At 36.7% G+C, this 60,948-nt stretch overlaps 2 protein-coding genes across 3 annotated transcripts; one reads left to right on the top strand and one right to left on the bottom strand.

The window, feature by feature from the left end:
• The first annotated feature begins 37,267 nt into the window (after positions 1-37,267).
• Positions 37,268-39,880, top strand: LOC131153343 (LRR receptor-like serine/threonine-protein kinase FLS2). Its single transcript, XM_058105590.1, has one exon. It carries the CDS (start codon positions 37,820-37,822, stop codon positions 39,605-39,607), a length of 1,788 nt encoding a protein of 595 aa, XP_057961573.1. The 5' UTR covers positions 37,268-37,819; the 3' UTR covers positions 39,608-39,880.
• Positions 39,881-40,286: 406 nt separating this feature from the next.
• On the bottom strand, positions 40,287-42,313 carry LOC131153344 (high mobility group B protein 7-like). 2 transcript variants are annotated; one of them, XM_058105592.1, is made up of 8 exons: positions 41,996-42,313; positions 41,449-41,531; positions 41,187-41,247; positions 40,996-41,103; positions 40,870-40,927; positions 40,743-40,787; positions 40,565-40,651; positions 40,287-40,475 (listed from the first exon to the last, which is right to left on the bottom strand). In XM_058105592.1, the coding sequence occupies exons 1-8, from the start codon at positions 42,100-42,102 to the stop codon at positions 40,425-40,427; spliced, it is 600 nt and encodes a 199-aa protein (XP_057961575.1). In that variant the 5' UTR covers positions 42,103-42,313; the 3' UTR covers positions 40,287-40,424. The 2 variants fall into 2 exon arrangements, with proteins under 2 accessions (XP_057961575.1, XP_057961574.1); XM_058105591.1 differs by having other exon boundaries at positions 40,287-40,651; positions 41,996-42,255.
• Positions 42,314-60,948: the final 18,635 nt, after the last annotated feature.

Below are 60,948 nucleotides of genomic sequence, written 5' to 3' on the forward strand. Positions count from 1 at the left end.
TCCCATTCTTTTAAGGCTAGTTCACTCCATGCTTAGCATGCGTTAGTTCTTTAAAATATGTGGAATTTTTTATCATGAAATTCTTCCTCACATATGAGAGTGAACCTATTTTCTTGAGTGTTTTTTAGAGTATGCCATTAAGGCTGACTCAAGACGAGCATTCTATAGGTAACCAAGGGTATCCTAAGTGTGACAAATCATTCACTTTACACATGCCTTGTGATTGTGCCAATCTATGCTTGAATTTGCATGATAATATTAACTCTAAATTGTAATTGATGGTTGATTCTCCGTGAGTTATGCTTTTCATGATGGTTGTACACTGTTGAGACCTGCATGAGTGATTTTTTGCAAAGTTGTGTGTATGATAGAGTTATGTATAAAAAAGCCTATGTGTAAATAGGTTATATTCTGGTATGTAAAATGGCATAACTATGTTACATGTAATCTTATCTAATGTTCACTAAGATTGGTGTTTGTGGGTACCGCCATGGAAACCCTTATGAAACTATAACTCATCCACTAGGGTCTACCTAGGGGTTTAAAGTCTTGTTACATATGGTAAATGCAACTGTGTTTCTCGCAAAAGAGGAGGTAGATAGGATTTTTTAGCTTTCTTCGTTTTCTCAGTTTTTGCTTTGCTTGAGGACTAGCAAAATGTCAATTGGGGGCTGTGATGAGTCCCTAAAATGCACTATTTTGGGCCCTCATTTACCTTTGTTTTGTTTTATTTTATCTTGTATATGCCCTTTGTTAACATAGTTTGAGTTATGCAAGGTTTTTTCGTGTTTCAAGAAAAACATATTAAAACCGAGGAGTTAAGTATTACGAGAAGCCAAGGGAGTAATTGGGGTGCACAAAGCTCAAATCAAATGCTCAGCCAAGCCCCGAGAGCCTCAATGTATCAAAAGAGAAGAAGACTATGTTCGACCATGTGGTGCGACTAGCAACACACAGGGGCGACCAGCTCACAAGCTACAGACTCCAAGGTTCAGACTGAAGAAGAAATGCTATAAGGTTCAACCAAGTGATTGTCCAAGTCACCCTATAGGGTGACCAACTCAAGATACTGAAGATTACTAAGTCAGAGATAATGAGAGTCTCGACCAACTACTCGACCAGGGAGACCTTGAGGGGCAACCAAATCGAGTTCCTGAGCTGAATTGAAGATTGAGATACTCCAAGTCTCAACCAGAAGTTCAACCACCAAGACCTATTGGCGCAACTAGGTCGAAGATGCTGAAGTTTGAATTCTTTATTTCCTAGGAGCCTCGACCAGGGCATAACTAGGGGACAGCATAGGTGCGACTTGGTCGACAACGATGATCTTCTACGTGAGATTTGAAGTAAACTTTCCTATTTTGAACTTCAAATCTTGTAAACCCTTTTGGGTATAAATATTAGTTTCGAATATGCTTAGGGTTCCTCTTTGGCCTCTTTTGGGTTAGTGACAGACCTAAAAAGCCATTAAGAACCAAAGTAGAGTAGATTTACTACTTTACATTTAAATTATTGTTTTCGTTCATGCCTGGTTTCATGAAGGCCAATGACAACCTTCTAATTCCTTGTGTTACCAAGTAGATTAGGGTTCTCTGTTGAACTCTTGATTGTTAGTGACAGACTATTGAGTTTGCAATTGAAGCCACCTTTACATATTTTTCTTTACTTGCTTTTCTTTACATGCTTTCATTTAAATGCTTTCATTTACATGCTTTCATTTAATTTCCATGCAAGTTTAAATCTTTGAAATTGATGATACCCTAGGGGATAGGATTGCCTAGTTGGGGATTCAGTTATCTATATGGATTAGGCTACAATTCATGTACCGGGTGGATTCGTGATCATTGAGATAGAGTATACCTTGGTTCCCGACTATGCTCTGGACGATTGGTGCACCTTCACTACTCTATGCCCTCGAATGGTCCACTTAGTCATTAGCCTAAGACAATTGACCAAACATAACTTGAGCCAAATGACAGTCTAGGTGTGATTCATGATCCTAGATTCACTTTGTAGGAGAAGTGATAATATAGAATTTACATGCTTTTAGTAGATTGTTTGAAATCCTTTTCAAAATATCATTTTTCTACTTTCTTTTACACAAAGCTATAGTAAACTAGATTGGAAGTGGTGAATAACTGCACCTTAGTCCCTGAGGATCGATACCCGACTTACTGACTAATTACGCGTCAAAACTGCGTTATTGGGCATTTAACCCGGGCTTTATGGCTTATATTATTAATTAAATGTCCAAATTTGTCCACCATTTTAATAAAGTGCCAAAATTATCATTCTTGAGTTTTATTGTGCAATTTATGAATTTTTGGTAATATTTTATCGCAGGAAAATTTTCGGGAATCAAAACCGATACCTGTTCGTATTTTATGCATAACTTTTCCGTCAGAGCTTCGATCGAGACAATTCAAATTTCAAGAGAAATAGGAAAGAATTATATACAACTTTTGTGTTTTGAGTTTTGGTAGAAACGGGCTCTATAAGGGTCAAATTTGGTGATGAACAGAAAACAAAAAAAATGAAAAAATTATATGTATAAGGATATGTGATGTGACTCGGCCATGCAAGCCGAGTCAGCTCCAATTGGGTCGGGTCAGCCAGATGGGTCAGGCGATTGGGTCTAGGGCAAGCCTCCCCTCTCCTTTATTTAAATTTCCTATTCTCCTTCTTTTCTCCTATTGGGCGCTGCCCCAGCCGCACCCTTTTCTTCTTCTTCTTCTTCTTCTCCTTCTTCTTCTTCCCTTACTTCTCCTTTGCCCTGTCTTTCTCTCTTACTCTCTCTTACTCTTCTTATTTCTCTCTGGTTTCCCCACCCGAGCACCAAAACACCACCGTGATCCAACCTGCTGCAATTCTCCACTGCACAACAGTAGGACCCGAGCCACACCAGATCAGCAGCTTCCCTCTTCCACAACAGCAGCTGCCACGGCTAGTCACTCCAGCACTGCCAGCTTCACTGCTTTGTTCCTCTCTCTCTTTCTCTTTCTCTCTCTCTCTCTTATTTTGTTCCTTTTATTTGTTTAGTTTTCTTTTCTTTCCGATTTTTTTAGCATTGAATAATTGTTAAACTTTGTTTTTTGAATTTTAATTAAAGCATCAATTTTTAATTTCCTCTCTTGGTTGTTATTATTTAATTTAAATTGCATTCATCCTTGTGTTATTTTAGTAACATTAAAGTTTGTGTTTTTATCATGTTCCATTATTGTTTGCGTATTTTAAATTCTTGTTGAGTTCGTGTTTGCATTCAAATTATGGTCCTTGCTTCAATTTCGTAGTTTTGTTAAAGGTTCGGTTTTTATTGTGTGCGTGAGTGTTTAATTGAGTTTCCATTACGCATCTTTGATTCCATGTTCTAGGTTGCCGTATTTCATTAACACGTGTTTCAGTGTTTCCATGAGTAGATTAGAGTTTCCGTTTTTGCTCTCAATTTCAGTGCATGCTAGGTTTAGAGTTTTAATTCACATATTATTTAATTTGTCAAAAGTAAAATTGAAACAACCTTGAAAATCCTGAATCTGAACTGAGTTCAATACATTTTTATTTTCAATTGGACGAACATAAAATTTGAGATTAAAACGCATTCCCTGAGGAGATGATCTTGCCCTTTGGCTGAATATTATATGACGTAACCCCTATACGTGGGATAGCTTTCGAGCTGCTCATTTTTCAAGTGAGTCACTCACTGTTCTACTGAACTTGGGAGTAGTTAGGTTTATGAATTTTATTTTTGGTAGTTGAGGACCTAAGCCTTGGCTAGATGAAACCCTACCACAAACAAGGTTCATTAAGTAAGGGATTTCGTGAGACTTATGTAAAGGGTGGCACCTCACGAAGGTCTACACCACTATCTCTCCCTAATTCTAGTAGGTGCAAACCCTAGTATAGAGCTCATGCAGTGACAATGGGTAGTATGTGATGGAGTAATCACAATTACAAAATATAACTATACATTAGAAACTCATTCATCATAGTTCCATGCAACCAGACACATCATTAAGAACAACCTAGTATATAGAAAGAATTCACAATATAAAGCTTGGGCAATTAAAATTAACTAGTGAAATTAATAAAAATAAGATACCACACACACACAAAAAGCTCAACTCTCATAGTTTCCCTAGTGAAGTCGCCAAGATGTTGACACCGGACTTTGGTATGGGGTTGTGCCTATGAATAGAGGTTTACATGATGATTCCCCCAAAAAAAGAAGTCAAAAAGGGTGGATAAAACTTTAAGAAAATACATAAAACTAAGATAGTAGAGTCGCAACCTTTATTACTTTTTTTTTAGGGATAACAAAGGAAAAAACCCTAAGAAATCTATGACACAGGGAACAAGGGGTTGAGAGTACATTTATGTGTAGGGAAGTTGGTAGACCAACCATTATAAGGGAGATTAGTTGAGCAACACCCTATCGACACTCATTCTGAGAACAGTTACCATTGTGTGTGTGTGTGTGTGTGTGTGTGCATGCGTGCGTGCGTGCGTGCGTGTGTGTGTGTGTGTGTGTGTGTGTGTGTGTGTGTGTGCCTTAATTAGATAGAAAGAAAAGAAAAAGAAGGAAGATTCCCCTTTTCGGTCATGTAATGGAATAACACGATCCAAGAGCCTAAAAAACAAGGTTGGAAATCCTGATATGTCCTTATTTGAAAAGGGTTTGGCCTCAGGTAATCCTAGATCTTTGAAAATAGAAGAGTAAAAATTTATGATTGACTGCCATTGTTGACTTTGGTGTATTCCTCAGAGGGGGGTGAATTGGAAATTTAAACTTTCTTCCTAGGTTAAACCAGATTATAGTATAACACAACCTAAGGTCTTTCTAATCATACACCAGTTACGCAGATAATAATATGCGAAAATTAAATCATACGCAGCTTTCACCATATATTAAATATAACATTCACGTGCAGTAAAAAAATTACGAAAAATATAAATAGTGCACACATGATATGATATCGAGGTTCAGCCAATACTCCCTACGTCCCTGCCTCTAGCTTGCAAACTAGAGGATTCCACTAATGCTCACTTAACAGGTGGAGCGGCACCGGTTACAACCAAGTCAATTAACGGGGCTGACCTCAACCTACAACCGCACCTTACCAGGATGGTGCGCCTAGCTTTCCTAATCAGGTCTAAGCCAATTCGGGACTATTCAATAGGGCTAGTCTCCCTCTTCAAGCCCATGCCTGGAATACAAAACATATGAAAATTTACGTACACGAAAATGCTTCTTACATAAGCAGATATGTACCACTACGCACAAGTACTAATCAATGCACCTCAAACAAATAGGAACTATAAGCTCTGTGCTATACGTATGCTAAACACTCAATCTTATGTCAATATTCAATCAAGCACAAGAGTGAATAATCTAAGCAGTCTTTGAAACAAATAATCAATGTAAATCAATCACCCCAAGTTTCAAAGTGTTTTAACAAGATTATTCAAAATATCTCAAAAATGATTTTCTCACAAATAATAGCTCAAGAGATATTTAAGAATATGTAAGCTTGTGAAAAATACTTTTGAAAATCAAAAACACACAAGCTTGATGATTCGTGCAACGATGATGCAAAAACTCACTAGCTACAAGGGTATTCCCACTCAAAGATTTATTATTTAAATCGGGGCAAAAACCCTAGTAAGAGCTCTCTAAAAACTAATCAATCAATATAGAGTATGGAGAGTCTTAGCTACTAAAATCACTCAAGAACACTCTTAGAGGCTTGATATATCAAGGGAATAGAAAAATAGAGAGTGTATGGGCTTAGTATAGAATAAAAGAGCACTTGAGATTTGAGAGGATTTTTGGCTAATTGAATTTGCTAATCACCCTTAATCTTTGCAAATGAAGCGCTATATATAGACTTGGCCAATTTTATGACCGTTAGGGACATATAGGGTATTATTAATTTTGTTTTAGAAACCATTAAGGAAATTAACCTTGTTTACCCCTTTTTAATCTCGGTAAAAATAGAACAACTCGAGAGTTTTTGGGTGCTTGAACCTCAGTTTGGTCACCTGAACAGATATAACTTGAAAAGTTATTTTCAATGTTCGGGTGCCCGAGTATAGGCTCGGTTTGCTGAACCAAGGCAATTCCCATTCTGTCCGCATTTCAGGTGCCCGGTCTGAAGTTTGGTTAATCGAACTCATGCGTTCAGTTGCCCGAGGATGATTTGACTGCCGAGTTGTTAGGAAAATTCAGAATAGCGGTTCGTTCACCCGAGGACACTACGGTCAAAAATGGTTCGGTCGCCCAAAACCAAGTCAACCTTCTGACTGGTCAAAGGTTCAGTAGCCTGAGGTGTTTTGAAGACCAAGGGTTCAATCGCCCTAAGCCTCACTAATTTCTCCCTTTAAGTCCTTATTTAATTCAATTTATTCCCTTGATGATATATGTGATATTGGGGACTATCCACAGCATAAGTGCAAGTGCTAGGACCTAAAGTCTTTTCTAAGGCCTTTTTAAGTACGCCTAAAAACCTGATGTCAGTCGACCGAGCCCTAAAGTCATTTGATTAACCTATGGTTTGTCTATGACATTTCTAAGCTTATAAATCCTACATGCCTAATATGTAGTGATTATTACAGACCTTTAGAATTAATAATATTACAGACCAATTAAAACAAATAATAAATATGTCGGGGTCTTCATATTTCTTCAAGTTACTGCATGCCATCAATTGATCCAGCTAATATGATCCTGCACACAAACTTGAAGGTCATCAAATACAAAGAGTATTTGTCATTATCAAAATTAGGTATGACCTATAGGGTCAACAGCCAGGAAGAAATTCAAGCATGATCTTTTTTCTTGAAAGTTAGAATTAGAGGAAGTCAACATTAGAATATCTTAACTCAATCAAGGGTAAGGTGAGATGCATAGGATCATTAATTGAATTTTGGATTAATGGAGATTGTGGTCCTAGCTCCATGATTGAAATTTAAGAGTTTAAAGCTGATGGGGTTTAAAATATCCTAATTGACATCACGGTTATATGAAGGTTGAGGTCAATTAATTAATAAGGAGGTAGCTGAAAATCCCCTAATTGCCATCAGGGCTTATTATTGATTAAAGTCAATCAATTAAAAGAATGGCTTTGAAAGTTATCTTGATTAGCAATCAAATTTGAATGATGATTAGAATCAACCCTCAAATGAGATATGAAAATCTTCTAATTGTCAATCAAGATTTGATCAAAGTCAGTCCTTTATAAGAGGTTTGAAACTCTCCTTACTATCAATCAGGGTTTGATTAAAGTTAACTCTTAATGAACGATTTGGAAAAGTCTCCTGATTAATTATCAGGGTTCGAATAATTAATTAGACTCAATCATTAAATGAGTTTAGAAAATCTATCGATTGTCAATCAAGGTTTGGTTGAAGTCAACCCTTAATAAAAGATTTGAAAATCTCTTGATTGGAAATTAGGATTTGAAGTCAACCCTTTAATAGGAGATTTTAAATCTCCTAATTGTAAATTAGGGTTTGAAAGATTGAAGTCAACCCCTTTAATGGGAGATTTGAAAATATCCTAATTGTCAATCAAGGTTTGAATGATTAAAGTCAACCCCTTTAATAACATATTTTAAAATATCCTGATTGTCAATCAGGATTTGATTGAGGTCAACCCTTAAATAAGATTTGAAAATCTTCTGATTGACAATCAGGGTTTGAATGATTGAAGTCAACCTTTTCAATGAGATATTTGAAAATCTCCTGATTGTCAATCAAGTTTTGACTGAGGTCAACCCTTAAATTGGATCAAATAAATCCCCTGATTGACAATTAGGATTTAAGGATAGTTGGAGTTGACCTTTTAATGAGGGATTTTGAAAAAAAAAAATCTCCTGATTGTCAATCGTGGTTTAAAGAGGAAAGATTAGATCTATTTGGTTGGAAATCAATCATTATAAAATATATGTTTGAATTTTGAAAAATGGAACTTTCTTTTTGAAGATGGATACTTGACAAAAATAGAGGGATTTTTTGAAAACATTACTAAGTTCATCATAGGCCAAAGAAAGAAACAATTAGAGTATCTTTTGAAAATAAGATATTTTGGCGAAAGGAATTCCAAATTTTCCCTCAATGCCTTAGTCCTGTCGTGCAAGCACCGATTCCCATTCACCCATACGAGTTTAAGGGAGAGTGTTTGCCCCTGCCTAGGGATGAGAAGGAGAAGATCACCACACGGTGAAATACCCCTTTTGTCCCATCATAAGCCAGGTTAAGAAACACCATTGGCTAATTATGGAGACCCATTGGAATGCATTGCTGAAAAGGATTGACTCTGCTAGTCATTGTAGCAATAATCTAAACATACAAGGCTTGAGGAGACTAACACATGAATCGCATAAAACCACATAATCAACTACTAATGCACTTACCTTTCTTGCCAAGAATCAACATAAATTTAAGCCAATAAATGGGTCTTTGTGCTATAATAACGAACCACATGATGAGAATAAAAGGCCTCTCAAAATTGAGTATAATAGTTAACCAAAGTAAAACCCATTATCAATATAAATTCCAAAAAAAAAAAGATTTTTTTATCTTGAATTTGTTACCATTTCTTTTTAATTCAAACTCATGGCCATGTATATATAAAAGGGGACACAACTAAATGAACATAATAAGAGGTAAAAGACAATCGATTATACATGTGTGCATAATTAAAATCAAGGCCTAACCAAGAATACTAGCAAACCCACCCAATCTATTACATAGGTCATACATCCCCATATTCTTCCTTGTGCTAACCCTAGCCATCACCTATAGAATGGAGACTCACCACTAGATAGCCTACTACTTCTATTGCTACAAACCTAGCTCACACCAAAACTCCATCATGGCATATGTTTGCATTACTAGCATGACACAAACCCTCAATCAAAACCCTCCTATTACCACACAGCCAAATGCGCCCACGTTCTTACTACCACTAGCTCCCTTCTTACTACCTATCTTCACCACCCGTGGTCATTTCTGTTGCAACACCCTCTGCCTACAGCCTACTATATATCACTCGTATACTTTGCTGCTATAGAACTCTCCACTTGTAGCCTATTATACACCACTCACAGCCATTGTTGCTACAAAACCCTTAGCCTACTGCATATTGTACATGCCTTAACCTTACAGCACTCTCCCTATTTAACTTTTTCTTTCAAGAATGCAACACTGAGCTGCTAGTCATAAAGAATATATATGTATGAAGAGGAAAATATTCAAGCATAATACATAGGGATAACCAGTTGAAAATAACAATAATCCATGTAAATATGCTAATAGATGACGAAAAGGACAGAACTCAACTTGTTAAAAGAAATCCACTCACTCCCCAACCTTGAAGGATTGACATTGTGGATTCAAATCAATACTTGATTCCTTAAATTCTCTCTAGGATTTTTTTTCTCTTTTCATGTGTAATTATCCTCTCTCTCTCTCTCTCTCTCTCTCTCTCTCTCTCTCTCTCTCTCTCTCTCTCCTACTCTACTTGTTTTCTTCTCTAGGTCTACTTCTCTAAGAAATCCGCTGGGGTTTTTGAACCATGGACTCCTCTCTCTAATCTCTCCTCTTGCTCTATCTCTCTCTCTCTCTCTCTCTCTCTATCTCTCTCTCTCTCTCTTTCACACACACATAGACACACACATTCTCTCTCTTGCTTGTTCTCTATTGGGCAACTGTGCAGGACCCCCTCCCCCTTTTTTTCTCTTCTTATCCCTTTCCCCCACCTTTTCGTTCTCTCCTCTCTTTTCTTCTTTATGAGATTAACTTCATGCAAGCCTCTCCCCTAATCTATCCTCTCTTTTTTCCTTACTCCCTGGTTTTCTTTCCTCTCTTCCTCTTCACCTTTTGTTGTGTCATCTCCCTTAGCTCCCCCTCATATTTATGGGCAAGAGGAAACTAGGGCTCCTTTTAAAAGATCATAAAATTCCTAGAGCATCCTTGGGGGTAAGAAAAATTACCTCATTGCCCCTCAAAGCAGTTGGGAGTACTCCAAAGGCCATGTTGGTCCAAAATGGGTCCATTTAACCTGAATAAAGGTTTTAATAGCCCAATTGAGGCCTTAAAGACCCCTAAAACACAGTAAAGCCCCCCTAAGAGGGGTGTCAAACCTCTTACAAGTCTACTAATTACTATAAAAAAAATCCCCATTAGGACAAAAATGGGCACCGACATGTTGTAGTCTCCACGTTCATTTGACCACCTGGTCAATCTCCCTATATTTTTTGGCATCTATAAATTTGTCTCAAAGGTTGGTTTGTTATAACAATGATACGATGAGCTCTAAATAAGGCCTCAATTTTTTTCTCTTATAATAATGAGGGCATATGATATCTTCTTAGATTTACAATAATTTAATTCATATCTTTTTTAGACTCTGCTCATGCAATATTCTGGTGTCTAATTCTCCTTCCTGAACTAACATTGATATTGTTTAATTTTTTAGTCTGATCCCTGGTTTTGATTATGACAAACCGCAAGTTTCTTATGTGTGTATCCAGTGTTTGATCAGGCTTAATATGTTAGTGCACACATAAGGGAAAGGATAGTGGAAGCATAAAGAACTTAAAGCTCACATCCATTAGCGTAATCCACAGAAGACAGAAGAGCAAAGAAGAAGATATTTATTCTAATTGTAAATGCATTTTAGTTTTTATATTTGGTCTATAATATAATGCATGGCATGCATGATGTGGATGATAAGTTCAGACAACCGTAGACTGGCCCTAGGGACCAGCACTTTTCACAGAAACTCTTTTCTTAAATTAACTAATTGGTTAGGGTCAAAGATTGGGGCTAAAATGAAGTTTACAAAAACATTGGTCAACCTTCAGTCGACCAACACTAGATTTTTTGGCTTAATTCAAAAGCTTCGACCGTAGGAAACCGGAAAAGGACCATAGCTGACCTTAGGGGCAAATTTGGAATTTCACGTGCCTTGATCAACTGACCATCGCAAGGTCATTTGACCTCGATCGATCGAACTGAGAAAGTTGACCAAAGTCAAAGCTTCGGTCAACCGAACCCTAAGCAATACAAAAGCCTCAATTGACCAAACTGACCATAAGTCAACATGTTGACTTCACTCAGTTGACCATTCTAAAATGACCATGTCTTCCATGGTCAACCAAACTCACATGTGTCTAACCCCTAATAACTTGGTCAACCGAACTCAAAGTTCAAAGTGGCCACGGTCAACCGAACCTATTGAGTTGGTCATAGTTTTACCACGGTTAAACATGGTTATTTTTCATTAAACACGATTAAATATTTTTAAAAATACCCAGCGTGTCCCCAATGGTCATATTTTCACTAAACTCTTTATATATCCCTCCATAAGTCATAACTAGAAAGATGATTAGTTAGAAAACTCTCTCAAACTATTATATCCTATTTTTATCTTCCCAAGCCTATTTTTTCATCCTCTCTTATTATTACTTTGAAAAATCAATTTCCAAAGAGAGTGCTTTACATATATTGGGCATTTGTTTTTCAAATCAAAATCGTTTTTACTCTCATAGTTTATTCACGTTTCATATCTTAGTCTTGAGAGTAAATCAAAGTTTTATCCATATATATTCATTGATATATATCTTTGGAGAAAATCTACTTCTTTGCTTGTGAATCTTGCACACTCATTACAAGATTCAAAGGCTCATTTGCTTGTGCTTGCGAAAATATTTTTAAGCCATAAACCCTAGTTTCTCATGCACTTTATTTGGAGAAATATTTTGAAATTTCTTATTTGGGCATAAAATCTTTGAGCACTCATCATACGCATATTTATTCAAAGATTACTATTGTGAAAAATCACATTCTCGCATTAAGCTTATTTGCATATCATACGTGAGTGTATTTGCGCTTAGTGTTGTACACATCTACTTGTATTAGAAGCATATTTCGTTGTACAAAAAATATTCATTTGTTGTATTCCCAACCGATTGTCAGAAGAGGGAGACTAGCCCTGTGAATAGTCCTGGACTAGTTCAAACCTGGTTAAAAGAACTAGGTGCACCATCCTGGTAAGGTGTTGTAAACGGTGTCTATAACGACCTCAAAAATCATACCATTTTTTTACATATATATATATATATATATATATATTAAAATTCCTATGATACGCCTGTATTATGTATTATAACATCTCAGGCCCCAGGTGGGCACCAAGGAAATTCTTGTTCACAAGATAGCATTCCTATGCAGCGAAAAACATAAAGTCATACACCCATTTTACAATACCAGAACTTAGTACCTTCTCAAAACATTAATGCATACACATCTTTCCAAAAATCCCCCACCAGATCTCTTATAAGCTACTAATAATTACATCTCCCCAAAACCACTTACTCCTCTAACAGAGCATTATAACTATCCCCTCTACCTCCAAGCCTAATATGCTCGTCTAGCTGGATCACCTGAAATATGTTAAATTACTGGGATGAGACAACTCTCAATAAGATGAAATATACTATTACCAGTGTGTGGCAACTAAGTTTACATGAATAATATACTAATAAATAACTGAAACTAAGATAGCATGTAAAATAATATACAGTATAACTCACTCATATGTGGCTTAAAATACAACTGCAATATCTAAGCTTTCTATTTATTCAGACTTCTAGTATTATAATATATCTATAGTTATTCTGTAAATCTATATACATATAAATAACTGTGAAAACTTCCCTAGAAAACTGTATGTCATGATTTAACCCTTCATGACTGGTTGTGCGACCCGTAAGCGAGACTAAACACCAGTTGGCCTACCAGTGCAAGTCTAACTGTATGCATAAACATGCCTATAGCACGAAAGGCCCGCTCCACCTAGTCCAGACGCCAGGGAGTAATCGACACTACTAGTGGCACAATCGGCTATTCCATACTCTATCTAAGACATATAGTTGCACTCTAAACTGAAATAGCAACGGTACCGTGCTCTGATAATTGATCTGATTCATCAGGATCTAATACTGTATAATAGTATTCTATATATATGTCTTACTATTTCATCATGATTCTGTATAACCATAACACTGTAAAATTGATCTGAATAAACTGAATTATCTTAGCTAAAATATCTGTAATATCTTATCCGCATAATCTGTAATATCTGAACTAAATATACTGTAATATCTTAGTGTTATGGTTTTGTAATTCTGGGAATCATGGTATTCTATGAATACTATAATATATCTGTCTATGTACATACTGTAAATCATAATTCTATAAATCTGGTAAAACATATTTCTATGCATAAATACTGTAGATCATGATATTCTGAAAACTGTATAAATACTGTACTCAACAAATACTGACTCAAGCCACACAATTAATAAATAGAACTCATATACTGAAATTTGTATAACTGTATAATTTATACTTTGTATCTCATAATCAAATACTATAATTTACTGATAAAATTTCTGAATTTACTAGCATAGTATATTTCCCTTACCGGACTTTCTAAGAATTGTTTATTATTTCCTTATTTCACGCTTGTAGAGTTCATAATTTCAACGCCCTGAAATTACACACAAATATATATATATATATATATATATATATTTCCCCCTGTTAATCAACTGAATATCCAGAATAATTATCATACTCACATTTCTAAACTATAAACTATTTATCATTTCACCTGGGTTCCATAGATAACACCCGCTGGAATCCTTAACCCATGCATGCGGTGTTTGGAAACCCAAACAATAGTTTATAGTTTAGAAATGTGAGTATGATAATTATTCTGGATATTCAGTTGATTAACAGGGGGAAATATATATATATATATATATATATATATATATTTCCCCCTGTTAATATATATATATCATTTCACCTAGGTTCCAGAGATAACACCCGTTGGAATCCTTAACCCATGCATGCAGTGTTTGGAAACCCAAACACCCTAGTTTAATCATCCCAAACACCAGTATATCAACATCTAATACAAAATTTGGGTTTAAAAAGGCCTGATAACTATGAAAACCCTAAAATATCCTACTTACCTTGATTTTCGAATGATGCCCAAACTTCTGAAACCAAAATTTTGCTCTGGTTAAGTTGTAGAGAATCTCCACATGATCATCGTGGTAGCTTCTGATCGTCGAATCAGGGAGAAACGGGGCTAGAATCTAAAAGAGAAGTCATAGAATCCATTTCTAAAGAGAGAAAATGAGAGAGAGGATGAATTCTTCGCTAAAAACCTAATTTCCACGTATTTATAGGTGGCTTGACACATGGTTTCATCGACGAGACACGTGCACTCGTCGTTGAACCAAAGAAGAGAGTTCGTCGATGAAGGTAAAGAACTCATTGACAAACCAATGGATCTGGATTACCCCTCCCCCCTCGGTATCTCTTTGTCGGCGAAACACTAAACTTCATCCATGAATCCCATAGGGAGTTTGTCGATGAAACCAGGGCGTTCATTGATGAACCATGCTTTATCCTTTTTAAAATTTTCCTTTTCTCTATCATTTAATAATTATAATTTTCGGATCTCTACATTCTCCCCTCCTTATAAAACTTCGTCCTCGAAATTTTCTATCTACACTATACACCATCCTCTGAGGAAAAATTCACTACTTATTTTATTAAGTACCCTCACTTATGGCGGAGGAATACCATGGTTACAATTATGGTTCTGGGAGATTACAAATATACTCATAAAATAAAATTCTCCCAAAACCAAAACACTACCTATCCTATTTTCTACTATACAACTTATACATCAATTACTCTGTACAATATCAAAATAAAATTTACTTTATTTGAATGTTGTTGTTCTTCTTTATCTAATTCTTATCCCCACTAAACAGATGTGGGTATTTCTATTGTATCTCCTCCTCAAGCTCCTATGAAGCCTCCTCCACTGCATGATTCCTCCACAGGACTTTTACTAATGGTATTTTCTTGGTACGCAACTCTTGTTCCTTTCTATCTAGAATCAGCACTGGTGTTTCCTCATATGCTAATGTATCTCTAAGCTCTTTATCCTCGTAGCTGATCACGTGGGAGGGATCCGGGACATATTTCCTCAGTATGGAAACATGAAATACGTCATGGATCCTGAATAAAGCTAAAGGTAAAGATAGTCTATAGGTGACTGAACCCACTCCGTCAAGTATCTCGAATGGCCCAATAAACCTAGGGCTCAACTTACCCTTCTTTCCAAATCTCATAACTCTTCTCGGCAATGCCACTCTCAAGAACACATGGTCTCCCACATTGAATTCCAACTTTTGGCAATGAGTATCTGCGTAGCTTTTCTGCCAACTCTAAACTGCACTGATTTTGTTTTAATAAGTCAGACTTTATCGTATTCCTGTTGTACTAATTCTAGCCCTAGTAATCACCTCTCACCCATTTCATCCCAGTATAGTGGAGAATGACACCTTCTACCATATAATTCCTCATATGGTTCCATCCTGATGCTGGCCTAGTAGCTGTTATTATACGCAAACTCTACCAGCGGCAAATACTGGGTCCAACTACCCCCGAAATCTAGCACACATGCTCGTAGCATATCCTCAAGTATCTGGATCATCCTCTCTATTTGCCTATCAGTCTAAGAATGAAAGGTTGTTCTAAATGATAACTGAGACCCCAAAGCTTCCTACAAACTCCTCAAAAATTGTGATGTAAATTGTGGGTCTCGGTCTGAAACTATAAATACTAGCATACCATGAGATCGAACTATCTCCTGAATTTATAATTTAGCCAGTCTGTTCATAGAATAACTAACTTTAATAGAAATAAAGTGGGTCGCCTTCATCAACCGATCTACAATCACCCAAATGGTGTTCTAACCATGCAGTGTCGGCGGTAACCCTGTAACAAAATCCATGGATATATTGTCCCATTTCCACTCGAGGATGTGGAGTGGCTATAACGGTCCTGCCGGCCTCTGGTGCTCAGCCTTCACCTACTGGCACATCAAACAGTGCTTCAAAAATTCAGCTATCTCCCTCCTCATACCACTCCACTAGAAATATTCTCCAAGGTCCCAATACATTTTAGTGCTACCAGGATGCACTGTATAAAGGGATATGTGCGCCTCTTCTAAGATAGCCCTCCTAATCTTTGCATCTGCAGGAAAGCACAATCTCGTACGAAATCGTAAAGCTCCATCATCTGATATACTGAACTCCTCCCCTGAACGTCCTACCCCTTGTCTATCAGGTCTACCAATTCTACATCATTTCTTTAAGCAGCTTTAATCTTCTCTTGCAGGGTAGGCTGTAATACTAAGCTAACGATGAATGCCTGAGAATTGCCCTCTATTAGCTCCACAATAAACCTCTCCAGATCCATTTGAATCGGATGCTGAACTTCCACCGCTAACAATGTTACACCCACTGACTTTCAGCTCAATGCATCAGCCACCACGTTTTCTTTTCCTGGGTGGTAGCTAATAGTAAAATCATAGTCTTTAATGAGTTCTAGTCATCTTATTTGCCTTATATTCAATTCTTTTTGTGTGAACGAATATCTCAAACTTTTATGGTCAGTGAAGATTTCACATCTCCCACCATAAAGATAATGCCTCCATATTTTTAGAGCATACACCACTGCAGCTAATTCTAAATCATATACCATTAGTTCTTTTCCAACATTTCAAGCTGCCAAGATGCATAGACGATAACCTTCCTATGCTGCATCAACAGAACCACGATCCCCTCAATGATGCATCACTATATATAACAAATTCATCCTCTCTTGATGGAATAAATAATACCAACACAGTGACCAACCGCTACTTCAGCTCCTAGAAGCTCTGCTCACACTCATCGGTCCATTCAAATCTCACATTTTTTTCTAGTGAGTCATTTTAGTGGACTCGATAATCTGGAGAAGCCATCCAAAAAATTCTTGTAGTACCCTTCCAGACCTAGGAAACTCCTGACCTCCTAAACATTCCCTTGTCTCACTCAACTCACCACTGCTTCTATCTTGCTTGGGTCTACTAATATGTCGTTTCCCAAAATTACATGCCCGAGAAAAGTAACTTGCCTTAACCAGAATTCACGTTTCTTAAATTTAGCGAATAGTTTATTTTCCCTCAATACCTATAATACCAGCCTCAGTTGATTCTCGTGCTCCTCAAAAATTCTCGAGTAGACCAGCATATCATAAATAAATACCACAATAAACTATCTAAGTACTTATGGAACACCTAATTCATTAAATCCATAAACACTTCTGGTGCATTAGTTAATCCGAATGGCATCACCAAGAACTCATAGTGCCCATATCTGGTTCGAAAAGTTGTCTTCAAAACATCCTTTGCTTTAACTTTCACCTGATGATATCCTGACCGAAGGTTAATTTTAGAATAGACATGGGTTCCCTGGAGCTGATCAAATAAATCATCAATTCTGGGACGAGGATATTTATTCTTAACTATTACTTTATTTATTTCTCTATAATCAATGCACATCCTCATAGTCCTGTCTTTCTTCTTCACTAACATGACTGGTGCTCCCCATGGCGACACGCTAGGCCTGATGAATCCTTTATCCAACAACTCCTGCAACTGATCTTTCAATTCCTTCAATTCAGCTGGAGCCATTCTATAGGGTTCCTTAGATATCGGTGTTCATAGGGTAGTAAATCCACAGCAAATTCTATTTCTCAATCTGGTGGTAAACCGGGCAATTCCTCTAGAAAAACATTTGAAAATTCTCTGACTACTGGAATATCAGTCTATTTCAATTCTCCTTTTGGCATCTCCTTTATATACGCAACATACCCCTAACAACCACCCTAAAACAGCCTCCTCGCCTAAATAGTCGATACTAATTGTGGTGAGGCGTGCACATGTGATCCCACCTTGCTCACCCGGGGGTCTGAAGATCACTTCTTTTTTATGGCAGTCAATGCTAGCGTAGTTAGCTGCTAGTCAGTCCATACCCAATAGCACATCAAACCCCTGCATATCTAATACTACCAAGTTGACTGGTAAAACTTTTTCCTAAATACTTACTAGATAATTTTTAGGTATTCCCCTACACCTCACTACTGACCTAGTCGGCGTGACAACTAACAATTCAATATCTAACAAATGCCCCAAATATTTTAACATATCCTAACGACACAAAGGAATGGGTGGAACCTAAGTCAAACAAAACAACAACTTTATATGGTAAAGTAGTAAGTGTACCTGTAACAACGTCTCCGACAGCCTCGGCATCTCCCAGCGTCAGTGCATAAAGCTTTGCCGGAGCTGTGTTCCTCTGCTAGCCTCCACGGGGCGCCTAATAACCACCCTGGCATGGTCTGTGAGCTAGTGCATGGGTTAGAGGTCCTCGACATGATTGTTCCATATGGCCGAATCTCCACACCGATAGCAGACGTTCTATCCCACTTTACATTCTCCTAGATACCTCCAACCACATCTAGGCCAGATAGGATAATTCTACCCACCTTGAGAACCACAGTGTTTTATCGTCTGCCTCTGGCCTCCGCCGTACAGATCTCCTCTCCATGAGTCCCGACTGGAACTCGCCTGAAAACCCAGAGGCGTAGGCCTCTTCCTCCGGCTTGGTACTCCCACATCTTTCTGTTCACTCTCCTCTGCTACTATGGCCCCATCAACTAGCTCAAAGAAATCCTGCATCTTTAGAACTACCACTTGTTTATATATTTCTTGCCTCAAGCCCTTTCAAACATCCTCGCCTTCTTAACTTCATTTGGAACAACATAGGGGGTAAAGCATGATAGCTTAATGAACTTTGCTGCGTACTACTGAACTATAACTCCACTACCTTAGCCTCTCCGATAGTGGCAGGAAAATATCTGTCAAAGAATACCTCCCTGAACTAGCTCCAAGTCATAGCCACTAGTATGGGCCTCTGCTCCTCCAATAATCTCGTAGTTGTCCACCATCTCTCGGCCTCATCGGTCAACTTGTACGTGGCATAGAGGACCCTCTGCTCATCGGTGCAGTGCAGCACCTTTAGTATTTTCTCAATCTCTTGCATCCAATTCTCTACAACCACAGGGTCAGCTCCTCCGAAAAATGCTGTAGGATTCATCTTTGTGAACTTTTCTATCATACACCCCTGAATTGCAGACGAGCCTCCCTGCTCCCTGGAGCTCTATGCAATCTTAGCCATAACCTGCTAAGCTACACTGCAAAAAACAACATCTGAATCCCCGCCGCCCATGCAAGATAGTCCTGCACCATCATCGCCGCTAGCATGAGCACTACTACCTCTAGAGTCCATCTGCAATATCACCAAATTATTCTAAAAATCTGAACCACACAACTCTATTCTTACATTAATCTAACTAAGATACCCTCATACCTCCAATTACTAATTTGAAGGTCTGGTCCTAACTTATGGAAATAGAAACCGAATATAGTTTATAATGGTTTTCCTGAAATTGTCACTCGAGGAAAATCACAGAAATCACCACAAAGTTCCTGCTTCCAAACTGCAGAACAAAACCCTAAATTCTCATCCTCATTCCAAAAATTAACTCACTGAAATTATGTTCTATTCATATTTCTATCTTTCTCCAAAATCCATTCCTACATAATGGTATTGTTTTCCATTGTACTCTAAAGTCTCCAGAACTTAGCAACCTAGGCTTTGATATATATATATATATATATATATATATTGTCGAGACCCAAAAAATAATGGCCATTTAATAATTAAGAGAGAGGAAAATAGGTGGAAGGAAAAGGAAATTCAAAAAGGGAATTAAGTAGGATTCGTCAATGAACCCTCTAGTCTTGTCAACGAACTCTTTATTAGGTTCGTCGTGCACCACGTGTCTCGTCGACAGAAAAATACCAAGAGGGGTTATATTAAAGCCTAAAGTTCATCGATGAAGGTTATGAGTTTGTCGATGAACTCCCTTCTTGGACTCGTCGACGAGGTGACATGTCTCGTCGATGAGGCAACACTTTATAAATATCCTAAACTTAAGATTTCAACAAGAATTTGCATGCAAAACCCTCTCTCTCTCTCTCTCTCTCCCCAGAATTCATTTCTCTCTCCTTCTCTCTAGGATTTTGGCTTCGATTCTCGCTAGTTTGACAATCGGAAGCCGCCACGTTACTCCTAGGAAGATTCTGTACAATACTGCCGAATCAGAATTTTGATTTGGAGTATTTGGGCACCATTCTAAAATTTGGGTGAGTTGGTTATTTTAAGTTTTTTAAGTTATTGGTTATTTATGGACTAAGGGGAATGTGTTGAAAGGTGTTATAATGGTATATGTTGATTTGTTGGGAAATGTGAATTTCAAGGTGTTGAGCTGGGAACACACATAGGAGTAGGTTTGTTTAGATTTATGGGCTTCTCAATAAGTCGGGTAAGGGGATAAATTAAGTCGGCACTTTTCATAAAATTATTTATTAAAATACAGCATTTATTTTCAAAAATTATATGTGTATAGTACAATGTTTGAAAATATTGCAGTTGAACAGGAAAATAGATTTAATACATTTTATCAGAAAATATGTTTTCAGATCAGATTTTATGTTTAGAGTATTATTCATATTTGTGTGGCATGAGTATAAATTTCCATGAAAATTAGGTTATACCAGAATAATATGATTTTTCCAGTATAAGTATGTTATGACAGTATTCAGAAAAACCATAAAAACAGTACAGAAACTATGGTTTAGAATATTATATTAAACAGTGCAGAAAATTCATGTTCAGTATGTTATGATATAGCCAGCGTAGATGTCGTGATTTATATGTTATGATATGGCTAGCGTAGATGTCATGATTTACAGTCGATGCAGATGCCGTAATTATATATGTTATGTCAAAATCCATGAAAATATGATCATGTCAGATATTACTCAAAAATACGAAACAATTATGTATCAGTAATATGAAATGTACTATATGTTATCAGAAGCAAGATGGCTTAGTTTAGTCATTCAGAGTTCGTAGTGTAGCTATACGTATAAGTTCAAGTTTATGTTAGTGCTACCACACATCACAGATAGAGTGTGGGAGATGGCAGTCGATGTGGCTTCAGTGTAGTGTAGGTGTTCCCCTGGCAGTCCGGACTAGGTGGGACAAGTCCATCATACTTACAGAGTTATGTTTGACTTAGCGTGGTCGGCCAGCCATTGCTAGGTCCCACCTACGAGCCGCACAACCCTGCCATGTGAGGGGTAAGACATGACAACAACTAGTTATCCATCTTGGGTATTATTTCAGTATTGTACAATTATAGAAGATGTTTACATGATTACAGAATTAGTACGTTATTTATTATGATATGATGAATCATGTTTTACTCAGAATTTATACAGCCAATGCTATCAAGTATATATATACACATATTATGTACAGTTTATGTTTAAGCACAATAATACTTATGTTGCGATACATTGATATTAGTTTATCTCCCTTACTAAGAGGTGTCTCACCCCAGCACTACAAACATTTCAGGGAATCTAGATAGAAGGGCGGATAAAGCTTCATAGCAGTAGAGATTGACTGAACTACTGTAATGATCTGAAGAATAATGGTATTTAAATAATTAAGAGAGAGGAAAAATGGAAACAATAAAAAGGCAGCAGCAAACTTTGTCGACGACATAGTGTTTTAGGCTCGTCGACGAGGGTACGCTTCGTCGACAAGAAAATACCAAGAGGATGTTTTTGGGTGACTCTGAATTTCTTCAGCGAGGGGGAGAGTTTGTCGACAAGTAGCCTTCTTGACCTTGTCGACGAGGTGACGTGACTCATCGATGAAGGCTAGTGTATAAATAGCCCTAAATGCGATTTTTCAGCCATTTCACGCACAGAAATCCTTCCTTCTCCCTCCTCTTCGATTTTCATTCCTTCTCTCTAAGTTTCCGGGCTGGATTTACCCCGGTTTGAAGATCTGAAGCCACCATGACACTCCTGAGGAAGTTATCTGCATATCTGCTGGAGTGGATCGTCGGTGGGCTTAGTTTGAAATTCATCCCTGAATCAAGGTAAGGCTGTTTATTTAAAATTTGGTCTTCCCATAGTTATAGGAAATGTTATTCACAGAGAAATACTGAAGTTTAGTTCTGAGAGTTGTTGTTTTCAGGGTATTGAACGGGGAACCCTGCGGGTGCAAGACCAGCATATTTTAGGGGGAGTTTATTTTCAAGTAATCAGGTAAGGGAATAAACTAAAGTAGTTATTTTTTCATGAAAATTATTATTAATTGATTAATAGAATTATTTTCAGAGAAGCATGTATTATATTTGAATATTAATGAGAAAATGCATATTTGGGAAAATACTACTATTATACAGGAAATATGATTTTAAAATAAAATGTATGGTTTTATTCAGCATTGTGTGGCATGAATATTATTTTACAAGAAACGTATTATGTTATGGCAAATTTTACGAATGAAGTATGTTTTCATAAATTATGCAATAATGCAGTACATTATGGTTTTAAAATACATGATAAATAAATTATTTATTCAGAATGATATGTATGAAATGTTCGGCGCAAGGTCGTGATTGATAGCCGGCGCAAGGCTGTGTTTTACGTATGATTTCGGCGCAAGGTCGTATTTATGAATGTTCGGCGCAAGGCCGCAGATATGAAAGAAATTGGTGCAAGGCCATATATATGTATGTTATTTCAGAAAATACTATCAATCTATTTATGTTAGATAAGTATATTATCATGTATTATATGTTATCAGGACTCATATGATAGTTCAGTTTAGTTATGGGAGCACGGTACCGTAGCTATACAGATCAGATTATTATGTTCAAACTTGTGCTAACCGCCCCTGCAAGTGGAGGGGTGGGAGATGGATAGTCGATGTGGCTTTCAGTGTAGAGTTGTAGAAGTCCACCTGAAATTCTGGATCAGGGTGTGGCGGGCCCATCCTACTTACAGACATGTTTTACTCGGCAGTGGTCGTCCAACCATTGTTGGGTCCCACTTACGGGCTACACAACCCATCATAGGGGGTAATACATGACATTAGCTAGCTATACATCCTGGGTAAATTACAGTATTATCATTTATATCAGATATTTCATGATCAGTATGAATTATTAGAAATTATGAAAGTAGATGATTATTCAGTGTGTTATGATGAATGTTTTCCAGCATATGAAATGTATTGTATATGTATTATAGCACTAAATATTCATGTTGTCACACAGTTGTATTTAGTTTATTTTCCCTTACTGAAAAGGGTCTTGCCCCTCAAACTTAAAAATTTTTAGGAAACCCAGAGAGACCGGTGGACTGTGGCCGCCGTTGAGATAGGTTGATACTAATCCACTAGGAGGGTAAGTTTTGATCTAGGAACAGGAAATTTGTGTTGTGAGTTCCTTGATATGTATGTGAATTTTTGTATTTTTGGGAGATTGTATATAAACACAGTATTTTGAGATGTAGTTGACTCTGGTGTTATGTATTTTATGGTTTTGAGAATGTGATATATATTTACTGCTGCTTAGGTTATCGCTGTGAATGTCAGATGTGTCCCCGTTACCCACGGGTTCGGGTTGACTTTGTTATTAATTATGTTTTAATATATGATAAGATAAGTAGGTCATTACAACTACCCTATTAGAAGGGTAAGTAGTTGAGTTAGGGTCAGATTGGTTTTGGAGTTATGACCCTAGGGTACTATTTGGTCCATTTGTGGATGTTTATATATATATGACAAATTCAGTAGAATTCTGGTATTGTGCCCGTTGTCGCATAGCATGTATGTAATTTATGTTTTCCATAGCTTAGGTATCAGAGATGTATGACGGGTATATCCTCAGTACCCATGGGTCAAGGTTGATCATGACTATATCAGTTTAGCATAATAACAGAGTTATTATGAATGTTGTTATATAGGAAAAAAAAGAATATATAGTAAAATAGGCAGGTCGTTAGAGTTTGGTATCAGAGCCTAGGTTGCTAGATTCTATAGACTTTAGAGTGCAGTGGAAACAATACCAGAGTATAGGAAAAGGATTTGAGGTTTTGTTCTGTAGTCTGGAGGCAGGATTTCCGTGGTGGTTTCTGTTTTTTTCTTAGGGTGATGATTTCAAGAAAGTTATAGTAAACTATTGTAGGGTTGTGTTTCTAAAGTGTAGGATTGAATCTTGAATTAAGTTAAGGGTTTTAAGATAGAGATTAGATACGTAATTTATAAGAATAGGGTTCCTAAGCCATGTTTATTGTATTTTCAGGATGGACCCTAGGGTTGGTAGTGCTCATACGAGTGGTAGTGAGGGTGCAGGGCCCTTGGACGCGAGTGGAGATGATTCAGACACGGTATTACGCAGTGTAGCTCAGCAGGTCATGGCTGAGATTGCACGGAGCTCCAGGGAGCAGGGAGGCCCGTCTGTAGGTCATGGGTGTATGATAGATAAATTCGCCAAGATGAATCCTCTGGAATTTTCAAGAGGATCTGATCTTGTAGTTGCCGAAAACTGGATGCAGGAAATTAAGAAAGTATTGGCAGTGCTGCAGTGCACGGATGAGCATAGGGTCTTATTTGTCACCTATAAGCTGATAGGAGAGGTCGAGAGATGGTGGACTGCTGTAAAACTATTGGAAGAATAAAGGGAGGCACCTATAGTTCTGACTTCGTGTTGGTTTAGAGAGTTGTTCTTTGACAGATACTTCCCAACCACCACCAAGGAAGCCAAAGTAAAGGAAATCCTATATTTGAAGCAGGGACACCAATAAGTCTAGCAGTACGCAGCGAGGTTCATAAAGTTGTCCTGCTTCGCCCCTTATATCATTCCCGATGAGGTAAAGAAGGTGAGACAGTTTGAAAAAGGTTTAAGGTGAGAAATATATAAATAGGTAGGGGTGCTAAAAGTGCAGGACTTTGCTAAGTTGGTAGATAGAGCAGCTATGGCATAAACCAGTGAGCAGATGGGTGCAGAGAAGCGGGGACAGAAGAAGAGGTCCATGCCTTCAGGTTTTCAGTAGGGATCCAGTTAGGGCCCGTGGAGGAGAGGTAATTATGGCAGGGGACAAAGGTAGGAGACAAAGGATCATAAGGTTCAAGGTATGTAGATATACCCAGTTTTTCAAACATGTGGAAAGAAACATTTGGGAGATGCCGAGCGGGGATAGGCGTATGCTATCGTTGTGGGGGACCAGGACATTTAGCACAAGATTGCCCTACATCACCTGGTACCGCTCCTACTCCCAGACCTTACCGGGGAGGTTATCAGGCACCCTGTGGAGGCCAGCAAGGGAATGTAGCCCTGACGAGGATTTATGCATTGACACTGGGAGACGCTTAGACTGCAGGCGAAGTCGTGACAGGTTCCCTTACTATTTTATCATGTCAAGCTATTGTTTTATTTGATTCGGGTGTCACCCACTCTTTTGTATCTACAGGATATGTTAAACTGTCTGGTGTTGAGACACAGATATTAGATTTTGAATTGTCAGTAGCTACATCGACAGAGTTAATGGTGAGGTGTCGTAGGGTGCTCAGAGGCTATCCAGTAGATATTCAGGGGAGAGTATTACCAACTGAACTAATTGTGTTAGATATGTATAGATTTGATGTAATACAGGGTATGGACTGGCTGGCAACTAATTATGCTAGTATCTATTTTCATCTAAAAGAGGTGATATTCAGACCACGAGGAAAGAAGGAATTTATACTTTTGGGGTCGCAGGAGTGTTCCCCGCCTCAATTAGTGTCAGCCATTCAGGCGAGAAGACTACTCCTAGATGGATGTCAAGGGTTTATGGCCTATATAAAAGAGGTGATAGAAAATGAATTGAAGCTTGTTAGTATACCAGTGGTAAAGGAGTTTCCAGACGTTTTTCCAAAGGACTTACCCAAGTTGCCTCCCGACCACGAGGTAGATTTTGCTATCGATTTACTTCCTGGGACGACACTAATCTCTAAAGCTCCTTATCGAATGGCTCCAGCAGAATGGGAGAATTAAAGGATCAATTATAGGATTTATTTAATAAAGGTTTTATCAAACCTAGTGTATCGCCTTAGGCAGCTCCAATTTTATTTGTGAAAAAGAAAGACAGAACTGTGAGAAATGTGCATAGATTACAAGGAGATAAACAAAGTAACGATTAAGAACGGGTATCCTTTACCCCGTATAGATGATTTATTTGATCAGCTTCAAGGTACATGGGTTTATTCAAAGATTGATCTACGCTCTGGGTACCATCAGGTAAAATTCAGGGCAGAGGACATCTCTAAGACAGCATTCCAAACTCAATATGGCCATTATGAATTTATGGTCATGCCATTTGGACTGACAAATGTTCCCACTGTATTTATGAATTTGATGAATAAAGTCTTTCATCAGTATTTAGACCAATTCGTTGTGGTTTTCATTAATGATATACTGGTCTACTCAAGGAGCTTTGAGGAACATGAGACGCATTTAAGACTAGTACTTAAGATGCTCAGGGAAAAATAAATTGTATGCCAAGTTTAGAAAATGTGAATTCTGGTTAGAGAAAGTTGCGTTTTTGGGGCATGTCATATCAAGAGATTGAATCTCAGTAGATCCTAGGAAGATAGAGGCAGCGGTGAATTGGGTTAGGCCAAGGAATGTTTAGGAAATCAGGAGTTTCTTGGGATTGGCAGTTTATTACCGTTGGTTTGTAGAAGGATTCTCAAGATTGCCAAGGCCTTTAACACGACTAACCAGGAAGAATGTCAGGTTTGAATGGAATGATGATTGTAAGCAGAGCTTCCAGGAATTGAATCATAGGATTGTCACTGCACTAGTATTGACCATTCCATCAGGAGGTGACGGTTATGTGATATACAGTGACACGTCTTTGAAAGGGCTCGGATGTGTGTTAATGCAGTAGGGTAGAGTTGTAGCATATGCTTCTAGACAATTGAAAGAATATGAAAATAATTATCCTACTCATGATCTAGAATTGGCTATAGTGGTTCATGCATTGAAAATTTGGAGGCATTATTTGTACGGAGAGAGATGTGAAATATTTTTAGACCAAAAAGTTTAAAGTACTTCTTCACACGGAAGGAGTTGAACATGAGACAGAGAAGATAGTTGGAACTTATTAAGGATTACGACTGCACCATCAGTTACCACCCAGGGAAGGCAAATGTGGTGGCTGGTACTCTGAGCCGAAAATCAAGGGAAATAGCACAGTTAGCAGCAGTAATAAAGCACCTAATCTAGATAGACTTGGAGAGGCTCGATATGGAGCTAGTAGAAAGTGATGACCAGGCGTTTATTACTAAGTTGGTGGTACAGCCTACTCTACCGGAAAGGATTAAAACTGCTCAAAGGGATGATGTAGAATTAGCAGAGCTAATAGCTAAAGTGCAGGATGGATAGAGAGAGGAATTTAATATTTTAGATGATGGAACTCTGAGGTTTCGTACCAGGCTGTGTATGCCTGCAGATATAGATATCAGAAGGACGATCCTAGAGGAGGCACACAGGTCCCTATATATAGTTCATCCTAGAAGTACTAAAATGTATCGGGATCTTCAGGAATCATTCTGGTGGAGCGGTATAAAGAGGGAGATAACTAAATTTGTGTAGCAGTGTTTGATGTGCCAGTAGGTGAAGGCTGAGCACCAGAGACCGACAAAAAAGTTGCAGCCACTTCACATCCCTGAGTGGAAATGGGACCATATCTCTATGGATTTTGTTACAGGTTTACCATCGGTTTTGCATAGGCAGAATGCAATTTGGGTGATTGTAGATAGATTGACAAAGACTACTCATTTTATCCTTATCAAAGTCAAATACTCCATGGACAGGCTGGATGAATTATATATTCAAAAGATAGTACGACCACATGGTGTGCCAATGTCTATAGTATCGGACTGAGACCCATATTTTACGTCATGATTTTGGAGGAGCTTGTAGGAAGCTATGGGGTCTTAGTTATCATTTAGTATGGCGTTCCATCCTCAAACTGATAGGTAGACAAAGAGGACAATCCAGATCCTTGAGGATATGCTACGAGCGTGTGTGTTAGATTTCGGGGGTAGTTAGACCCAGTATATGCCGTTGATTGAGTTTGCATATAATAATAGCTATCAGGACAACATCAACATGGCACCTTACGAGGCGTTAGATGGTAGGAGGTGTCGTTCTCCATTATACTAGGATGAGATGGGTGGGAGGTGAGTTTTAGGACCAAAGTTAGTGCAGCAGGCATACGATAAAGTTTGACTTATTAGAGACAGAATCAGTGCAGCTCAGAGTCGGAAGAAAAGTTACACTGATACTCATCGTCGGAAATTGGAATTTGATACAAGAGATCGTGTGTGTTTTTAAAATAGCACCGCTAAAAGGAGCTATGAGGTTTGGGAGGAAGGGTAAGTTGAGCCCTAGGTTTATTGGCCCATTTGAGATACTTGAGAGAATGGGGTCAGTTGCCTATCTACTAGCTTTACCACCAGCTTTATCCAGAATACATGACGTATTTCATGTTTCCATGTTAAGGAAATACATCTCAAATCCCTCCCACGTGATTAGCTATGTAGGGATAGAAATCAGTAATACGTTGGCATATGAGGAAACACCAATGTAGATTCTGGATAGGAAAGAATAAGAATTGTGCAGTAATAAAATTCCATTTGTAAAAGTCATATGGAAGAATCACGCAGTGGAAGAAGCTTCGTGGGACTCGAGGAGCAAATACAACAGAAATACCCACACCTATTCAATGAGGAAGAGCAGTAAATAGAAAGATCAGGTAAGTAAGTAATGTTTCTTTTACAGGTTAATCGGTACGTGTAGTAGTTTCTATTTTGGTTGGTTATTGAAGAATTTTATTCAAATATTGTGATCTCCAAGAATCATTTATGTACCACGGTATTCCTCCACCAAAAGTGACGGTAAGTAATAAAATAAGTAGCCTATTTTTCCTCTAGGGATGGTGTATAATTTAGATAGAAAATTTTGAGAACGAAATTTTATAAGGAAGGGAGAATGTAGAGACCTGGGAAATAATGGTCATTTAATAATGAAGAGAGAGGAAAAAAGGTGGAAGGAAAAGGAAATTCAAAAGGGGAATTAAGTAGGATTCGTCGATGAACCCTCTGGTCTCGTTGACGAACTCTCTATTAGGTTCATCATGCACCACGTGTATCGTCGATGGAAAAATACAGAGAGGGGTTATATCAAAGTCTGAATTTCATCGACGAAGGTTATGAGTTCATCGACGAACTCCCTTTGTGGACTCGTCGACGAGGTGACGTGTCTCGTCAATGAGGCAGCACTTTATAAATATCCCAAACTCGGGATTTCAGTGAGAATTTGGATGCAAAACCCTCTCTCTCTCTCTCTCTCTCTCTCTAGAATTCATTTCTCTCTCCTTCTCTCTAGGATTCGGGCTTCAATTCTCGCTACTTTGACGATTGGAAGCCGCCACGTTACTCTTGGGAAGATTCTCTACAATACTTCCAGATTAGAATTTTGATTTGGAGTATTTAGGTACCATCCCAAAATTTGGGTAAGTTGGTTTTTTTAAGTTTTATAAGTTATTGGGTATTTCTGGACTGAGGGGAATGTGTTGGAAGTTGTTATACTGGTATATATTGATTTGTTGGGAAATGTGAATTTCAGGGTGTTGAGTTGGGAACACATATAGGAGTAGGTTTGTTTAGATTTGTGGGCTTCTCAGTAAGCCAGGTAAGGAGATAAATTAAGTCAACACTTTTCATGAAATTATTTATTAATATACAGCATTTATTTTCAGAAATTATATATGTATAGTACAGTGTTTGAAAATACTGTTGTTGAATAGGAAGATAGATTTAATACATTTTATCAGAAAAAATTAATTTCAGATCATATTTTATGTTTAGAGTATTATTCATATTTGTGTGACATGAGTATAAATTTCCATGAAAATTAGGTTATACCAGAATAATAAGATTTTTCCAGAATAAGCATGTTATGACAGTATTCAGAAAAACCAAAAAAACAGTACAGAAACTATGGTTTAGAATATTATGTTAAACAGTGTAGAAAATTAATGTTCAATATGTTATGATATAGCCAACATAGATGTCGTGATTTATATGTTATGATATGATCAGCGTAGATGTCATGATTTACAGTCGGCGCAGATGCCGTAATTATGTATGTTATGTCAAAATCCATGAAAATATGATCATGTCAGATATTACTCAGAAATACGAAACAACTATGTATCAATAATATGAAATGTACTATATGTTCTATGAACCAAGATGGCTTAGTTTGGTCTTTCAGAGCACGGTACCGTAGTTATACGTATAAGTTCAAGTTTATGTTAATAGCCCACACATCTAAGATAGAGTGTGGGAGATGACGGTCAATGTGGCTCTAGTGTAGTGCAAGTGTTCCCCTAGAAGTCTAGACCAGGTGGGACAAGCCCATCGTACTTACAAACTTATGTTTGACTTAGCGTGGTTGGCCAGCCATTGCTAGGTCCTGCCTATGGGCCGCACAACCCTGTCATGTGGGGGGTAAGACATGACATCAGCTAGCTATCCATCCTGGGTATTATTTAAGTATTGTACAGTTATAGAAGATGTTTACATGATTACAGAATTAGTACGTTATTTATTATGATATGATGAATCATGTTTTACTCAGAATTTATACATCCAGTGTTATCAGGTATATATATACACATATTATGTACAGTTTATGTTTAAGCACAATAATACTCATATTGCCACACACTGTGTAGTGACCTAAAGAATAATAGTATTTAAATAATAACGAGGGAGAGTAATGGAAACAGTAACAGAAGGAGGCAGCCGACTTCGTCAACGAATGCAACATTGCATTTTGGATGGAATAACCTGAAAGATTTTCCATAGGGCCTCGTCGACGAAGCTACGACTCGTCGATGAGAAGATACCGAGAGAAGAATTTGGGCTACTCTAAATTTCATCGACAAAGGGTAAGGTTCGTCGATGAAATTACTTAAGGACTCATCGATGAGATGACGTGGCTCGTCAACGAAGCCCGCAGTATAAATAGCCATAAACTGATTTTAATTGCAAAAATTTGCTGCAGTCTCTCTCTCTCTCTCTCTACCCCTATGGCTCCTCCCTCTTCTTCCTTCTATTCAGCCCCGTCAGTCACTGTATCGACGATCTAAGGCCACCACGACGCTCCTGGCAGAGTTCTCTACAAGTCTGCTGGGGCAGATCATCGGTGGGACGAAATCGGAATTCATCCCAAATCTAGGGTAAGGTCTTTTATTCAGAATTTGGGTTTCTAGCAATTGTAAGAAATGTAATAAACGTAGAAATAGTAAAGTTTTGTTCTGGGATTTATGATATTTAGGACGTTGAGTGGAGAACCCTGCAGGTGTTGGACTCGTTATAGTAGGGGATTTTTAGCAGGAAACAGGTAAGAGAAATATACTATGCTAGGTTATTTAAGTATGATTTCAGTATATATTATAAATGTTCTACTAGAGTATTATTCACAGTAGAGATTTATACAGTTTATCAAGTATGATTAATATGTTTTAGAATTACTGTGTGGCTTGAAAATATAAATATAGTACATAAATATGTTATAGTATTTTCCTGAGTTATAATTTACAGAATATACAGACAGTGAACATATTTTACAACAATTATGGAAATACCATAATTATACAGTTTAACAATACCATGATATACAGATTTACAATTAATTACAGAAACACAGTTGATATAGATACAGTTTTCCACAGCGTCATGGTTTATACAGTTATTACAGAATCATGGTAAAATAAATAGTTGTATGTAGAGATGTATTATATAGTATCAAACCCTGTTGAACCATACAGTTTATAGAGTACGGTACGGTAGCTACATACAGTTTATAGAGTGCAACCACCTATTCAGATAATACGTGGTATAAAGGTCGATTGCATAGAGCCCATGAGTGGACAGGCTCCAGATCAGATATAGGTTGAGGAGGGTTGATCAGACTATGGAGTATAGTGATTTACTCCTGGCTGGCCAACCAGGGTAAATCCCGCCTACGGACTGCACAACCCTAGTATGAGGGGTTAAATCATGACACATATTATCCACAGAGAAGTTTACAGTTATTACTATGTTTATACAAGTTTACAGAAACAGAAAATATATATACATATATTAGCAGTATTTTGAGTAGAAACCTAAAGTACAAAAATGTTAAGCAACAGGTAAAAGATGATGATTTATATTACTGGTACTGTACTTTACATATTCAGTGATTCATGATTATATAGTAATGGATTTTCATAGTATTGTAACTCATTTGCCACACACTAGTAATAGCATATTTCGTCTTACTGAGCTTTGGCTCATCCCAATTAATTTAACATTTTTCAGGTGATCCAGATAGGCAAACAGATCAGGCTCGCGGGTAGAGGGGCTTCAGTACTGCCCTATCAGTAGAGAGTGAGTATTTGTTTTGGAGTATTTCTATATAGCCCTGGCCAGTCGTGGGTATTTTGGGGAACAATCATATATGTATATATTGGGAAACATTTTAGCACTCTGGTATTGTATATAATTATATATGGTTATGTTTATTTGATTTCTGCTTCTCGCTGCTTAGTTTGATGATTGGGTTTAATCCAGTATGGTATCAGAGCATTTTAAATGTTATAGTATTAAAAAAACCCCCCATTTAAATAGCAGGTCATTACACACGAATATTAGTTTATCTCCCTTATTGAGAGGTGTCTCACCCCAGCATTACAAACATTTTAGGGAATCCAAATAGAAGAGCGAATAGAGCTCCGCAGCAGTAAAGGTTGACCAAACTACCCTGTCAAAAAGGTAAGTAGTTGTGTTAGAGTCAGATTGGTTTTGGAGTTATGACCCTAGGGTACTATTTGGTCCGTTTGTGGATGTTTGTATATATATGACAAATTTAGTAGAATTCTGGTATTGTGCCCATTGTTGTATGACATGTATGTAATTTATGTTTTCTGCTGCTTAGGTATCAGAGATGTATGACAGGTATATCCTCGGTACCCACGGGTCTGGGTTGATCATGACTATATCAGTTTAGTAGAATATCAAAGTTATTATGAATGTTGTTATATAGGAAGAAAAAAAAGAATATATGGTAAAATAGGCAAGTCATTACATATATTAAAATTACTATGATACGCCTGTATTTTGTATTATAACATCTCAGACCCCAAGTGGGCACTAAGGAAATTCCTGTTCACAAGATAACATTCCTATACAGCGGAAAACATAAATTCATACACCCATATTTACAATACCAGAACTTCGTACCTTCTCAAAACATTAATACATACACATATTTCCAAAAATCCCCCACCAGATCTCCTATAAGCTACTGATAATTACATCTCCCCAAAACCACTTACCCCTCTGACAGGGCAATATAACTATCCCCTTTACCTCCGAGCCTGATCTGCTCATCTAGTTGGATCACCTAAAATATGTTAAATTACTAGGATTAGACAACTCTCAATAAGACGAAATATATTATTACTAGTGTGTGGCAACTAAGTTTATATGAATAATATACTGATAAATAATTGAAACTAAGATAGCATGTAAAATAATATACAGTATAACTCACTCCTATGTGGCTTAAAATACAACTGCAATATCTGAGCTTTCTATTTATTCATGCTTCTAGTATTATAATATATCTACTGTTATTTTTTAAATCTGTATATATATAAATAACTATGAAAACTTCCTTGGAAAACTGTATGTCATGATTTAACTCCTCATGACTGGTTGTGCAGCCCGTAGGCGGGACTAAACACTGGTTGATCTACCATTGCTAGTCTAACTGTATGCATAAACATACTTATAGCACGAAAGGCCCGCTCCACCTAGTCTGGACACTAGAGAGCACTCTACACTACTAGTGGCACAATCGACTGTTTCATACTCTATCTAAGATGTATGGTTGCACTCTGAACTGAAATAGCAACGGTACCATGCTCTGATAATTGATCTGATTCATCAGGGTTTGATATTGTATATTACTATTCTATATATATGTCTTACTATTTCATCATGATTCTATATAACCATAACACTATAAAACTTATCTGAATAAACTGTATTATCTGAGCTAAAATATCTATTATATCTTATTTGTATAATCTGTAATATCTGAATTGAATATACTGTAATATCTTAGTGTTATGGTTTTGTAATTCTGGGAATCATGGTATTCTGTAAATACTGTAAAATATCTCTGTGTATATACTGTAAATAATAATTCCATAAATTTGGTAAAACATATTTCTATGTGTAAATACTGTAGATCATGATATTTTGAAAATTGTATAAATACAGTACTGAACAAATAATAACTCAAGCCACACAATTAATAAAAAGAACTCATATACTGAAATTTGTATAATTGTATAATTTATACTTTGTATCTCATAATCAAATACTATAATTTACTAATAAAATTTCTGAATTTACTAGCATAACATATTTCCCTTAACGGACTTTCTGAAAACTGTTTATTATTTCCTTGTTTCACACTTGCAGTGTTCATAATTTCAATGCCCTGAAATTACACACACATCAATGCCCTGAAATTACACACACACACACACACACAGATATATATATATATTGTGTGTGTGTGTAATTTCAGGGCTTTGAAATTACGAACGCTGCAAGCGTGACTGAATATCCAAAATAATTATCATACTCACATTTCTAAACTATAAACTATTTATCATTTCACATGGGTTCCAGAGATAACACCTGCTAGAATCCTTAACACATGTCTGCGATGTTTGGAAACCCAAACCCAAACACATGTCTGCTAGAACCCAAACACATGTCGATGAAGGTAAAAAACTCGTCGACGAACCAATGGGTCTAGATTACCCCCCCCCCTCGGTATCTCTTCGTTGACAAAACACTGAACTTCGTACACGAATCCCACAGGGAGTTCGTCGAAGAAACCAGGGCGTTCATCGACGAAACTTATCCTTTTTAAAATTTTCCTTTTCTCTATCATTTAATAATTACCATTTTCGAGTCTCTACAATGTCGCTCCACCCGCAAGTGCGCAACTTAGTAAAATCCTCTTACTTGTTAGCTTGAGGTGGGGACGTAAGCAGTATTGGCCGAACGTCGATAACATTTCTTGTGTCTGCTCTTAAATTCTTGCACTTTAATTTCCTGCACATGTATGCTTAGATTTAATTAATTATGAATGTGTGCATGATTTAAATATTGTGAATGATTGGGAAATATTTAGACAAACCCTAGGTTGTGGTATGCTGTTGTTGGATTAGTTGAACCTAGGCAAAAAAATTTTAAATACCCAATTCATCCCCCCCCTCCCTTTGGGAATACACCAATTCCAACAGATATAACGATTGTTTCAAATATGGCTAAATAAAGAAAGATATCTTCCTGAAGATATGCTTGGTCATTAAGGGAGGTGATCTGAAGTACTTTATTAATTTTTCAAAAGCTCTGTTCTACTCTTCTTGCCATATCAATTTTCTTGCCCCATAAAAAATATTGAAAAATAAAAGGCATATTAGTAAAATAAGAAACAAAACTAGTCATAAATGTTATTCTTCTTGTGAGGACTTGTAACACTATTTCATAGAAATTTTGATCTCCACCAAAGGTTGTATTTTTTTTTTTAGTGATCAACCATGATCGTTGTATATGTGACAATGAGCTCGAGGAACTTTTTTGAAGTGACACTACAAGGGCACATTTGGTCAACTTGATAAGACATAATGTCACCAGCTTGAAACATGTCAGCCAAGTTAGCTTGGCATATACATGAAACCACCAAACCTGAGACATGTTAGCCAAGTCCGCCTAATAACATCTTGATAACTACGAAAATGTTGTATAGGCACAATCAATATGCCCAAAGTAATAAACAATATGAGTATAAAATGAATACCAATCTAATTGTTAAGGGAGGATTTATCTTATAACGTTTCCATAATAAAAGGAGGTTACATAAAGTAAATGAGAAATCCAACAAGAAGGGACAAAATTACACAAAGACACCAAATGCAATATAAGTCCCTTTTAATCAAAAATTCCTAAGTAAAAGCTAGCTCGAGTATGGTTTTGTTTTACAGGTCTCAAAGTTTAAAAGGATATTAACCTTTATTAATTGAAATATTTTGATTTTATTGATCTATTTAAAATTGTGCAACAACAATTAGTATCGTCTATTGTGATTGGGAGGAATGCACAGCAAATGATGAGTGTCAGTTATTGCAAGATATAGATCAAAATTAACTTGATTTAATCTTACAATTATTTGATATATTTTAGATTAAATCATTTTTCTTAAGAACACACTTCATTTTTGGAACATGTTAAATGATACGAAGCGCATGTCATCACGAGCCCCATTGTCAACATCTTGATGAATAAACGGGTCCCGCATTATTTGATTCATTCCACTATTGACATATAGCCCGTGATGATACAAGCTCCATATCATTTAGCATTACCTTTTGGTTTTTGACATATGAAAATAATGAAATTTTGAAAGTAAAATCAAGCAAAGCTAAATTCTCTTTGGCCTATTTATCGATGCTTTGAATCATGACTTGAAACACCATGGCTTTGATGGTGACGATGAAAACAAAATTGGGTTTGGTGATGTATTGTTTTGAAAGAAATATTGGAATCATTAATATGCAGTGTAAGTGAATATTTTAAAACTTAAAATATCGCTTATTTTTTATAAATTATATTTATTTCTCATTTAATATAACTATGCTTTGACCTACATAGCTATTTTAAATATAAAAAAATGAAAAATAATTTATGAAAATTAATTAACACTTTCTACGCGGATTGACATGATATACATCACCTTACTTCTCAAATGAAATTAAAAAAAGTGGGGGTTCTTACTGTCTGTTTATCTTTTACAGCCAACATAGCTGCGACTTCAAAAACCGTAGCCTGGATGTATAGATAGAAGCAATATAAATAATGGGAAAGTAAGCAAGCTTCCGACTTGGGAAAAGTTAAATTATCACATGCTATCCAAATATCTTTTTGTAGGAAAGTATGTGGTGGTGGTTGCACCGTAATGGGCAGATCTCCCTAGTGGAACATCCCAAGTGCTCTCTCTCTTTCTTGTGATCGATCGCCTTTGTCAATTCTTGTTTTTTAGTAATTTTTCGTCGTTATTAAATGCTCTCTAATTTCCTGTCAATTTTTAAACTATTCAAAGTTCACATGGTAGGACTTACTACTGGTCAGCCCTACGCGTTAAGAGGCTTAAATTAAATTTTTAAAATTTTAAAACGGCCCATTCCTCCCCCCCACTCGTCCATGGCAGAGGGAGAAAGTAGAGCAGGCGCTCAAACACACGCCCAATTTTAAAAGCAAGGAAGGATAATTTGAATCCGGGGCGCTCCAACATTCAGACGGGTTTTAGGATCCTCGTGATTCATCAAACGGTCACTGGTGGGTGTCCTTGTGAAACAATTTAAATCCAATACAGGGGAAGGAAAAAAAAAAAAACTAAAGGAGAAACAAGTTTTTGCTTTCAGAAAACATGCTTTTCTTCCTCGCATCCTATAAATAGTAGACTTTGTGCGGAGCTCTCTGTCCTCCCCAACAAAATTATAATTTCTCCCTCACACTTCGAATTTTCTACTCTCTTTTCCATCATTATACCTTCTAGTCTACGTGAAGGAATAAATCAATGTCTGCTTTTGAACTTTTCTTTTCCCATTAAAAAATACTTCCCTCTTCAAAGCTTCCTGTCAGATCCCGAATTCACCAGAAATTTTTTCCCCGTTTAGTTTTCACTTCTCTAAACCATAATCCAATCAGAGGGAAGCCCGTCTCGCAAAATGCAGAAACTGAGATGGGTTCTTGAGCTTTTGCTGATTCTTTCATTCTGTGATCTGTTCTCGGAGACCTCTGCTCAACCCGCTTCATCAGAGACCACCCCGGTTTGCAATGAGGAGGATAAAGCTTCTCTTCTCGCATTTAGAAAAGGAATAGTTAAGGACACTACGGGCGCTCTGACTTCGTGGACGAACGGAGATTGCTGCAGCGGCGGATGGGAGGGCATTTCTCAGTGCAGCCCAGCAGGGAGAGTTACCGTGTTGCAGCTGCAGAGGCCAGATGGGGATGGGGCCACTGCCCCTTACATGAAGGGCACCCTGTCCCCTTCTCTGGGCAACTTGCGTTTCCTGGAGGTGCTGGAGATAAGTGGGATGAAGTACATTAGGGGAACTATCCCTGAAAGCTTCTCAAATTTAGTCCACCTCACCCAACTGAACCTGGAAGACAATGCCCTTGAAGGGAGCATCCCTACGAGCCTGGGGAAGTTGCCCTTGCTTCAGGGCCTCTCCTTGAATGGTAATCGCCTGATGGGGCGGATCCCTCCCAGCCTCGGAAACTTTGCAAGCCTTAAAAATATGAATTTGGGTAGAAACTCCTTTGCAGGTCCCATTCCACCGACCTTCAAGAGTCTCCATAGCTTAGAATATCTTGATCTCAGTCACAATTCGCTATCAGGGTCTGTCCCTGATTTTGTAGGGCAGTTTCAAAATCTGACCTTCATTGACCTTTCCAGCAACCAGTTTTCGGGGTCAATACCCAGTGCTTTGGGCAATGTGCCTAACCTTATGGACATCTCATTGAGTCAGAATCAGCTCACAGGAAGAATCCCAGATCAGATTGGGAACCTAAAATCTCTTGCCACTCTTTCCCTCAGTTATAATCAGCTTACAGGCCTCATTCCGGAGTCCATTTCCCAAATGCAGAACCTTTGGTCCCTTAATGTGTCGACAAATAGGCTCTCAGGTCCCTTACCCAATGGGCTTGCCAAGGGCATCCCTTCTCTGCTCTCAATAGACCTCTCCTACAACAATTTTAGTTTAGGAACGGTTCCAGAATGGATCAGCAGAAGAAAACTCACCGATGTTCGTTTAGCTGGCTGCCATCTCGGAGGAATGCTGCCAGACTTTAAAGAACGGGATTCCTTGACCTCCATAGACCTCTCAGATAACTACTTCACTGGAGGGATCTCAAATTTTTTCACTAATATGTCTAGCTTGCAGACTGTCAGGATCTCAAACAACAGACTGAAGTTTGATCTTTCAGAAGTTCAATTGCCAAACAGCCTTGCTTCTGTCGATCTCCACTCCAACCAGCTTTCTGGATCACTCTCAACGATCTTAAACGAGCACAGTAGTAGATATTTGGAAGCCATAGATGTATCAAGAAACCTAATTGGAGGGGAGATTCCTGAATTCAGAAGGGTCATTCATTTGAAAGTGCTGAACATGGCAAGCAACAATATCAAAGGTAGCATCCCTATTTCAATCTCAAACCTCACTCTGCTCCAAAAGTTTGACATTTCAAGGAACCATATCAGCGGCATAATACCAACAAGTTTGGGGCTATTGGTGAAACTACAGTGGTTGGATTTGTCCATCAATGCACTCACTGGAAAAATCCCAGACAGCTTGCTTGGGATAAGAGACTTGAGGCACGCAAGCTTCAGGGCAAACAGACTCTGTGGAGAGATCCCACAAAGGAAGCCCTTTAACATTTTCCCTGCGTCTGCATATGCCCATAACGATTGCCTATGTGGAAAACCATTGCAGCCTTGCACGGGAAAGAAATAGGGAAAAGAAGAGTGAAAAGCTCTCTGTTGCCAGAGCAACACCCACAGCTCACCCCATGTGAGCTTGGCCACAAGAGGGAAGAGAATAGGTTCTGTTTTTCTGCAACAGTTTGAAATTCATTCTTTTTTTCGTTTTTACCTTTCTCACTTTACTTATAAGTCTGCATTATTTTTAGTCCTTATCAGTTCCTAATATAAAATAGGGTATGTTTCTTTGTTGCAATACATGCCAGACTCTCTACTCTTATAAATAAAGATGGAGAATATTGATGAATTTTGCTTATAAAGCACCAGACTTAAGGTCTAAAATAATGGAAATATGGAAACATTAAAGAAAACTCAACCAGTTCATAATATATCCATAATAGATTATGACCCAAAGCTTAAAGGGCCTGGCCAATTACACATTTTCAATTATTCATAGTGCAAAACCTCCTCTTTTAGTTTTTTAACATTTGCACGACAAAATTGAAATAAAAGATAATTTTTCAAATTCCCTATGAAGAAAGAACAAAGCAGCTATCAAAAATCAAAAATGGAAAATGAAAATCATTTTCCTAACTGTCTATTTTTTTCCACAATTAGGGACGAGCCAGACCCACCATGCAAAAGAACCATGTCTGCTTTAATGCTAAGAGTAATTTAATGGCATCATTCTGTAAGCATTCGGGAGCCCAACATACCATGAAAACTATATTGCCATTGGAAAATTTCTAACTTCTACATAAAACCCCCATTTAACTAACAAAATCAAAAATTTACAAGGATTCAAAACGAGATTCATAGAATTCTCATAAAGAATTCTGGCTTATCCTATCCTATTCTTCATCAGATATTAAATCCGCTTCCTTTTCTGTACCCCCTTCATCCTGAACATTCAAAGAGCAAGAGATGATAAGACTCAAATAGAGAAGTTTAAGAACACAAGATATTGAATGAATTGAGATAAATCTCTTACATTGGCATTTTCAGCCTCATAAGTCTCCATGGCCTTCTCATACTCTGCTTTAAGCTCTGCCACTCTATCAGTGTAGGTCTTCTTCTCCTAAGATGGGAAGCATAAAGGGTCAGAATGCATCCATGAAACGTTAAGATTAAGCATAAACTGAAGGAGATTCCAATAGTTTTGAACTCACTTCATTTGTCATAGACTTCCACTTCTCACCACCTTCCTTTGCAACCTATGTTTTGGGAATGACATTTGGAAGTTAAGAGAAAGCTGACAAACATAGACCTAGGAAGCACAGCAAATATGAACATTACCACAGCAACACTCTTAGAATCTGGATTTGCCTCCTTGTAAGTCTTTCTAAAATCATCCCTGCGGCATAAGAAAGCATTTTAGCAAACAGCAACATGTACAAGACATTTTAGAGAGAGAGAGAATACATGAAGAGAAAGAAGGCAGTTGGAGGGCGTTTGGGCATGTTTGGATCTTTAATCTTCCTCAGTCTTTTGGTTTTCTTTGGCTGCGTCTCTGCCGGCGTTGCTTTTTTTCTGCACAAAACAACCAGCCTGATCAGCAAGCTTGTTTTGTTTTTCTAAGCATATAATAAGACGAAAGTGTCCAGCAAGATTACTTAGTTGCAGGCGCCTTCGTAACTTTAGGCTCTTTAGCTACTTTCTCCACACCCTGGGATTCTGCAACATTTTTTTATAATAAATCAGAAGAGAAAGCAAAAGAGTAGCAATTCATTAAACCATTGGGCACATCCCCATTTAAAAATTTGAAGTAGAAAATGAGCATAAGCTATTCATATCGCCTCACACAAAACAAGATCCAAAATTCAAATGTAACTTGATTGAGGATGCAGATACGCATTGGGTGCAGCAGAAACTCACCCAAATTCATCTTAATTTTGGCTTCAAGGCCACAACTGTGCATATCAATAAGAACCACCGGCACATCTTTATTGCACTCACCGCTGCAGGCAGACCCCACCATTGCAAAATCAAAAACAGGTTAAGGCGGCAAAGACGCAAAATCAAAAAAATAAAAAGTAAAAATAAAAAATAAAAAAAAAATCATAAAGAATAAAAACATAAAAAAAACAAACAAACAAACAAAGGAAGGAAGCATTGGGAAGCTTAACTGATGCTCCTAAATGCAGAAAAATAAATATAAAAAAAAAAAAAAATAGAACTACTATTGCAACAAACACCCTCCCCTCTTCCACCCCAAAAATAAATAAATAAATAAATAAACATAAACTGAAACTCGCCTGGAAAACCAGTGCAACCCTAAAATCGTAGAGATTCAATACAACAATCTTTTGCTCTCACTTTGGAGAAAATAGGACCATTAAGATCAACTTACATGGGAAGAACAAGAATAGTAAATTGGAAGCAAAATGGCGATAGAGAGAGTGAGGTGATTGCAATTGCATACCAGCGGGTAAAGGCACTGCCATCTCTGGCTCGTTTGAGTGAACCGGACTCGGGTTCAACTCTCTTCCTTGCTTTCGGAGGGTTCGCCTTCGATCCTCCTCCTGCCATTATCCTTCTTTGAGTTCTTTCTTCTTCTTCTTCCTCTACGCTGCAGGGGTACAAGGAAAGTGACGGATTGGGAGTATAAATAAAGACGCTGGTTTTGGAGGGAATTTCTGCGCTTCTAAAACAAGATTTAGGAAGCCAATTTTTCAGAAATGGCGCCACGGAGACCGCGCGCGGACACGAGTTTCGATTTCATAGTGGGTGGACGACAGTTGTCGCGGATCCGTGTCGTGGAGCATTCATCATCCGCGGTCCCTGGGAGCTTGAGGACATGTGTACTACTATGAAATCACCAAAATACCCTTCATTTAAATTCGAACCCATCCCTTTTTTTTGTTTTTTGAGTACCGCCGGATGTCCACACGTTCGTTTTATGGTTCGCACAACTAATCTCACATCCCGTAACAGCCGACCCCACAGCTCCATAGAAATGGTAAATTCAGGAACCAGCCGTAAAAATCGAACCTGTGAGGGTATGTATCCCTGACCTTATGAAAGGCATTCCCAGCATCCGTCCTACCAACTGAGTTACACCATGAGGGTAAATTCGAACCCATCTTGGTTGTATAGACTATGGACCTGTTTGCCTATCATGTTCAGGGGTTTTTTAAATATTCTTCTTTGTAAAAATTATTTTTATTTCTGAAATAAATTATATATTATTTGGGATGTCACTGGAGGCTTGCCCCAAACTTAAAATTTTAGTTGTACTCCCTATATTTTGCATAATTTTACTTGCGTCCCTTTTAGCCATTCCATAATTTTAATTCTTTAAAAAAAAATAATGGATTTTATCACTCTTGAAAATGATTTATCAATTAAGAAAACTTTTAAAATTTATTCTCCGAAACTACTTAAAATTTTATATTATCTTTAATTCACCCACATCAAAACCTAAAACTCATCAACCACGAAGTATCGTATTAGCATTTGAGTTATAAAAAAAACAAATGTCCCCTAAATCTTCTTCTTCTTAGGTCTTAACACAAGCAACATCACAACCAAGGGTGAATTTACATTGACCCAAGTGTGGGATAGTTCCCACTTAATTTATAAAAAAACACTCATTATACGTATATATTAAGTTTAGACTAGCAGAATTTGATGGCATCCATTTAACACTTTCTACATTCAAATAAACAAAATTTGAGAGACAAGTTCAATTTGTTCAAATAAAACATATTAGATTATTATATTTTTATTAATATTTTTAAAAAATTTTCATACAACATTTTAGAGCATTGAGTTATTTTAGCTAGGGGTGGGCATGGAAAATCGGAAAATCGAACCAACCTGCAAAACTAAACTGAACCCAACCGAGCCGAACCAAAAAATTAGTTAACTATATTTTCGATTTGGTTTTTGTTCGGGAATTTGAATTTTTTGGTTAATGGTACAATTTCAGTTTTGGCAAAATCATTAATCACGGTCAACCGATAAATATATAATATTTAATATATATTATTTAATTAGAACTAGTTTAATTTAAAAAATGAGGTAATTCTCCCCCTCAAAACTAAGAGTTTTTTCCCGAATTTAAATTTATTTTAATTAAATTAATTTAACAACAGTTCGAGTGGAACTTTATTTTTCAAAATTGATGCATCCAAAAAATTACTGAATGCTCTAACGTCTTTTGTTCTGCGTAAGGGTCACCGTCGACTGACACGTAGCGGTTAAAAACCGCTATCCCAAGTAGCTTTTTTTGCTTGCTTAAATCATGTCTTCCTCCTTCGTCTCTGTCTGCAATTCACAAAAGGGCCAGAGAGCGGAAAGAGCCGGGAGGGAAGGGGGCGCTGACTGGACGTGAAGCAGATCTTATTGGTGAATGTTGAGTTCAGATTGTACAATCTAAATGTTCTGCCACGAAGTACAATCCAAATGTTGAGAAGGTAGTATATAAGGAACATAAATGAGGTATGTTTTTTTACATCAAGTTGTTTAAACTGAGTTCTTATTTGCAATTTAAGTAAAGATTCTGAAATTTGAGTTGAAATTTGTATTAGTTTGCAGTAAAAATTGGTGTTTTGTACCATAAATTGAGTTATATTAAAGTCAATTAAGTGATTTGAAGCATTCTTGTGGAATTGTCAAATTGAGGTTGGGATTTTTTTTTTCATGTATAAATGATGAATGCATATTAATTTTTTTTAATAAATAATAAATGCATTTGAATTTGTGTTTGATATCATAGAATTATATTATAACATTTGTGTTTTTTTATGTTTTTTTTTTTTTGTTACAATAACATATTTGTTTGTGTTTTGAATTTTTAATTTTTGTGCTAAAATTTGTAAGAAGAATCAAAATTTATATTTGTTGGTTGTTATGTTTTAAAATTCAAAATTGATTTTTTTGTATTAAATCACTCAATCTTATGCAAAATTATTAACTATAATTGAAATAAAATGACAAATTAATTATAAAATAATTTTAAAAATATTAAACAATATGTTTATTTGTGTTTTGAATTTTTAAATTTTGTTGTGGAATTTGTAAGAAGAATCAAAATGTATTCAAAAAATAGAGTAATTAAATTGTTTAAGAATTGATCTTCATAATTCTTGTAGTTTTATAATTAAATTTACATGGAAAATTATATTTCATGAATTTCATGTTTCTGCCAACTTTTGATAATTATTTGATAATAATTATTATGGGCTAATTTCACTATGAAAAACATCTTTCACTTCTCATTTTTTAGTTTTTCAATAACTTATAACATTTTCTTGACTTATTTTTTAGTTTTTTAAGATTCGTATTGAAAATCTAAAAAATAAAAAATTATTTAAATGTGCAAAATAGTTTGTTATTTTCTTTTTAGATTTCAAAGTAATACGAAAAATTTATTTTTCAATTTTTAAGCAATATAATTTTTTTTTTAAATAATTTCTTATTTTTATTTATAATAGAGTATAAATTTTAAAACTTAGATTTGACTTCATTTGGTTTTGAAATTCAATACAATTTTATACTATATCTTATCAAAATTCAAAAACCCACAAATTCAAAGTCTCGATTTATATGCTTTCAAATGTAAGACAAATATAAATTCATATAATTTTTGTTAAACTTAATTTTGAATTGTGTTATTTTTAGTTAATTTAATTTTGTCTCCATAATGTTTAATTATTTCATATATTTTCAAACACTTTATTAACGTTTTGACCAATCACTCTCAACTAATTGAGACTCATGCTATGCACCATAAGGAGTTCAAAAATAAACAAAATAAAATAAAACAGAAAACAAAGTATGATATTTAAGTTTGTAACTAGATATAGGATATCAAAACTTTGAAAATAGACATTGTATAATTTTTAAATTCATAAGATACGACCTTGTATAAGTATTTAATGATTTAGATGAAAGTTAAAATATCTTTATATTATGTATATTATGTATTATAATAAATTATTGTGACCTCAAAAACCTCATAATCCCAAATGGTTGCATAGCCAACACCATACTTTACTATTTAAGTTTAAGCTTTTTTTTTTTATAAGATGACTATAACGATGACAACCTATTGTAATGGTTTAGCTTCAGTTTAACATGGTGAAATCATTCTGTTATTAAATCATTCTATAATTGAAATAAAATGACAAAATAGGGAGATAGTATTTTTCATGGCGCATTTGAAAAATATTTTGAAGTATCAAAAGAGAGTACGATGTCAATTCATATATTAAATGTATAAAAATTATTGTTTTGATTTATTGCTAAACTAAAAACTATTTGAAATACTATAATTAAATAAAAAAATAGAAAAAATTATTGTTCAGCCTATGTGTATTGATTATTGATCTAAATTATAAATACTACTAGTTGTTAAATCAACAAGTTCAATCAAAGATTTCTAATAAGTAGAATGATCATTATTTTCATAGCAATAAGTTCACAATTATGCCTAATTGACTACAATTACAATTATGTTTGTATGTAAGACGATAGATAATTAAGCGAAGTCTAAAAGATACGATTTTCTGCTTCTCGTAGGTATTTATTATTTTAGGAGGGTTGGTCTAAATGGCACAAAACTCAAGCTGTGTTTTGATGGCTGTCCTGCTGTACATGGGGGGAAATGATAACAGGAGTAGATGACATTGGTTATAGTACTCAGTCAGTTCGAGCAATTCGAATTGGCAAGAAAGCAAAATTAAGTAAATTGTATGCTAAGATATACAAATATTTGCACATTGATCCAAACTAGTATGTATTGCGGGTAACTACAAGATACCTTATAGGAGGTCAAATGATACAATACTCTTTCATACTGTTCCTATACAAGATGATTATGGTTTGCACCTTGCATTGAATGCATACAATTCCTACCCTAACATTTATATTGTGGAGTTTTATGTGGACAACATTCCTCAAATATCAAATGCGGAGTTAGTGTCATCGAGGATAGGCAAACATTGATGTATAAGGAACAAGTTGCTAAAGTGGAAGAAGACACTCAACTGGCACCTCATTATGAAGTGGGTGTATGTAGCATGGACGATCAATATAAGAGTGCGGTATTTGGTGGGGATAATTTGACTAATGTGGATTTGAATGAAGGTTCAGTATCGTCATTCTAGCCACCGGCGTATGGAATGTCTATCTATCCCATAGATGAGCAGTATAGGCATGCAGAAGTTTTCGTTGATTTGGATGCCATTATGAACATTGTGTTAGACAAGGAGATGAACATCACGAACGATGTTTATTTAGAAGACGAGAAAAATGTCGAGTAAGAAACTTTTGAAGGGTTAAATGAGTTCACTGATTATACAAACTATGTCATTGCTAATGAATTGTATCCCTCCCCCCGTGAAACAAATGATAACGTCTACAATAAATAGTTTATGGAAGAATCTCCAATGTACGCTAAAATTTATATGGAGGCTGCAAATGTGACATGTCAAGAGAAGCTTCCTATACAAGTCACTCATTGGGATGAGTAGTTTGAGTTGTGTAAAGAGATGATCTTTGAATCAAAGGACCAGTTGATAGTTGCGGTGTAGATTTATCATGCTTGAACGCACTATGACTTCTACGTGGTGCAGTCTAACCCACAATTATGGGTTGCTAAGTGTAAGGAAGAGTATGAGTGCAGATGGAGATTACGTGCAATGTTACTAAAGAAACACAATCTATTCAAAATCACTTAGTATGGTGGTCTACACACATGTTTGAATCAAATTCTATCACAAGACTATAACCAAATTATGTTGTCCATAATTTGTGGAGAGATAATGAATATGATCAGAGAAGATGCATCTGCATCAATCGCTACATTGAAAGATTTCATAGATTGTCGCTTTGGATATTTTATATCGTATAAAAAGGTGTGGTTGGGCAAATAGAAGGCCATTATTAAAGTCTTCGGGCATTGGGAGATCTCGTATAAAACCTTACCGAAGTGAATGGAGGCGATGTGTGCATACAATCCTGGTATTATTGTTAAGTGGAGATGGACAACTATTTCATAGTACGAAAATTCTACAATGTTAGTATCTGTATTGTTGGAATTCGTGTGATCCCAAGAGGGAAGGTCAATTGGGTTTTAAAAATATTTTGACTAAATTAAACATTTACGCTGATTCACCACATATCATATCTCATTTTAATTATGGTTGTGTACGTAAAAAACTGAATAAGCAATATGTACAGACATACACGTGTATCTTATTTAAAATAATGTGTGCATGCAATTTGTTATAACCATAAATGAACAAGCATACACATGTTGAATTTAAAGTGTACAAATTAAATGAGATAAGGAGAAAGCGACACACAATATTTGTTATCGAGGTTTGGCCAAACCAGCCTACGTCCTCGCCTTGGGCATATCCCATAAGGATTCCACTAAACATGCTCACTTAACCGGGTAAAACAAAAGTCGTTTACATCCTCTCCTTACAGGGCCAAAAAAACCCCAGCTCAATTACAAGGCTGAGCCCAACTTGTCTCATTTACAGGGTTAAGACTCCCTAGCTCAATTTTCGGACTGAACCGAACTGGTCTCACTTGTAAAGACCCATAGAATTATGGTAATTAAATAATTAAAGAAAAGAGAGAAATAAGAAAATTCAAAAAGGGAACTTACAGGGTCTCATCAACGAATGCAAGTTTCTCGTCGACGAGTATCCTTTTTGGGATCGTCGACATGGACATGTGTCTCGTCGACAAGAATTTACCAAGAGACTATTTTCAAGCCCTGAATTTCATCGATGAGGTAGTGTGTTCGTCGACGAACTTGCTTCTTGGCCTCGTTGACCAAGTGACATGTCTCGTTGACAAAGCCAGAAGTATAAGTAGCTAAAAATTTCCTTTTTGCGAGCAAAATTGACATGCAGGACTCTCTCTCTCTCTCTCTCTCTCTCACTAGCTTCGTCTCCCTCTTATTCTCTCTAGGTTTATAGCTCCATTCTTCGTCGGTTCGATGATCTGAAGCCGCCACGTCACTCCTGGGAAGATTCTCTTCAAATCTACTAGAGTGATTTGTTGGTTAGACCAACTTGGGAACCATCCCAAAATCAAGGTAAGTAGATTATTTGAGTATTTTTAGTATTACCCAGTTCATTTGAGGTCATATTCTGTATTATATGCGAATATACTGGGGTATTGTGAAGTAAAATCAAGGTATTGTATTTTCAGGAATAGGGTGTTTTGGGACTCTGTAGGCAAGGGTCGAGGACCCCAGAGGATGGTATTTTAGGAACCCAGGTAAAATGATATATGGATTATAGTTTAGGAAGTAAGCATATGTGGATTTGGGGAAAATGTATACGATGATTTTTAGGTGAATTTAGTTGTTTGATTGGGGTATTACGTGTGTTATTTTAGGATGTTGAAATTAGGGATACCACACATATGGAACTGTAAATAGCGACTAGTGTTCAGATAGTCGGGTAAGGGAAATATGCTATGCTAGAAAATTTTAGTATGATTTTAGTACAAAATTATATGTTATACTAGATTATTATTTTTCAGACTATAAAATAGTTGTGTAGCAAAAAATACAGATTAGAACATGGGAATTTATTTAGTTAAATCGTGTGGCATGAGCTTATAACAAATTAACACAGTATTTATACAGCTACAAATACTATGATTTATAGTAAATTAGTAGAAAATATCATGGAGTAATATACATTCTATAACATGATGAATTTTCAGTATACATACAAATAAAAATTTTACAGAATATTCAGAATACCAAGATTTCAGTCAGATATTCAAATATTAAATAGTCAGTCAGTTACTCAGATTATCAGATCAGTTTTACACTGTTTTAGTTATTTCAAAATCATGGTATACCAGTAATATAAATACATTAGTTGTATTGATAGATCAAACCCTAATAGACCAGATTCTGTTAGCAGAGCACGGTACCATAGCTATATTTCAGTTCAGAGTGCAACCATATAACTCAGATAGTATGTGGTATTCAGCAGTCGATCATGCCTATGTTGTGGACAGGCTCCCCGTCAGTTAGGGTTGAGAAGGCCGATCTAACTTTCACAATTTAGTTGACTTATCCTGGTCGGCCAGCCAGGATAGGTCCCGCCTTCAGGCCGCACAATCCTGTCATGAGGGGTTAAATCATGACTTCAATTATCCATCGAGGAAAATTGTCTTAGTTATTATATATATTTATCCACATTTACAGAAACCATATATATACTTATGAATATTAGAAGCATTATGAATAGAAAATTCAGAAAAATAGATTATGTTAAGTAACATAGGTATAAACTATACTGTACACTATTTATACGTGCTTTTCTTAGATTTAGTTATTTATGGTATTTTTAAATTAGATTTTACAAATATGTAAACTCACCTATCACACACTAGTAATAGCATATTTCGTCTTACTGAGCGCTGTCTTATCCCAGTGATTTAACATTTTTTTTCAGGTGATCCAGCTAGGCGAGCAGATCAGGCTCGCAGATAGAGGGGACTACAGTGCTGCCTTGTCTATAGGGTGAGTATTTTGGGAAGCTATTTGAAAAGCAAGATGTAGTCCCGAGAGGGGGGGTGAATTGGATTGTAAATTTTTTTTTAATTCCTTTTAAGAATCCTTTAGACTTCTTTTATTTCTTTTAACCAATTCTTGACTTGTTTGTTTAATTTGTCAATCACACAAGAACTTAGTTTCCTTTATCCAATCAACAACACAATTAAACAACCAATCAATTAAGCACAATCTCCAAACCAAACAACCAATTTATTTGCCAAATTTGAGTTAACTATAGCACTATTAGATTAATGAAAGTATGCAAGATTCAACACTCTTTGGAATATAAACACATTCAAACTTTAAACCATTCAACCACAATATATCAATACATTAAATTCAATTTTCAACTTTTGTTGTCAGCCCTGGTTATAAATTTGAATCAAGCCATGTAGTAATGGATTTGCTTATTTAATATGATGTGTAATATGAAATCCAATCAACACAATATCCACACTCTTCCCAATATTCAAAATTCAAATAAACACTCAGTTAATTTATCTTTGGGATGTTAACCAAGTAACATACTCCCGTATGGTTTCTGCAAGATATGGTTTAACCAATGTACTCCCTTTCGATTTCCGCAACCCAAATCAAAATTAGACTTCAAGTTCACTTGATTCCCAAATATGCGCAGTATATATGATTTTCAATTTAAACCATTCACGCAATTTAAATATGTACTGAAAATAAAGAGTAAGGAAAAAGAGAGTGAGACTGGGATTTTTATGAGGTTCGACTTATACCCAACCTACGTCCTCGCCTTTGGCAAACCACCAAAGGATTCACTAAACCTGTTCTTTTGACGGGCGGAACTATACCTTTACAACACTCCTTGGTTAAGGCTAGAGCCCGCCTTCTCTAAACGATATCCCCTTATCCGGTCACTTCTTGACTAGGCTAAAGCCCTCCTCTCTAAGCAATATCCCCTTGCTTAGCCAACGATCCAAACAATCCTTGGAATCGTCAATCTACAAGACATAAATCAAATATTTGTGTACAAAGAATTTGCTCCTAAAAGAGCTGATTAGTACAACAATTCAGAACTGTAATATACTTCAAAGTAAATAACAATATGGAATTTAACTTGAAACTCAATGAAGTATATCACTGATTAACTCTTTCAATGATTGAAAGATTTAGAATTTGTAGCACAATTCCGGTGGAAGAAGATCAGCAACAACTCAGTTGAATTCGTGCAAGTTGAGAGCAAGAGAGAGCCTTGAGAATTTGAGAGCAATTGAGAGAGATTTTAATTTTTGCTGAATTGAATTCTTGGTTCCATTGCTTCAATGATATTTGAGGCCTATTTATTGACTTTAAAAGGTATGTAACTTGATCCCCAAATGACTTGGAGTATTCCCCAAGTTTTCACAAATTTTGAGCCCCAAGCAACCTCATTTAAAAATTTGACCGTTATGAAAAAATTCAAAATAGCCGCGTGACATATGACTGTCCATTTTTGGCAGTCATCTGGCCAGTTAAACCAAAGGGACAGTACGGTGGTAGTCAGCTGTCCAAACACGAACAGACTCCTCAAAGTGCACTGGCAGTCGGCTATCCAGTTCTTGACAGTCCTCTGTCGGGCTGTCAACTTCGAGCACCCTTCAGTTGTTTGATTATAACTTTTTATGTGTAACTCCAAATTTTATGTTCTTGGTTTCAAATGGAATCTAAGAGAAAATAATAAAACTTTCATGTTGAACACATTTTAAAATAAATATTTTTTGATGGAGAAAAATGTACATCAATGCGGATGTATAAAAATTGACAACATTTGAGAAATTCTCTTTTTGGTAATTTTCATTCCAAAAATGACTCTAACCTTTTTGAAACAATCTTTGACCTTATAAAAATATTTTCCAAGTATGTTCAAAGGTATTTAGGTCCAATAAATTAACCTAAGAGCTTCATGCATTCATATTGAAATTCTTTGAAGTACTTACATGAAATTTCCTAGACTCTTTCAAAATTTCAATCCTTGAATTCCTTGAGGTCTTTATGCTTGCTTCATTTTTCTTTGAGCTTTCCATGTTGATAACTTGGGCTTTCATTCTTGAAGATTTTTCTTTAATATCAATGCTCTCATGATCTTTAAGTTTTAATCCATGCCTCAAGCTTGATATAATTATCCTTCTTTGAAGTACAAGCTTTCATTAATTCCTTAACCTTGCATTCATCATTGAGTCCGGAAAATACATAATTTAACAAAAGCATGTTAAGTTCTACTTGTTTGTTAGCATCAAAACAAGATGTTAATCCTTGTAAGGCCAACACTATTTTTGGGTAGTCCCTAGGACCAGATAAGGGCATTTTGGGTACAGATGTGTATGGATATTTTGGGAATAATTTGACACTCTGGTATTGTATATATTGTTATGGATGTACGTATTTTGCTTCCCATTGCTTGGGTAGTTTATTGTGTCTCAGATTCCACGGGTCCTATCTGACCCGTGATGATGGTTTGACTTATGTTAAAAGGTATCAGAGTAGTGAAATTTTACAGTTAATATATATATAAGGAAAAAATGGCACGTAAAATCAAGTCGTTACAGTTTGGTATCAGAGCCTAGGTTGCTATATTTTGTAGACTTTAGGGTGCAGCGGAAGTAATACCAGAGTATAGGAAAGGATTTGAGGTTTTGTTCTATAGTCTGGGCATAAGATTTCTGTGGTGGTTTCTGTGTCTTTCCTGGGGTGACGATTTTAGGAAAGTTATAGTAAACTATTGTTAGGTCGTGTGTCTTGGTTACAGGATTTGACTTTGAATTAAGATCAGGGAGGATAGTTAATAGTAAATATGGGATTTTACTTGAATGAAATAGATTAGATCAATATGGGAAATAGGGTCCTTAAATAGTGTTCTTTGTCTTTTCAAGATGGATCCAGGGAGTAGTGGTACGGATGCTGAGGGTGATAGAGTAGGACCTTCCAGTATGGGAGGTGGAAATATTGAGGCATTATTGCGCAGCGTCACCCAACAAGTGATGGCTGAGATGGCCAGAAGCTTAGGGGAGCATAGCTGCACGATCGAGCAGTTTACGCGGATGAAGCCCCCATCTTTTGCTGGAGGAGTTGACCCGATTATAGCTTAAAATTGGGTCCAGGACATCGAGGAGACGTTGATAGTGCTTCCATGTACAGACGAATAGAAGGTAGTATTTACGACGTTCAAACTGACAGGAGAGGCAAAATGCTAGTGGATATCAGGGCAATTGATTAAAGAGCAGAGACTAGATCTAGTGCCAGTGACGTGGAGTCGATTCAAGGAGTTGTTCTTCGAATGATATTTTCCTGCTATCGTTCGGAGTGCAAAGGCAGTAGAGTTTATGTATTTAGCTCAGGGGCAAAAGACAGTATTGCAGTATGCAGCTTGATTTATTGAGTTGTCTCGATTTGCCTCGCATTTGGCACCAGACGAGGAAAAGAAGGCGAGAAAGTTTGAAGAAGGCCTAAGGCAGAACTTGTTTGAGCAGGTTATCAGATTCTGGGCTCAGACATTCACAGAGGTTGTGGATAGGGTTGCAGTTATTGAGAGTGACAACATGAGTATTATCGTGCTTAAACATGAACTATACATAATATGCATATCTGATAAAAACTGGTTGTAAAACTCTGAGCAAAACATGATTCATCATATCATCATAAATTTCATAATAAATATCGTACTAATTTTTGTAATCATGTAAAACATCTTCTATAATTGTACAATACTAAAATAATACTTAGGATGGATAGCTAGCTGATGTCATGTCTTACCCCTTACATGACAAGGTTGTGCGGCCCGAAGGCGGGACCTAGCAATGGCTGGCCGACCACGCTAAGTCAACATAAATATGTAAGTACGATGGGCTTGTCCCACTTGTTTTGGACTACCAGGGGAACATCTGCACTACACTAAAGCCACATCGATTGCCATCTCCCACACTCTATCTGAGATGTGTGGTAGCACTAACATAAACTTGAACTTATACGTATAGCTATGGTACAGTGCTCTAAAATACTAAACTAAGCCATCTTGGTTCTGATATCATATAGTACATTTCATATTACTGATACATAGCTATTTCGTATTTTTGAGTAATATCTGACATGATCATATTTTTCATGGATTCTAACATATTATATATAATTATGACATCTACGCCGATCGTAAATCCCGGCATCTACGCCGGTTATATCATAACATACAAATCATGACATCTACGCCAGCCATATCATAGCATATAAATCACGGCATCTACGTCAACCATAACATGAATTTTCTGCACTGTTTACATAATATTCTAAACCATAGTTTCTGTACTACTTTCATGGTTTTTCTGAAAACTATTATAGCATGCTTATTCTGAAAAATCATAATATTTTGGTATAACATAATTTTCATGGAAATTTATACTCATGCCACACAAATGTGATTAATGCTCTAAAATAAAATTTGATCTGAAATCATACTTTATGATAAAATGTATTAAATCTATTTTCCTGTTCAACAACAGTATTTTCAAACACTATACTATACATATATAATTTCTGAAAATAAATGTATATTCATAAATAATTTCACGAAAAATGTTTACTTAATTTAACCCCTTACCTTGCTTACTGAGAAGCCCACAAATCTAAACAAACATACTCCTATGTGTTCCTAGCTCAACACCCTGAAATTCACATTTTCCAACAAATCAACATATACCCGTACAACACCTTCCAACACTTTCCCCTCAGTCCATAAATACCCAATAACTTATAAAACTTAAAATAACCAACTTGCCCAAATTTTGGGATGGTGCCCAAATACTCCAAATCAAAATTCTGATCCAGTAGTATTGTAGAGAATTTTCCCAGGAGTAACATGGCAGCTTCCGATCGTCGAACCGGCGAGAATCAAAGTCGAAACCCCATAGAGAAGTCAGAGAGACGAATTTAAGAGAGAGAGAGAGAGAGAGAGAGAGAGAGAGTTTTGCGTGCAAGTTTTGTCGCTGGAAATGTGATTTGAGCATATTTATAGAGTGTTGTCCATGTGGCCTCGCCGACGGGCCGCGTCTCCTCGTCGACAAGTCCAAGAAAGAATTTCGTTGACAAATACTATAGGTTCGTCGACGAGCATGCATGCCCTCAATCCTGCTCTCGGTTTTCCTTTATCGACGAGACACGTGTCCTCATCGACGTTCCCAAGAAGGCCACTCGTTGACGAATATTCTACGTTCGTCGATGAGATCCTGCTGAGCTCCCTTGGAAAAATCCTTTTCTCTCTTTTCCTTTATTTTTTAATTGCTATAATTCTCCAGGTCTCTACAAGAAGGCTCAGTTCAATTGTATTTCGGTGGATATGTGCGTTCAGCATTGTGGTATTTATCTTGCATCAAGATGTGATTGTTGTCTTAACAGGAAGATTGAAACGCTTGATTATGTGTTGAGTTCAAGGGAGGTGGCTTCGTTTGTTTGGGATAGAGCTGCCTGTATTTTTGGCTTGCCGACATTCTTTGCAGGAACCTGGTGGGGGCGCGTCTTTCATTGGTTTTCTTTAGCAAAAAAATCGTCTCAACGTTGCATTATTATTGGGTTAATTCCCTTTATAATCACTTGGTGTCTTTGGCAATTTCGATGCAAAGCTAGGATGGAAAATACGGTGAAGTCTAAGGAGGTGGTTTGGAGATCCATTTGTTTTTGGATTAGGCGCATTTTGACAGAGCATTCTATTTTTAAATCCAAATCCATGGGGTTTAATTTATTTGATATACCTCAAATAGTGTCTCATAAACTTAGAAGATAGTGTACATGTAACGCCCTGAACCTGAAACTAGGGTTCGGAGTACTATATGAAATATATCTCTGATATATCTCACATGTATTTGATATCATAATACCTAACTTTATATCAATTACGTTGTGGAAATAACAACATATCCTTAATAAAATATACCAGAGTTTCTATGCCTATATATATATATATATATGTCAAAACATAACCCAACATCCGGTATTCACAAACATCCATATACATCTCTGAAAACATAAATATATTACAACCAAAAACATAATCAAATTTTATACCCTCTATTTCTACAAAAATGCTACCACAGCCCTGAGCTCTCTAAGCTCAATCCCGTGAAGGTCCTGAAAATATGAAATTCAACTATCAGGTGAGACACATCTCACTAAGGAAGAAATACATTAAAACAGTGTATGGCCAACATGAGATTTGTGTATAATATACATATACATTCATTGTTTTCAATTGAAACCATAATTATAAAACCATTCTCTGTTCCTACTCAAACACATGCAGGGTATTTTACCAACGAGAGTTCCCAAGGATTGGGGTGATTACCCGCCTATACAAGTAGCACCCCTCTGCTTTGACACTTTAAGCAACCTACAGTGACAACTAAAGCATATCAAGGCACTTACCTTACTCAGTAAGCCCTTAGGTGATTAGTTTATTTCGTACTCACACATTCATACAAAAGATTACCAGCGGAAGTTTCCGAGAATAGGGAAGATTACCCGTCCATACAAGTAGCTTCCTTCTGTCATAACACGTTATGCAGCCAACAGCTACATCTGATACCTATCAGGGCACTCATCTTTCTCAGCAAGCCCTCGGGCGCGAAGAGTATACTCGGCCCCAAATACATGTAATAATACCATATATAGTACATTTCTTTCTTTGCTCTATATCTGTTATTTCTGTATCATTTATTACATTCATATTCATATTCCGTATTTCTTATAATCCATTTCCATATCATTCTTGTCCATATCATTTCCATTTGCCAATTTCCATATTTGTTGTTCTCATATCTGCCATTTTCCATATTAACCATGGTTAAAATAACAATTATGCATTTAGAACTCTCTATACCAATCAAAGATCGTAGTCATGCTTATGCCTCATGACGGGTTGTGCGGCCCGAAGGCTGGACTTAACTCTAATTGGCTTACTAGAGTTAGGTACTGTCTGTAGGTATGATTGGCTGCTCCCACACTGATCTAGACTTAAGGGGGACACTATCCTTCCAAGCACAATCGACCAACCCATCTCCACACTTTATCTAAGACGTGTGGGTGCACTAGCTCCGCCAAATATACCTGCAATAGTACTGTGCCCATTTTCTAGTTTGCAAGTTTCCAGTTTACTATAGTTCTCAAACCATACAATGCCATTTAACAATTCCAAACACATGCATAATAAACCATATCCCATTTTGGTTATCAATACATTTCTAGTATTTCTTGCATCTCATACATATATCATAGTTCAGCAAAGAAATTTCCTTTTACTCATGCCACACAATTTATCAACATATAATCATACGTTTATTGAAAATAAGCCAACCATAATCATCGTTAATACACTAAAAATATATATTTAATTTCTTACACAGTTATCCAAAAAATCTGCAACTTTATCTTTCCTTTTTCGCAAATATAACTAGTAACACAACCCTAGGCTAAGAAATTTACCATTTATATAGTTGGAATTTCAGAAACCACATAAAAATCATATACATAATACATAAATTTTCCATTTTTACCACTTAATTTCACAAAAAATCCCGATTTAATATATTCCCCTTAGCTGCTTTCTTGAACTATGCCAATAAGAACCCCAAAATGATGTCCGTGACGCTCACCCGAACCCTGGATCAAAAACCCTAATTTAATCAGATAATGCCCAAATAACCTACTATTTCAGCATTTTCCCAACTTATAAACCTCAAATAAACATTTAAAGTCCAAAAACTAAGAATCCTAACCCTTACCTCAATTTTGGAGCATTTCCCAAAAAAGCCCAGTTTAGAAATTTGCTCCGCTAGATGTGTAGAGAATCTTCCCTACAACATTGTAGCGGTTCCCATTTGTTAATTCAGACTGGATTTGAAGAGAGAAGGCAGAGGAAACAATTTCTAGAGAGAGAAAATGAAGGAAAACTGTTTTCTTCACAGAGCAGCAACCTTGGTTCCTTTTACAAACGATGTTGCCACGTGGATTCATCGACGAGAAGACAGGATTCGTTGACGAACCACGAAAGAAACTTCATCAATGAGAGGATGCGTTCATCGACGAAACTTAAAACCTGGAATTAACTCATTCAGGATCTCTTCATCAGCGAGGGACTGAACTTCATCGATGATCTCTAGAAGAACACTCGTCGACGAAGACAGGATATTCGTCGACAAGGTCTACTACTTTCTTTCCAAAATTTTTCCCTTTTCCCTTTATCCTTTATTTATCTATTCCATTTATTATTTCCCTAATTATTTATTCATTATAATTTTTTGGTTTTTACAGTATGGTTGCTTGGGAGAAACCATCAACGGGTTTTGTGAAGTTGAATGTTGATGGAAGCTGTAGAGGTAATCCGGGTTCATGTGGGGGTGGAGGCACTATTCGGGATTCCTCTGGCATTTTGGACAAGGTACGAATAATGAGGCTAAGCTTCGTGCTTTGCACATGGGGGAGTTATTATGTAGGGATCTGGATTTTTATAATATTATTATTGAATGTGACTCTAAGCTGATTGTTGATTGGATCAATAATGATAAATGCACAATGTGGTATTTATGGGATATTTGGGAGGAGATTGTTTCAGTGCTTTAAGGTCTTCAGTTCTCTATTCAACACATTCATAGAGAGGCTAATCAAGCGGCAGATTATCTTGCTCATCAAGGTGAAGAAGGAATTATATATAGTTTTGAGGAGGGGGATGAGCTTCCGAGGAAGCTTAGAGGCATATTGAGACTCGATACTCTCGGTTTCCCTAGCATTAGATGTTAGGTTTGTGTAGTTTGCTTGGTTGTTTGACTTAGGTAGGTTTTGTTTGGGCCGTTTGGTTAGGTTTGTTATGATTTGCTTTTTTTCTATTTTTTGGTTTAGGTTTGTGGTTAGTTTTTGGGAGAGTTTTGTTTGATGATTTGTAATCTCCCAAAGGCTTTGTTTGTAACCACGGTATTCCTTCGCCATAAGTGAGGGTTATTAGGACGGGGCCGATATGTGGGTGGCTACCAACTCTTTTTTTTTTAAAAAAAAAACTTAGATATAACTTTTTAATACAGAATAAATTTGAGATTTAATTAATACTAAATTATAGTAATTCACTATATCATTTAAATTTTTAAAAATATTAAATTGATTTAGATTAATATTTAAAAATTTAATATTTAATAAAATTCATTTTAGTTACATTTGATTCGCAAAATACCTATTCCTTGAACTATACCATCCATGTGCAATGAAAAATGGGTGAGAGCAGGTTAGGTCTTTGCCCCAAAGTGACGCATTGTGTCGGTGCCCGGGTACAGTGTCAAATATGTAAGGGTTCCCCCATAATTCTAGACGTGGGTGGGTTAAAAAGTTAGTCTAGGAGACTATGTTTAGATTAACAATTTGGACGAGTCTTGTCCTGAGACAGGTCAAGGAGACATCTTCAAGGAAGGTCAGGGGGTTTCCACACTGAATCACATGATCGTAGGGTCACCAGAGGCTCAGGAATGATGAATGAGGGTCAGGCGACGAGGTTGAAGGGAGGTGTGATGGGGATCGATCGAGAAGTGGAAAGGGCGGGAGTTGAAGAGTCGAGGGTGAAACAAGGTTTTAAATGACTTTTATTTTCTAGACCAAGTCATACCAGTGCTCGAGCTGGTCGCACATGATCGCACCCCGCAAATTGAACAGAAATATCAACTCCCCGACTAGGTCGCTCAAAGCTCAGAGTTGGTCATGTACATGGTCAATTCTCTCAATATTTTACAAGTCCAGATAAATTCAAAGACTCGACTAGGTCGCAACAAAGAAGTGATGGTTGTGTACTATGGTCGAATGTCTCAATATATTTGAATCTCAGAAGACTTGTAAGGCTTGACCAGGTCACATCTAAGTGTGTTGGTCATGCCTTAATCACACCCTAAACTACCTAAAAAACTTAACCTAATGACTCGAAACCCAATTTACATTACTATGTACAACCTAAGGACTCGAAAAGAAAGAAAAATATTTGGGTTGCCTCCCGGAAGTGCTAAATTTAACATCTTTAGCTAGCCACAATGAATGCTCAAGGTGGGTATTCCGGATCACAAAGAAAAACTTTTTCAACAAGTCCTTCTATGATTCCCTCGACATATGGCTTCAGGCACTGACCATTCACCTTAAAAAGTGCATTGGTCATGGGGTCCTTAATTTACACTGCACCATGAGGAAACACATGGTTCACAATGTATGGGCTATGCCAGCGGGAGCGTAGCTTTCCTAGAAATAATTCCAACCTCGAACTGAAGATCCAAACTTTTTGATGAGGTTCGAAAGATTTCACAACTATATGCTTGTCATGAAAGGCTTTCATCCTATCTTTATAAACCTTGGCATTCTAATAAGAGGCCTTGCGGATCTCCTCTAACTCATTAAGTTAGAAGCGGCGGTGCCCACCTGCAGTAGCCATATCGAAATTGAACGTCTTGATAGCCCAATATACTCTGTGTTCTAACTCAACTGGAAGATGGCAGGCCTGACCATAAACTAATTGATATGGGGACATACCGATAGGGGTTTTGTAGGCTGTCCTATATGCCCATAGAGCATCATCCAACTAAGATGACCAATCCTTTCTATCTGGTCGCATAGTTTTCTTAAGGATGGTTTAAATCTCACGGTTTGAAACCTTGACTTGCCCACAAGTTTGGGGGTGGTATGGTGTGGCAACTTTGTGGGTAATGGAGTACTTTTGAAAAAGTACAGGAAAATAACGATTGAGGAAATGAGTTCCCTCATCATTGACGATATCTCGGGGACAACTAAAAAGACTAAAAAGACCCTTAAAAAAGTGAACGACCACT

The sequence above is a fragment of the Malania oleifera genome, chromosome 4, assembly GCF_029873635.1.
Source record: "Malania oleifera isolate guangnan ecotype guangnan chromosome 4, ASM2987363v1, whole genome shotgun sequence".
NCBI classification, from domain to species: Eukaryota; Viridiplantae; Streptophyta; class Magnoliopsida; order Santalales; family Ximeniaceae; genus Malania; species Malania oleifera.

What these genes read in the sequence shown, in the direction of transcription:
- LOC131153343 (XM_058105590.1), top strand. Translation starts at nt 37,820, where the DNA reads ATGCAGAAACTGAGATGGGTTCTTGAGCTTTTGCTGATTCTTTCATTC.
- LOC131153344 (XM_058105591.1), bottom strand. Translation starts at nt 42,102, where the DNA reads ATGGCAGGAGGAGGATCGAAGGCGAACCCTCCGAAAGCAAGGAAGAGA. An exon ending in CAAAATTAAGATGAATTTGG is followed by an intron (nt 41,248 to 41,448) that starts GTGAGTTTCTGC and finishes AAAATGTTGCAG; the next exon opens with AATCCCAGGGTGTGGAGAAA. An exon ending in ACTGCCTTCTTTCTCTTCAT is followed by an intron (nt 40,928 to 40,995) that starts GTATTCTCTCTC and finishes CTTATGCCGCAG; the next exon opens with GGATGATTTTAGAAAGACTT.